This window comes from Myotis myotis, unplaced genomic scaffold, assembly GCF_014108235.1.
Source record: "Myotis myotis isolate mMyoMyo1 unplaced genomic scaffold, mMyoMyo1.p scaffold_m19_p_2, whole genome shotgun sequence".
In the NCBI taxonomy this organism is placed as follows: Eukaryota; Metazoa; Chordata; class Mammalia; order Chiroptera; family Vespertilionidae; genus Myotis; species Myotis myotis.
In genome coordinates this window covers 5,452,494-5,513,441 of record NW_023416324.1, presented here as the reverse complement: position 1 = coordinate 5,513,441, position 60,948 = coordinate 5,452,494, and the positions used below count along the sequence as shown (strand labels likewise).

The 60,948-nt window shown below is 56.5% G+C and overlaps 5 protein-coding genes across 11 annotated transcripts in view; 2 read left to right on the top strand and 3 right to left on the bottom strand.

Annotated features, from left to right (window-relative positions):
* Nucleotides 1-783: 783 nt before the first annotated feature.
* On the bottom strand, nucleotides 784-28,129 carry DRAXIN (dorsal inhibitory axon guidance protein). The gene is made up of 7 exons (XM_036353067.1): nucleotides 27,999-28,129; nucleotides 14,687-15,134; nucleotides 11,508-11,698; nucleotides 9,924-10,035; nucleotides 8,969-9,058; nucleotides 7,409-7,498; nucleotides 784-3,239 (listed from the first exon to the last, which is right to left on the bottom strand). The coding sequence occupies exons 2-7, from the start codon at nucleotides 15,123-15,125 to the stop codon at nucleotides 3,127-3,129; spliced, it is 1,035 nt and encodes a 344-aa protein (XP_036208960.1). The 5' UTR covers nucleotides 15,126-15,134; nucleotides 27,999-28,129; the 3' UTR covers nucleotides 784-3,126.
* Nucleotides 28,130-28,323: 194 nt separating this feature from the next.
* MAD2L2 (mitotic arrest deficient 2 like 2) lies at nucleotides 28,324-42,399 on the top strand. Of its 4 annotated transcripts, none has more exons than XM_036349799.1 (9): nucleotides 28,324-28,442; nucleotides 37,896-37,947; nucleotides 38,034-38,152; nucleotides 39,142-39,213; nucleotides 39,724-39,824; nucleotides 40,759-40,853; nucleotides 41,165-41,238; nucleotides 41,729-41,821; nucleotides 42,071-42,399. In XM_036349799.1, exons 2-9 carry the CDS (start codon nucleotides 37,908-37,910, stop codon nucleotides 42,110-42,112), a joined length of 636 nt encoding a protein of 211 aa, XP_036205692.1. In that variant the 5' UTR covers nucleotides 28,324-28,442; nucleotides 37,896-37,907; the 3' UTR covers nucleotides 42,113-42,399. The 4 variants fall into 4 exon arrangements, with proteins under 4 accessions (XP_036205692.1, XP_036205689.1, XP_036205691.1 ...); XM_036349796.1 differs by lacking the exon at nucleotides 28,324-28,442 and adding an exon at nucleotides 37,331-37,442; XM_036349798.1 differs by lacking the exon at nucleotides 28,324-28,442 and adding an exon at nucleotides 37,422-37,718.
* Nucleotides 41,814-48,968, bottom strand: LOC118676227 (F-box only protein 6-like). Of its 3 annotated transcripts, none has more exons than XM_036349793.1 (6): nucleotides 48,814-48,968; nucleotides 46,446-46,839; nucleotides 44,680-44,806; nucleotides 44,115-44,210; nucleotides 43,135-43,270; nucleotides 41,814-42,977 (listed from the first exon to the last, which is right to left on the bottom strand). In XM_036349793.1, the coding sequence occupies exons 2-6, from the start codon at nucleotides 46,708-46,710 to the stop codon at nucleotides 42,681-42,683; spliced, it is 921 nt and encodes a 306-aa protein (XP_036205686.1). In that variant the 5' UTR covers nucleotides 46,711-46,839; nucleotides 48,814-48,968; the 3' UTR covers nucleotides 41,814-42,680. The 3 variants fall into 3 exon arrangements, with proteins under 3 accessions (XP_036205686.1, XP_036205688.1, XP_036205687.1); XM_036349795.1 differs by having other exon boundaries at nucleotides 48,903-48,921; XM_036349794.1 differs by lacking the exon at nucleotides 48,814-48,968 and adding an exon at nucleotides 47,134-47,416.
* Nucleotides 48,969-50,943: 1,975 nt separating this feature from the next.
* On the bottom strand, nucleotides 50,944-56,473 carry LOC118676939 (F-box only protein 44). Of its 2 annotated transcripts, none has more exons than XM_036351605.1 (6): nucleotides 56,393-56,473; nucleotides 54,752-55,044; nucleotides 53,458-53,584; nucleotides 53,215-53,310; nucleotides 52,970-53,105; nucleotides 50,944-52,073 (listed from the first exon to the last, which is right to left on the bottom strand). In XM_036351605.1, the coding sequence occupies exons 2-6, from the start codon at nucleotides 55,014-55,016 to the stop codon at nucleotides 51,891-51,893; spliced, it is 807 nt and encodes a 268-aa protein (XP_036207498.1). In that variant the 5' UTR covers nucleotides 55,017-55,044; nucleotides 56,393-56,473; the 3' UTR covers nucleotides 50,944-51,890. The 2 variants fall into 2 exon arrangements, with proteins under 2 accessions (XP_036207498.1, XP_036207497.1); XM_036351604.1 differs by lacking the exon at nucleotides 56,393-56,473 and adding an exon at nucleotides 55,960-56,036.
* A 47-nt stretch (nucleotides 56,474-56,520) lies between these two features.
* FBXO2 (F-box protein 2) overlaps nucleotides 56,521-60,948 on the top strand; it is a 5,525-nt gene continuing 1,097 nt past the window's right edge. The window contains exons 1-4 of the mRNA XM_036352769.1: nucleotides 56,521-56,669; nucleotides 59,881-60,237; nucleotides 60,583-60,712; nucleotides 60,782-60,877. Coding sequence (XP_036208662.1) covers nucleotides 56,648-56,669; nucleotides 59,881-60,237; nucleotides 60,583-60,712; nucleotides 60,782-60,877 — 605 coding nt within the window. The 5' untranslated portion in view covers nucleotides 56,521-56,647. The remainder of the gene's footprint in view (nucleotides 56,670-59,880; nucleotides 60,238-60,582; nucleotides 60,713-60,781; nucleotides 60,878-60,948) is intronic.

Genomic DNA, 60,948 nt, shown 5'->3' with positions numbered 1-60,948 from the left:
CAGCGGACTCTCTGCAGGTGGCCCCTGGACACCGGTGCCTTTGAAGGCTGCCCAGGTTATTCTGACGTCCTGCATGGACTGAGACGAGCGGACTAGAGCAGGATCTGCAAACCGTGGCCCGTGGGCCACATCCAACCCACTGCCGATTTTTGTGTGGCCCACAAGTTAAGCGAGGTTTCTATCTTTTTAAATGTGCTTTAGAAAATCAACAGAAGAACAGCAGTTTGTGACCTGTGAAAATTATATGAAATTCACATCTCAGTGTCCATAAATAGTTTTATGGGAACACTCTGGCCCTTTCTGGTAAAGTTTGCTGACCCCCTGGATCAGAGAAAACTGGCTTCTGTACCAGCAGAAGAAAGTTAAGATAGACCTAAGGAAGAACTCCCCCTGCTCCCCCCCAGAAAACAAGGAAGAACTTCCTGGTTGCCCGGCCAGGGTGGCTCAGTGGTTGAATGTCGACCTATGAACCAAGAGGTCACCGGTTTGATTCCTGATCAGGGCATATGGTGAGGTTGCTGGCTTGATCCCCAGTTGGGGGTGTGCAGGAGGCGGCCAGTCAATGTTTCTCTCTCATCGATGTTTCTATCTCTCTCTCCCTCTCCCTTCCTTTCTGTAACATCAATAAAAACATATTTATAAAAAGAAAAAACTTTTAAAATATATATATTTTATTGATTTTTTACAGAGAGGAAGGGAGAGAGATAGAGAGCTAGAAACATCAATGAGAGAGACACATCAATCAGCTGTCTCCTGCACACTTCCTACTGGGGATGTGCCCGCAACCAAGGTACATGCCCTTGACCGGAATCAAACCTGGGACCTTTCAGTCTGCGGGCCGATGCCCTATCCACTGAGCCAAACCGGTCAGGGTGAAAAAGAACTTCTTGTCAGAGAAGTTTGTTAAACACTGAGGGGGCTTTGGGACCCCCCTGGAGATAAAAGGATTCCACCCCCGCCCCCACCCCACTTTGCAAATGCCAAATGCAGACAGCCAGGTCAAATGGATACCAGGCCCCACTTCTTAGCCATGGAACTCCCCCGAGGGCAGTGACAGTTCCGTGGGGCCTTTCAGCTTTGTCTTGACCTTCTGTTTCCCACTGCCGATGTCCAGGGCCACCTGACAGCACCCCCCGCCCCCCCAGACTTCAGGCTGCATGGCCTGCCTGCAGCCACACCCTTACGGCTCCATCACAGTCTCCAACCAGCCACCCATGCAAGGCGCACACAGCAGAGGCGTTGTCTGCTCCCTCACAGACAATCTGCTGGCGGACTCAGGGTTCCATTTCCAAAGAGCCGGCTTTGATCTCTTTCAGTTGCACCGCCTCACCGGCAAGAGGCCCATGCCCATCGAACTGGAATAGGAGAAAAGGGCAAGCCTATTTGGTTTCTGCTAGATGAGTCTGTGTTCCTTGGTGCCAGACCCCTGACCCCAACTGATTTTCCCAGGGGAGTAAACAGCCCTGGCATCCTGTGGGCGTGCCCCCCGTCCCCCAAGCAGGTGCAAGGAATCCAGATGGACAGGGATTTTGTCAGTTGTGACCTGGTTTGCCCTGGACCAGAGAGTTGGCCAGGAATGAGATGCCAGGCAGGGGGCGTCAGGTGGTCCCTAGAGCCAGCTCTGCGTGGAGAGACGTTCTGGGTGGGCATCCTGGGTCTGGCCTGTGGGGGGCAGTTATCCTCAAGCACCTCAACCTCAGAGAGGCCCCAACTCCTCAGTGGGCTTTGTGGCAGAAGTGTGGGGTGGTTGTCTACGGGAGGCCTGGGAGCCACTAAGGTGTAGGCTGCCTATGGCGATGTGTGTGTGCTTTGAGTCCCTGCTTGCATTACATTCTCCAAGGGCACGAACTACAAAAGCTAAAGAACTGCCCGGCTGGTGTGGCTCAGTGGTTGAGTGTCAGCCTATGAACCAGGAGGTCACGGTTGGATTCCTGGTCGGGCACATACCCGGCCTGTGGGCTCATCCCCAATGGGGGGTGTACAGGAGGCAGCCAATCCATGAATCTCTCTCATCACTGATGTTTCTATCTTTCTCTCCCTTTCCCCTCTGGAATCAGTAACCCCGGGGGTGGAGGGTGCTGGGGCAACTCTGAGGCACATGTGCCAGGACAGGGTGAGCAGGGCCGGAGGACTCCGAGGAACCCGTCCCGGCTCAGCATGCCAGCTCCCGGGGGGCAGGGGCCCATCTGCCCAGACCACGCCGTACAGACAGACAAGCAGGTGCTTAGCGCAGATTTGGTTCTGTTTGAAAGATGATGCCCAGCTGTCCAGGGAAGGAGGAGAGCGGTCAGTCATTGCAGCTTCACCCAGAGAAAGGACTAGCAGGGAACACGCCTCTCTCGCTGAAAGCCCTGGAGAGCCTGCAATAGTCCTTAGTTGTGAAGGAGCAAGAACGCTGTGTGGAGCCCGAAACATTGGGGCCAGGTTCCGATCACAACTCCACGTCTGCTCCCCAAGACACGGTGGGAGCTCTCGGTGGGGCCGGGGACCAGCGGCGTGGGCAGGCCCTCGGCTTGTGGGAAAGGCAGAATCGGCTGGATAGGAATCTGAATTTGCGCCCGACCCCAGAGGGCTGGGACACAGGTTAAGGTTTGAGGAGCACTGCGCTGGGACCTCGGGCAGGTCGGATGGCTCCACGGCGGCGCTGTTTCCTCACCTGGAGACGGCGAAAAGGTCGCGGGATAACGTGTGTCAGGCATTTAGCACAGTGCCTGGCACAAAAGAGGTGTTTCGTGCTCATCTCCCACCCAAGTTCCCATTTCTCTTCCGTTCAAAAACCTCTTCACTTTTAAAACTTGAAGCTGTTGCAGTGCTGCGGTCGGACAGTAGAGGGCACTATCGACATTGCCATCGCGGAGGACAGGGCACCAGCGGCTCAGGCCCTGCGGGTCCCCCAGGGGTGTGGGCTGCGGACGAGCTGCTAATGGGCTCCAGGGCAGAGGCAGTTCCCCAGCGCTCCCCTCCCGGGGCTGCGGGTCCTGGATCGGGTCCTGGGTCGGAGCCTGCAGCCTCAGACATCTGGTCCCCCATTTGCTCTCCCACCGCTAGTTATAAACAAACTGTCGCTTCTCCAAACCTCCAGCGCTCAGTCCCCGGGCCTGCGGGGAGGCGCCTCAAGCTGGGCCACTAGACGTTGATGAAGGATCCCTGGTCGCCGTTGGCCATCTCGGGCTCCACACAGCGCCCCTTCCTCCGCGTGACCCTGCGGTTCCGGTGGAACTTGGCATAGCAGCGCAGCCCTGAGCAAAGAGAGGCAAGGGGGTCAGGGGTGCAGTGGGCCAGTCCTCTCCCCATCCTCTCCCCTACACACCCTCTGGGACCCCTGCCCCCTCTCACCACCACCCCCTTCTTTATTCTGCCCTACAACCCACCCACCCGCCTCACAGCAGCCTGAGTGCGGAGGAAGGAGGGGTGAATAGATGGAGCACAGGGGACATTTAGGTCCATGAAACTAATCTGTGTGACACTGTAATGGTGGATGCATGTCATTGTGCATTTATCAAAAACCACAGGACGTACCACACGAAGAGCAGACATTATGGACTTTAGTGAACAACAACAATGCATCACCCTGACTGGTAGCTCAGCTGGTTAGAGCATCGTCTGGATGCACCAAGGTTCTGGTTTCCATCCTGGGTCAGGGCACACGCAAGAATCAACCAATGAATGCATACATAATGAAAACAAATAAATGCCCCTCTCTCCCTTTTTAGAAGCAACAAATGTAAAATAAACTGCTCTTCTTGAAAATAATAATAACCACGTATCTGGATCGACTCATCACTTGTAGAAAGTGTGCCACACTAATGAGAGATAATAACGGGGGGAACTGCAGGAGGAGAACTCTGTATTTTCTGCACACTTTTTCTGTAAACCTAAAAATGCTCTAAAAAAGTCTATTAAGCCCTGGCCGGGTGGCTCAGTTAGTTAGAGCATCGTCCTGTACACCAAAAGGTTTCAGGTTTGATTCCTGGTCAGGGCACATTTCTAGGTTGTGGGTTTGATCCCCGGTTGGGGCGCATACGGGAGGCAACCAATTCAAATTTCTCTCTCACATTCTCACTCTCCCCCCCTCCTCCCTCTCTCAAATTAATAAATATATCCTCGAGTGAGGACTTTTTAAAAAGTCTATTAAAAACTTTTTAAAGGAATGAAGATTCTGCCCTCCCCTATACAACCGGGAGGTTCTCTATTGTGCTCGAAAGGAAACCTGACCTCAGTCTTCTTGCTTTTCCTCATATATCCCGCCACTTCCTGCCTCAGGACCTTTGCACTTGCTGTCTCTCAGCCAGAAATGCCTTCCCCAAGCCCTTTGCATAGCTGGCTCCTTCATGGCCTTCAGGTCTCAAAGAGAACCTCCCTGCCCAACTAATTAAAGTAGGTGTGGCCCTCTCCACATCATCCCAGGCACCCCCTGAAATACATGGGTAGACATACTGTCCATTTACGTCCACGTGCTCTTGATGGTGGCTGAAAGAGACGTCAGCGAGCAAATCCCTACATTTCAGGTTACGAGTGACCACAGAGAGAGAGGACCTTGCTACTTTAAGATCCACTATGTCACCATCAAGAGAATAAAGGGGCTGCTATGAAGTGTGTGCTGAGTGGCCTAGAGCTGACACCTGGGTCACTGGGCTTTTAGAGCTGAGACCACACAAGTGACACCTGGGAGTGGACAGGGGATCGCGAGCAGGAGTGGTTGGTAGTCACAGAAGCCCTTCTGGAACCCTCCGGAACGCAGGCTGGCCCCGACTGCCGGCTTCAGCTCCGAGCCCTGTGTCCAGCGTTTGGGGATATGGTCCCCACGAGGGTTCCTGGCACCCCCAGATCCCTCCGGTGTGGCGTCTCGGTGACAACCTCTTCCTGGGCCATTTTTAATGAGCTGCCTGAACTGTCGCTTCTACTCTTCATTTTTTTGAGCCTGAGTCTCCAGGGAGGAAGCAAGAGTTTTGATGGAGCCGACCAGTGCGAGGGCCAGCGGAAAGGAGCAGATGGGGCTTTGTTTGTAGACAGAGCCTTTGGACGCCTGGAAAGCCGTCCCCTCCCACCTGAGGCCCAGGGAGGGAGGGAGAGAGAGAGGAAGGGGGAAAATAAGGAAGGAAGGAGGGAAGGAAGGAAGAGAGGAAGGAAGGAGGGAAGGAAGGAAGAGAGGAAGGGAGGGAGGGAGGGAGGGAGGGGGAATGGATTGATTCCTGGGCAAAGTGGCCACCATTGAGCATCCAGCCAGGCACCACTGGGCATGTGCAGCTCAGAGGGGCCAAGTCCCCTCACTTAGGTGGGCTGGACCTGGAGGCCCAGGACTGAGGTTTGGCCCCAACGCTGTTCTGGGCTCCCTGGACTGGAGTGCCTCCTGCCCACTCGGCACCTCAGTCTCCTCTTCTGTGAAATGGGGCCTCGACCCTGCATCCAAGTACCAGAAGGCAGCTTCCCAGCATCCCCCCCATCTTCCACACCTGCTGCCTCCATCCCCTCTCCCCTCCCACCTGGTCCTTCCTGTCTCCATTCCTGCCCCCCACAGCCCTACAGCCATAGTGAACTGTTAACCCCAAAGCCAGACCATGTCATGCCCCTGGTTACAACCTGCCTGCAACTTCCAATTAGAAATCAAACAAGGCCAACAAGGTTCTGCATGATCCTCCCAACAAGCTTCCCCCACTCCCCGTGTGCCACCTTCCCCGTGGCCACCGTGTGCCCAGCCCACACACCAGCCTTGCTCCTGCCTCTCGCCTGGGACGGTCTCCCATACAGCCACCATCTTCAGGTGGCTGGTTCCACTGTCCACTCCTGCCCCTCCTTTCTGTAACAACCCAGACTTTTCAGCAGACCTCCGGGCTATTTTCCTCACAGCCCTTATTGCTTCTAAAGGCATCTCATCTCACTGGGCAGGGAGATAAGATCTCATCGCACTGAAATGGACTCTGGGTGCAGAACTTGCTCCTTTTTTAAAAAAATATATTTTATTGATTTTTTACAGAGAGGAAGGGAGAGATAGTCAAAAACATCGATGAGAGAAACATCGATCAGCTGCCTCCTGCACGCACCCTACTGGGGATGTGCCCGCAACCAAGGTACATGCCCTTACTGGAATTGAACCTGGGACCCTTCAGTCCGCAGGCCAATGCTCTATCCACTGAGCCAAACCAGTCAGGGCAGAACTTGCTCCTTCTTTTCGCTGCTGAATCCCAGGTCAGTACCAGACACATAGTACGTGCTCAGTAAATATTTCCTGAATGAATGGATGCATGAATGATGGGACGGACACAGTGTTACTGCTTTCACAGCAGATGATTGTTAGCCTGCTGTGAGCCAAACCAGGGCATGTATCTGAGGATGGTTAACAGAGGCACCGAGACCAAATCCTCCCACTCAGGAGATACGAACACTAATTGGATCCTGGATGATACTGAGTAATTATTGTTCATTTTTGGTATTTTGTTCTTAAAAGAGTACTTATCTTTCAGAGATAGACACTGAAATATTCACAGATAAAATCTCTCCAAACTCCCAGGAGTTGCATCAAAATTATATTGGAATGGGGGACTGGGCAGGGGAGAGACGACACAGATTGGCAGTGAGTTGGCAATTATTGAAGCTGGGTGGTGGGAAACGGGGTTCATTATTATAGTGACTACTGCTCTGACTACTTCATATATGCTTGAAAAATTTCAGAATACAAAATTAAAAATGTTCTCCTCCTTTTCCAGCTGTGTGAGTTTGGGCAAGTCACTTAACCTCTCTGTGCCTGTTTGCTGATGTGTAAAATGGAGATCACAATCGCTCCCTCCCTGGATGGCTGTGAGGATTAAGAAGGCGTGAGGATTAAGGGTTAAGGAGGGTGAGGAGGATAATGAGAGTCAAGTGCTTAGCACAGAGCCCGGCACACCTGGGCAGGAGGCTGCCTACTGCTCCGGGTGGGAGCTCAGAGGTTAAAGCAGCAGCCGGCCAGCCAAGTGCATCCATCCTTCGCTGAGACGCTGAGACGGGCTGGGAAACCCACCCCCAGCCCGATATCGCACTTGGAATGCCTCCCTGGGGTAGAATTCTGGCCTGAAAGCACCAGCCTTCTCGGCTTTGATCTTATTTAAAGAGATAGTCTCCTCTCTCCTCCCTTCTCCTGCCTCCCGATCATGGGAGATCAAGCCAGCTTGTATTTTGAGAATCAAGAAAAACAAATCTGAGAAACGATACCAGGACTGGAGACTAAATGAGTTCACAGATTGGGAAGGCACTGATGCTCACAGCGTCGGCTCCCAAGGGATTCTCCCACCCCTCTTTCGCCGCAGGCCCCTCAGGCCGCCTCCGCCACGAAATAGCATCCGGGCTCCGTGCAGAACCAGCTTCAGAGCATAAGAGATGCCTCCCCGCCCCCCCCCCCCCCCCGCACCCGCCAGGGGGAGTCCAGGCTCACCTTCCGCACACATGCAGTCGTCGAAGCATTTGTTGTTGAGGCCCCGGTTGTGGGGCATGCAGATGTGCCCCCGCAGGTCACAGCAGGTCCCTGCCAACACAGCAAGCACACGTGGTCAGCCAAGCTGCGGGGACCCTCCCCACGCCCGCACACGGTCCCACCGGACAGCAGATCCATCATCGCTGCGGCAGGGCCGTGCCCTGGCGGGGTGGGGCCATCTGGTGTGCAAGGCTCCCAGCCGGAACCACTGACGGATGTCACGGCCCAGGGCCCTGCGGGCGGGTGGCAGAGACCCAGCTGCCCTAGATGGACAATTGATTGATCATGGGAGGAGCGGAGCACTGTGGGATCACCTCCCGGGGACCGCGGGCGGAACAGCTGGGGGCTGCCAGGTGTGGCGTCAGCGTGGAGCTGGGGCGCCTCAAGGATCATTGACACCAACGTCCTCTTTTGACAGATGGAGAAACCGAAGCGCGGCCCCCCCCGCCCCCCGCCCCGGGAAGCAGTGAGATCCCCCAAGGCAGGCCCCAACCCGCCCACCATGGAGCCCCCTCTCAGAGCGACTGTCCAGTTGGCCCAAACGCCAGCCTTTTCTTTCTGCTCTGGGTGAAAACAACGGTTTGGAAAGAAAACTGCCTGTCGGGGAGCTGGTGGTCTGGCCCACACAATGCCAAATGCTGATGCGATGGCGGTTTTGTAGACTATTCCCGCCACTGAATGAGCAATGTGTCCCCCTGGGGGTGTACCACTCGGCTCTCCCCCCAAGATCCAGGTGGCACTTGCTGTCCAGCAGCGAGGAGAGCAGTTAGCTGTTAGCCTCTTCAGGATGTCACCCTGGGCCCATGTCACGCTATCTCTTGAGCAGTCCCAGCGATGGCGGGGGAGGGGGGTGGGGAGGAGGAGTAACAGGGCCGGGCCAAGACTGCATCCCAGGTTCCCCTGCCATTCCTGCTCCTCGCCCTCTTATCACCCTGAGACCTTACCCCCACCCCCTAACCTCCTATATATCCAACTTCACCTCAGTAGATGCCCCTGGAGGTTAGGGCATCAGTCAAAACACCAGCTCCTTGCTTTCAGGGTCTTGATGGGCACAGCTGCCGAACGGGCGAGGATGCCATGGGAACATCCACAGAAAGCTGGGCAGTGTGGTGATGGGCCAAGGGCAGCATTAAGCCCGACCAGACTTTAGGAGGAAGTGGAGGGAGTGGTCAGCCGGACTTAAGGCAGCGCGAGGGGCAGTGGCTCCTCAGGCCGACTTAGGGTTGAGCCACTTCCCAGCCGTGTGACCTTGGCTGAGACTCACCCTCTGAGGCTGTTTCCTTGCCTGAAAATTGGGGGTGACAGGGTCTCTTTCTCTGGGTTGCTCTGAGGATGAAGTCAATGTTCCAGCAACTCTCAGGAAAGGATAGCTGGGGTTGTTACTACTTATTACCCCGAGAGGGTCCTGAACCCACAGGCCTCCTCGTGCGCCTGGGAAGGTCCACCTCACCCCCCTCAGGCCCCCAGCACCCAGCACCCAGCACCCAGCCTGGTGCCTTGAACGTGACGCTGGGTCGGTACCTGGCAGGCAGTCGTGGTGATGGTCGCACGGCTCCCCTTCGGCTGGGGATGTCTCGTTGCCATCACTGGAGAGTTTACCCCGGGTCTTCTCTGGGGACAAGAAGATCACGGTCAGATGCTGCCGCCCAGCGGGGCCGAGAGCAAGCACACGGACGCTGGTGTCGGAGCGCACGCCCCGCCTTCCCAGTGTGGCGGGGACTCCGCCGCAGCCGTCTCTTTTCTAAACCGGGCTCATGGATAGCACAGACCTAACCTTCTTTTTTCAGGGTCAAATGAGTTGGCACATGGAACGAGCTTGGCACTTGGTAAGTCCTCGATAGTGGTATTTCCCTGTGGGGTGCGCCTTGCAGTGTGGACTCCATGCCCCACCCATCCCCCACTTTGGACATCTGTAGGTCAGGCTGGGGGAGGGGAGGGAGCCCAGGCATGGGGGGGGGGGGGTAGGTAGATGTACCTTTCTTGTTTTTTTTTTTTTAATTTTTAAAAATTGTTTAATTTTTTATACTTTTATTCATTTCAGAGAAAAAGGGAGAGGGAGAGAGAGAAAAAAACATCAATGATGAGAGAGAATCATTGATCAGCTGCCTCCTGCACATCTACTGGGGATCGAGCCCACAACCCAGGCATGTGCCCTGACTGGGAATCAAACTGTGACCTCCTAGGCCAGTGATGGCGAACCTATGACACGCGTGTCAGAGGTGACACGCGAACTCATGTTTTTGGTTGATTTTTCTTTGTTCAATGGCATTTAAATATATAAAATAAATATCAAAAATATAAGTCTTTGTTTTCCTATGGTTGCAAATATCAAAAAATTTCTCTATGTGACACGGCACCAGAGTTAAGTTAGGGCTTTTCAAAATGCTGACACGCCGAGCTCAAAAGGTTCGCCATCCCTGTCCTAGGTCATAGGCTGACGCTCAACCTCTGAGCCCCGCCGGCTGGGTGAACGAACCTTTCTTTTTGGCAGAGGGCCAGGCCTCAGGCTTTAAGTCTTCATAATCGGTCCAGTCGAACAAGGCCATGTCCAGCGTGGGCATCACCTCCCCGTCAGGCCTGGGCTGAGCCTGCAGAAGGTGGGTGGAGAGGAGGGAACGTGGAGCCCCAACAGGTGGAAACAGAAATGTGGGGCCCCAGGGCCAGAGGGCAAAGGAGGGGCTCCTCAGAGGCCAGTCACCCTCTGCTAGAAGCCCAGCCCGGGACATCCATACAGTCACCGAGGTTCCTGCTGTAGCAGCCGCCAGGGTACTGTCCTCACTACACATCCAGGCAGAAAGGTGCCTACAGGCGACCGATGCAGACAGAGGGGTCACCCCTCGGGCCTCTGAGGGAGGGGCTGGGAAGGCCTGCTCAGGCCTCTACATCCACAAAGAGGGGGTTGGATGAAGCCAGCTGCTCACTTCCCTGCCCCTCTTTCCCTGGGGAAGTTATCAGCAGCCAGGGCACCTCTGAGCCATGGCCACAGCTCTGTTGCACTCACAGCCCTGGGCCAGTCTTCAGGGCTGGATCTGCCACAGTAGGACATGGGCAATAAAGGCGCCTTTCGGGGCTGGTGCTCAGTGCATGGACTTCAGGGGGCCTGCGACGGCAGGGATAACCAGGTATTCTTTGGGGATGGTTCATAGCTTTTCTCAGAATCTCAGGGGGTGCAAGACCCCAAAAGAGAGTAAGAAAGATCTTCTGCTAAAAAGTAAAGCTCTTTTCTTCTACATATACTTTATTGATCATTTTAGCTGATATTATTACTTTAAATATATCTTTATTGATTTCAGAGAGGAAGGGAGAGGGAGAGAGAGAGATAGAAACATCAGTGGTGAGAGAGGATCATTGATCAGCTGCCTCCTGCACGCCCCCCACTGGGGATCGAGCCTGCAACCCGGGCATGTGCCCTTGACCAGAATCAAACCTGGGACCCTTCAGTCCGCAGGCCTACCCTCTATCCACTGAGCCAACCCAGCTAGGGCTACGTGATATTATTTTGGAAAATACTGCAAAACTACAGAAGAGGTGCAATGATGCGTATCTTGCTAATTGCAAGGATGATGCAATGAACTCCCATGTTCCCTTCCTCTATTTGCCGGTGGAAGCAAATTGGCCACAAGTGCTCACCTGCTCTCTCCATACATCTCTGTAAAGGTCTGAAGCAGATGTGTTAACTAACACTGGTTACTTCTGGGTTGTGGGGACGAGGCTTTCTGCGGTGTTGTTATTCTCTGTACTTTCTCTCTGCATAAAATTCTCTGCCAAGGACCCTGCTCTTCTCCATGCAGAGACCGGTGTGCTGAGCGGGCACTGGCTTCCTTGGCTGTCCCCAGAGTGAGGCCCAGGACCACCTTCTCCTGGACAGTGGCCGCCCTTTCAGGACAGAGTGCCCACCGGGCTGTAGCTGGGCTGGACGGGCACCAGGAGACCTGGTTTCCAGCTCACCCCAGAGGCCTCCACCAATTTCCTTCCACCCCCCGTGCCTCAGTCTCCCTAAATGGCTCAGAGGGATTTGCATGATGTGGTCTCCAGGACTCTTCTGGCTCCGAGGCCTTACCTGGGGCCACAGGGATGTGACAGGCAGGATCAGGGACTCTTCCGTGGCAGGTGCTGCCTCAAAGGTGGTGAGGTAGAGGATGGTCGGGGCCAGGCTGGTGGACGACTCCTCCATGGAAGCGTCCAGCGCCTGGTCTTCGGAGAGCTCCACCTTCTTCATGAGGGAGCTGGGACCTCGGACCAAGGCTCGGCCTGAGAGACGGAACAGGAAACACAGGGCCTTTATCTGCTCGCCACCCCGCACCAGCCCAAAGCAGAACCCACGTTTCCCGCTGCAAACAAAGGGGTAGGGGCATCACGTGACAAGTCTGACAGCCTGGCTAGTCATTGGCTCCCAAACCTCCCTGCTGCCCACTCTCCTGGGAAGGTGGAAACCCGGACCTGGGGGCGGAGGAATGTCTGGGGTGAACTTGCAGTGTTGCTGGGGAGACAGCCCAAGGATTCTCAATCTAAAGCAACATCATAGCAAGTCCAAGTCTGGGATGGCTGGGTGCAAATGGGAACTAATAGGATTAACATGGAAGGCTTCCTGGAGGAGGTCAAGCTTAAGTAGAGGAGCAACGAGCTAAAGCTGAGAGGCGTTGCAGGGGGAGAGGCCTTTGAGAAGTCTGGAAGGTGAGAGCGGAGGCTTATCACACACGAGGGAAGGCTGGCTATGTGGTGATAACACGTGCTGTTTGCTGAGTGCCTGCTGTGTGTGAGGACCCCGGTGTGTGCCCCGTCCTGCGGTACTAGCATTAGTTCATGAGCTCTGCAGGAGCTCTGGGAGGCAGGTACTCTGTCAGCCTCATCCACCAGGGAGGAAACTGAAGCACAGAGAGGTTAGGAGACCTCCCTGAGGGCACACAGCTGGTAAATACTAAAGTTTGAATTCGAACCCAGCTCCATCTGAGGATAAAATCAATAATTTTAACCACCAATGCCGCCTTCCAAGACACATGGGCATGAGGTAGGTGAGTGTGACCCGGCAGGGTTGGGGTGGTCGGGAACACGGGGCTTCGAGAGAAGCTGGAGGGCCCGGGCTCTTCCCTGCCTCTTTGTCTCAGGCGAGAGCTGACGTTAAGGCTGGTTGGGTCGTTGGGATCCACTCCACTCTCCAGAAATGAATCCCAGAGAGTAGAAAGGCCACTTAGGGACCTTTGAATCTGTTCCTTTCATTTCCCAGGCTTCACAGCTGGTCAGCTGGGCTGGGCTGGGCCTGGCCTCCAGACCTCCCGTGCCCCCTCCTCCTTTTGCACTCTCTCTCTCTTAAAATATTTTTATTGATTTCACAGAGGAAAGGAGGAGAGAGAAACATCAATGATGAGAGAGAACCATTGATCAGCTGCCACCTGCACGCCCCCCACTAGGGATCGAGCCTGCAACCCTGGCATATGCCCTGAAGGGGAATTGAACTGTGACCTCCTGGTTCATAGGTCGATGCTCAACCACTGAGCCATGCCACTCGCTCTGTTAGGGCCCCACCGGTCCCCTGGAGCTGGGGGCTGGAGCTGAGCTGAATGGATCCACACCCCATGTGTGCCCTCTGGCTTGTCCCTCAAGGAGGCCAGCATCCAGGAGTAGGGGGCTGAGGATCTAAGCTGCCCCCCGCCACACATACACCTGCAGACTGTGTTCTGCCCACGTGGGGGGTCCCAGTAGGCCTGGCAGGAAAGCAAGCCCCAGCTGTTTGCAGGGGGAGGTGGGGCTGAGGCTCCACCACCCTCCTCCTGCAGAACCCCTTCTGCTCTGTGCTCTGTGTCTGCACCAGGAGCCCTGCCCCTAGAGGCAGTCTTGTCACAGGAAGAGGCTTGGAAGCTGCGGTTGAGGTTGAGGTTTCGGGCTGGAGGCCAGGTGAGCCTGGGGAGGAGCCAGTTGAGCGTAGCCGCTGGGAAATGTTTGTTCAGAGACCGAATGGGCAAAGGGAGGGGGCGCTGGGAACAGTGGCAGCTAGATGCTCGCAGGGGCTTGGAGATGTGAAGGAAGGTGAGGAGGGCTAAGGGGATGGGGAGCTCCGCAGGGAACAGACAGGGCAGAGGCCGGAGCGATAGGGATGTGACGCCTCCCCCTGGGACCTCTGTGTCCAGGTTGGAGGACACTGGTTCAGCATCAAGAAGAAGCTGAGCATCACCTAGCAACAACGGCTCCCCGTCCCTGCCGCCTGCCAGGCACCGCCCCAAGCTCTCCACATATCAGGCGGTCTCTGGACCTCCACTTAGGCTCCATGGGGCCATTTCCTCCTTCTGCAGAGGGAGAAACCAAGGCACAGACCAGTGACTCATACAGCTAGTCACTTGGGCGGATTCTGGCTTCAGAATCTATGCGCTCAGCCCTGCTCTAGGCCTCGGAGGTGATGAAGTGATGCCCTTGGAGGGCCCTGAACTGGTCCATGGCTAATCAGTATATTCAGGTCAGATGTAAAGTCGAGCTTCTGACGTGGGAGGATTACCTACTGATAAGACTGAGCGTCGCCCTAACCGGTTTGGCTCAGTGGATAGAGCGTCGGCCTGTGGCCTGCGGACTGAAAGGTCCCGGGTTCGATTCTGGTCAGGGGCATGTACCTTGGTTGCGGGCACATCCCCAGTAGGGGGCATGCAGGAGGCAGCTGATCGATGTTTCTCTCTCATCAATGTTTCTAACTCTATCCCTCTCCCTTCCTCTCCGTAAAAAAATCAATAATAGCCCTGGCCAGTTTAGCTCAGTGGATAGAGTGTCGGCCTGCGGACTCAAGGGTCCCGGGTTCGATTCTGGTCAGGGGCATGTACCTTGGTTGCGGGCACATACCCAGTGGGGAGTGTGCAGGAGGCAGCTGATCGATGTTTCTCTCTCATCGATGTTTCTGACTCTCTATCCCTCTCCCTTCCTCTCTGTAGAAAATGAATAAAATATATTTAAAAAAAAAAATCCATAAAATATATTTTTTAAAAAATCAATAATAGAAAAAAAGACTGAGTGTCTATGGCCACACGTCCCTCCCTGCCTCTCCCAGGCTCCTCCCCTCGCCAGATCCCTCTGACCTTAGTGAGACCGCCTCACTCCTCTGGGTGCCCATTGCCCGCCTCCTTTGGGGCCTCTGGACGCCCTCCCAGTGACCTTACGCCATGGACACCCCCTCCGGGCCTGCTCCTGAAGCCATCTCCGTCCCTCACTCCACCCTCCCTTCCATCTGAACACCCCACCCCATCCCAGATATCCAGCTACCTCTGTGCAGTTTCAACCTCTCCCTGCGTCTCTTGTGCTCCCTGCCGCGTCTCTTCCCTGGAGACCGGTTCTCCTTCTCAGGGTAGGGCAGGGCCAGCCCCAGGAGCAGACTCTTGTCCTGAAGCAGGCCTGCAGGACTTTGCCCAGGCAGCAGCCCCCCTGCCCCTGGCAGCCTGGAGGCCTGCCTGGTGGAGGTGCCCATAGCTCCATCCTGGGCCCGGCCAGGCATGCCTGGCCCCCGCTCCTTCTTGCCCAGGCCCCGCCGGTGGTGGTGGCTGGCCGGAGGCGTCCACAGTGCTGGGCCTGGGAGGTTGATGTGATTCTCAGGGAGGTTTCGAGCAGGGGTTCCAGGGCCCAGGGAGCCGGCCAGGCTCAGCTCCAGAAACGCCAGGAGGGCAAGGAACAGCATGGGGGCAACGTGGGTGGTGGGCCCAGCCATGGGCTCCTCCTGCAAGAAAAGCAGCATTTGAGGGGGCAGCTGGGTAGCCCTCCTCCTCCACTTCCCCACTCCCAAACCCTTCCCTGACATCCCTGCCGCCCAGTACTTCTCCACAGGGACAGAGGGGACTTTGCCCCCAGGGGGTAGTTGGTAATTCTGGGTTGGCAAAACTGGGCAGTGTTATCCTGAAATGCCAATCAGAAAGAATGCACCCCTATGTTCATAGCAGCGTTATTTACAATAGCCAAGATCTGGAAACAGCCCAAGTGCCCATCAGTAGATGAGTGGATAAAAAGCTGTGGTACATCTACACAGTGGGATACTATGCAGCTGTGAAAAAGAAGGATCTCTTACCCTTTGAGACAGCATGGAGGGATGTGGAGAATATTACGCTAAGCAAAATAAGCCAGTCAGAGAAAGACAAGTATTATATGACCTCACTTATATAGGGTGACCCAAAATTCACGCAAGAAGTAATTTTGATAGAAAACACAGGTTTATAATTAAAATTGTAAATTTTTTATTGATTCATAAAGTGTACAGTATAGGGTTATGTACGGAATAGCACATCAGGTAAATGGCCTCCACGGCTTTGCTGGCACATACCCAAAGCCGTGGTTTTCATTGGTCTTCATTGTCCCTGCTCCTGGGCCATAACTGGTACTTGGTAATGCTTATCAAATTGAAGGGATTGAAATCAAAGGGCAACAGATATTAGAATCTGATTCAATAAGCCAAGTAAAATTAAGCTTTTATTTGTTGTTGTTGTTAATGCTCATGCAAAATTCAAATCTTGTGTGAATTTTGGGACACCCTATATGTGGAATCTAATGAACAAAATAAACTGAGGAACAGCCCTAGCCAGTTTGGCTCAGTGGATAGAGTGTTGGCCTGCGGACTGAAGAGTCCCAGGTTCGATTCCGGCCAAGGGCACATGCCCAGGTTGCGGGCTCGATCCCCAGTAGGAGGTGTGCAGGAGGCAGCCGATCAATGATTCTCTCTCACCATTGATGTTTCTCTCTCCCTCTCCCTCTCCCTTCCTCTCTGAAATCAATAAAACATATTTTTTTAAAAAAGAGAAACTAACTGTAGTAAAGGTTACGAAAATAAAAAACACAACCCCCCTCACCCCCCCAGCCGAGGAACAAAATAGATCCAGAGGGATGGAAACATGGAACAGACTGACAATTCTCAGAGGCAAGCAGGGGCGGGGGGGGGGGGGGAGAGAATTAACCAAATAATTTATATGCATATATGCATAGCCCATGAACACAGACAATAGGGTGGTGAAGGCTGGGAATGGGGTGGGAACTAGGTGGTGGCGGGCACAGGGGAGAAGAAAAAAGGAGGACATTTGTAATACTCTCAACAATCTATATATACTAGAGGCCTGGTGCATGAAAATTCGTGCACTTGGTGGGTTCCTCAGCCTGGCCTGTGCCCTCTCACAGTCTGGTAGCCCTCAGGGGATGTCCGACTGACGGCCTCAGTCTGGCCTCCTTCTGTGGAAGGTGACCCTGCCCTCACCCCATCACCCTTCTGCCGCCACTGGTGGCCTCCCACTGCGGGAGGTGACCAGGCTGGCCGATCAAGGGATGGCGCCAGCCTCGCCCCCACCCCATCACCCCTCTGCCACTGCTGGTCACCACTGCCCCCCAATTGCAGTCCCCTCCCTTTGCTCGCTGGCACACGCCTTGGCTGGCCTGGTGCTGCCTGCTCGCTGGCCCCACCCCCAGCCAATGGGTCGTTCTGCCATCCTATATGCCTATATGCCATTTGCATATAGGATAAAAGCATAATATGCAGATTGACCAGATGGTGGAAAGACCAGTTGCTATGATGTGCACTGACCACCAGGGGGAAGACGCTCAATGCAGGAGCTTCCTGCAGGCCCCCATTGCCCGATCGGGGCCTGCTGGCCAACCTCTTGGTCCCTCCCCCTGGCTGGCAGGCTCTGATTGCCTGGTGGGGAATGGGGAACCGGGGGTGGGTGGCAGTGGAGGGGGCAGTGCCAGGCCAAGGCAGGTGCGAGTGAGCGGGGCCCCGACAGCCCCGCCGGTCACCCCACAAACAGAGGGCAACCAGCATCAACAGCGGGGGCAGGGCTGGCTGCTGACCGCTGGGGAAGATCGGCCCTGATCGTAGGCCAGGCCTAGGGACCCTACCCATGCACGAATTTCATGTGCCGGGCCTCTAGTAATAAAATAAAATAAAATACGCCCAGCCAGGTGTGGCTCAGCAGCTGAGCATTGACCCAGGAACCAAGAGGTTACCGGTTCAATTCCCAGTTCGGGCACATGCCCAGGTTGTGGGCTCCATCTCCAGTAGGGAGTGTGCAGGGGGCAGCGGGTCAATGATTCTCTCTCATCATTGATGTTCCTATCTCCCCCTCCCTTCTTCTCTCTGAAATTAATAAAAACGTTAAAAAAATAAAATAAACAAACCAGGCAGTGTTACTGACTCTACTGGGTGGAGGCCAGGAGTGAACAGCCTGTGATGCACAGGACAGGCCCTGAGACAGACCGGCCGGCCCACAAGGACCACAGTGCTGGGGCCGAGGCCCCGTATAACAGCGTAAGCAACATCCAGGCTCCAATTAGCCTAGAATTCCTTTCTCTGCACAAACCTCTGCCCTTTGCTGCGTCCTCTCGAAATTACGCCTTTAGTCCCCAGGACTTGGCTCGAAGCCCAAATTCAAGCCAAGGGAACAACAGCGTTTGAGCACGTGCTGCAGGCAGGAGGCGTGCTCAGCGCTTTGGGTGAATTCACAACACCCAGTCCTTTCAAGATCTCTCTGCCACGACTCCTACCACTTCCTGAAGTGCAAGCGGAGGCCCCGGGGTTCAGTCACGCCAGGGAGGGGTCATCTATGCAATTCTCAGGCCTGTGCTGGGAGTCGTCACATGGCTCCCCTTGGACTTCCTGGTTCTGTCACTGCACCCTTCTTCCCTTCGGGGTCTGGGCAGGTTCTGGCATCCCCTGTCCCTGCTGCACTGAGGGGTTCTGGAGGCTTTGACTCTGAAACCTGCAGGGTGGGGTGAGCTGACTGCTCCCCATTCCCCACTGGAAGGGCCCCCCTCCATGGGACCCACTGCTCTCCCTGACCCCGGAGGAAGAATCGGACCCCTGGATGTTCCGGAGGACCTTGGAGCTGGCTCCTGAGGCCTGTGGCTGGGGAATGGATGCGGGGGCGAGGGGGGGGGATGTCTGTTAACTCTGGGGACCCCTGCAGCGCCTCCCCCACAGCACCCACCCCTGCACCTGTCTCACTGCACCCAGAGGAGGAGGGCACCAGGCTGGCCGGGCTGATTGAATTTCCATGGACTCCCGGCCCCAAGAGTTCATCAGGCTCCCAAAGGTGCTCACACGCCGTCTCCTCGTGATGTGTGGGCCTGTAACTGCCAGGGCTGAGGACGGGCTGCTGGGCCTGTGATGGTCCCGCACGTCTGTCTCCCTCCAGCCCTCTCAGTGCCTGCAGTCCCCACACTGGCCCTCGCCCCATGTTCCCCTTTGCCAACCCTGCCTGCGGGGCCCTTGTCCTGAGCAGGGAGGGCAGGTGGGACAGGATGGCTGGCTCTGGACCAGGCTGACCCGCTGTGAGAGGGCTGGGGGCTGAGGGAGGGAAGAGCTCCTCCCGCCTCGCCCTGTCACCTGCTGTCCTTTCATCCCGCCTGGCGTGTCCTGGTCCCCTGGGAGGCCGGGCCGGGCCGGGCCTCCACGGCCCTTGGTTCTGCTCTTCCTGGAACCATAGAGACAGGCTGTCCCATCACTTCTCATCTCATCCCGCCCGGAGCCTGCACAGCCTGGGTGAGCCTTGGGGAGCTGGGTGGGACCGGGGATGGGCTTGTTGTGACAACCCTGGTTCTCATCACATCCTTCCATTCCTACCATTCACGCTGCAGCTCTGGGCTGATTTCCTGTCCACCTGGCAGGCAGCATTGGCTTCTGCCCCCTCAAAGTCCCGGAGGCCAGGGCTCCAGCAGCTGGGCAGTCGGGCTGGAGGAAGGGGCCCGTTTCAAAGGGCTGTCAATCGAGCATTATTCCCCTCCCAGGGACCCCTGCTCCCAGGACTGAGGAAGACGCTGGCTGGTCTGCAGACCACCCTTTAGCAGGCTTCACCCGCTGCTCCCTGTGATGAGAAAGGCTCTGAGTCTCTGCCGATGCTGCCCCGGACCCAGCCCTGCCCTCCTGTCCTGGGGGACACCGATGGCCGGGGGTGGGGTGGGGATGCCCACAGAGTACCCCTCAACAGGGAGCCTTCCAGGTGTTGGCCAGTGAATGGAATCCCCGTCCTCCCGTGGGGAGAAGCAAGGCAGGGCACCCAAAAAGTGTAGGCAAGAGTCCAGAGGAGGCTGGCAGAGGGGTGGGGACTGGGCAGACCCACTGACATGTGTGGGCAGCTTTCTGTCCCTGTGGCGCACACAAGCCAGCCCCTGAGCTCCATGACCAGCCTGGGGACTGGTCTCAGAAGACAGCGTGTCCCCGCAGAGCCAGGAGGTGCAGCCCAGCCCCACACCCCCTGCATCATGACCCCATCTATACTCTTTCTCTCCTCTCTCTCCCCTCCCTCCCTCCCTCCCGAAGTTCTGTTGCCAAGATCCTGCCAATGGCTGTGGATCCATTCATTGTACCCAGGAACCCCAATTTCAGGGCCATCTTTGCTCCCTCCCCGCCCCTTGTACCCCATGAATCACGCATGCAGCCTGCCTGGGGCAGGGGAGCGGGGGTTCAGTGTGCAGTTCTGGTGCACCCATGTGGGGAGGGGGGTGGCATCCCTCTCCCCAGACCTTATTAGCACCGTCCTGCCCCCACACCCAGCCTGTGCCGCTGCCAGTTTACTCTGATCATGCCACCACCACGCCCCTCCCTCTCAAAGCCATCCATGGCTCCCTATTGCCTTCCCTCTAATCACAGGCTCCTCGCTTTGGCACTTAGGGCCTTGATTAATATGGCCCCAACCTAACTCTGCAGCCCTGACTGCTACTTCCTCCCCTTCACAGCCAACAGAGACCATTCCCCGGGCCCCAAACACACCCCATCGTCCCCGATTCTATTCTCTCTCCGTGTCCAAACCCTGCCCGCCCTCTCTGTCAGGAAGCCTTGTTCAGTCCCCCAATTAGATGAGCTTCCTCCCCTGCGCTCCTGCCCAGCTCTGCCCAGCTCTGCCCAGCTCTGCCGCAACATCCTAGGGGCTCTGTCCCACTGTTCCTAGCAGATCTACAGGACCCTGCAAATAATAGGCATTGACAACTATGGACAGAAATGAAAGTGGGTTGAGCACAATCGAACCTGAGTGCAAAATCATAAATATATTCTCAGGGTGTGTGTGTGTGTGTGTGTGTGTGTGGGCAGGGGAGGGAGTGAGGGCTGGGGGACCTAGCACCACTTTGTCCTGACAACTGCTTGGAACTCTCTCTCCAACCCACAGGGCTTGCACGCAGATCTTGGCACAGCCCAGCAGCCAAGATGCCAGCCTGGCGACGAGCCACCCAGGAAGCGTGGGCTGCTATAGAAGTCGTGCCAAGGATCCAGTGAGGAAGGGCGCCGATCCGTTTCTGTCGCTCTGGAAGCCAGGGGGAGGCGGCATACAAAGCGCCAAGCATCCAGGAGAAAAGGGGCAGCAGGCACCCCCTTCCGCTCCCCCCCCCCCCCCCCCCCCCCGCCTCCCAGCCATGGACGTGCTGTGGCGGCTTGCTCACAAAGCCTGCTCTTCAGGAGTCGCCCTGACAAGAGCTGTCCAGGGACATCAGGACACCCACCACCCAGAGATGGTGTTCTCACAACTGAGACCCAACAGTGGCTCATTCCAAGCGAAGGAAACAAAAGCAATCGCGGTCATGGGAGCCTCCGCTCCCTGAGCAGCTGCCAAGCCCAGGCTGCTGCAGGCGTATTTCGTCCATTTCTGATCGCATCCCTCTCACAGTTTTAAAACAAGGAAACCGAACCCGGCCAATGTGGCTCAGTGGTTGAGTGCTGACCTCTGAACCGGGAGGTTACGGTTCGATTCCTGGTCAGGGCACATGCCTGAGTTGTGGGCTCGATCCCCATTGGGGGGTCATGCAGGAGGCAGCCCATCAATGATTCTCTCTCATCATTGATGTTTCTCTCTCTCTCTTTCCCTTCCTCTCTGAAATCAGTAAAAATATATTTAAAAAAAAGAAAATAAAGGGTAAAAACCTAGACTCTGGGAAGGGAAGCCACAGATCCAAGATGACACGACTGGTGAGTGGCAAGCCACTCAAGGCCTGGGTTCTCGGCATAGGGGACAGCCCTGCACTCCATCAGGGGTCACCTGTCCCCCCCCCCCCCCCAGCATCTGTTATCTCCGTGAGGACCCAGCAGGGAGGTCTGCACTGGCAGCTGGGAAGGGGAAACTGACCAAGGAGGGGAAAGGGGCTTTTCCGTGCCCTTATCCTGTGCCCATGCTGTGCAGAGTTGAGCTGCAAAGCTGTTTCCATCCAGAAGGCTGTCAGGAGGCAGCATCACATGCAAATGAAGGCAGTTAATCCAGCCTGGAGCCGGCTTTGAATCCTGGGCCCCTCCTCCCAACAGCTTGCATTTGGGGGCCGTGAGATGGGGGGCTCCGGCCTGGCAGACAACTGTGGAGCTGGGCTGCCACCAGCAATCCAGGACAGCTGAAGGTCCTGCCTTCTTTTTTCCGTTAATCCTCACCCAAGGAGATTTTTTCCATTGAGTTTTAGAAAGAGTGGAAGGGAGGGGGAGAGACAGAGCAAGAGAAACATCGATGTGAGAGAGACAGGTTAATTGGTTGCCTCCCCCTGGGGATTGAGCCTGCAACTGAGGTGTGTGCCCTTGACTGGATATGAACCCAGAACCCTCCAGTCCTCGGGGCCATGCTCTAACCACTGAGCAAATGGGCTAGAGCAGGGTCCCACCTTCTTGCCTTGCTGATCAGCTCACCAGCTGCATGGCAGGTTGGGGAGAATCAGGAGGTAGTCAGGGAGGTGGGGATAGGGCTGGCTGAGGGGGTCAGGATACATGATAATAACCACCCCATTCCAGGGCCACCCCCCACACTCACTTTTGGAGGTGCCCTGCCTTGCTCTGTCCATCTCTCACTGTGCCTGACTCCCGGGCACAGATGAGACCCTAACCCGCCGAGCTGCTGGGATGTGCTCCCTCCGGGTGACCAGCACAGGGTCTCCAGCTGGGGGATCTCATAGTTCCTGCCCCCCTGGGAGCAAATTCCTGTCTTCTTTAGGGGGAGCTGGCTCCCCTAGGGCTGGAAAATGGGCACTTTTGCTTGTTCAGGCAAAGTATTTATATTCCCATGAGTGGGAGATAGGTGGGTGGATCCTAAATTCAGGGACTGGGCTCCTACCAAGGCAATCTATACTAATAAAAGGGTAATATGCTAATTAGACCGGGAGACCGGACATCTTCCTACAGTCCGACTTCCTTCCGAACAAAGCCACGGTGGTGGGGGCCGAGGCAGAGGCGGTTAGGGGCGATCAGGCCAGCAGGGGAGGGCAGTTGGGGGTCATCAGGCTGGCAGGGGAGTGGGGTGGGGCCTAAACCAGCAGTTGGACATCCCCTGAGGGGTCCCGGATTGGAGAGGGTGCAGGCCGGGCTGAGGGACCTCCCCCTCTCCCCCGTCCATGAATTTCACACACCGGGCCTCTAGTTTGGGATAAGACTTTGTTCCTATGATCCCTCTCATGCTCTCTCCCACCATCCCCTTTGTGAGTCGTTTTCCTTTCTGTGGATGGGATTCTTAGCCTGTCTGAGATCTATTTAGGAAGTCAGTCCTGTGCGGTGCGTGTGGTTCTGGGTAAGGATGGGCCCAGGAAGGGTAAGGGAGCTGGAAGGCAGTGAAGACGAGCTCGCTGGTGGGGTGGGTGGGACTCTAATCAGCCGCCCAGGGAGGTGCTCCTTGGCAGCGGGGGGCAGGGGGTCTTGACCATCCTGAGCTAGCCCCTACCCATCTCCCTGCCTCTGTGCAGCTCTGCACCCCCAAAGTGCCACCTGGCCACAGGAAGGGGCCTCCCTCTAGGCCTCAGAACAGCCAGAGCCCCACCTGCCCCTCCAGAGGCCATTGTGCCAACCCGGCCTCACGCAGAGAAGTCCACCTCTCAACCTGCAGAGCACCAGGTGCTTCTTTGCATGGAGACTCCGGGGAGGTGAGGCCAGGTGGGCACCCGTCGCCGAGCCTCTCCGGGTGCCATGCCAGGGAACCAGCTCCACTCTGACGGGGGAGGCAGGGTCCCTGCTCCTGGGCATTGCCAGTGTGACGAGAGGTCCCCGTGCGACAGGGGCAACCCAGCTCTCGCCTTGGAGCACTCTCGGACCAGCGGCATCGCTCCTGCCCGCAGGGCACTCTGTTTAAGCAGGAAAAGCAGCCCATGCCCCAGAAAGGCTGTTCGAAAGGCTGAGTTCCACTGGCTGCCCGTGGGGACCTCCCGATCTGAGAGGAGAGACACAGTTCCGGCCAGAACATGGGGAAAACGCTCTTTGCTGGACGGTGCGTCTCATCTGCAGGCAGAGACACCATCGCTGCCCTCAGGTGTCCCCTCTGACCTGGCAGAGAGGCCACAGGTCCCGTGAAGGACTGAGGCACAGACATGACTGTTACTGATGTGAACACACAGATGTCAGCCCAAACCCATTAAGCTGAGTCCTGGGAGAGCCCCACCCAGCAGAGTACAAAGAGCTGTGTGACCTCGGGCAAGTCACCTAACCTCTCTGAGCCTCACATCCGGTGGATGTGGGGATGAGAGGAGGTAAAGGTATAGGGAGTCAGTGTTACCCAGTAAGGGCGCAATAGGCAATAACTGGTTATTACGGGGAGGGGAGAGGGGGGTTGCATGTGTGCATCTGTGCCAGCATGTGCAGGGGCAGGCGCAGGTGGGCCCCTCCTCAGTCCTTGGTGGGTGATGGATGGCTTCCAGTGGGACAGGCCAAGGCCAGCCTGGAAGGGACCATTGTCTGGCAAATGAGGTTTGGCTTCCCCGCAGGGGCAGTCCCATCTGCTTTTATTGTTTCCACAGCAGCCTCAGGAATTCCTACCCCCCACAAAGCCTCAAAAAAATTTGTGTAAGGGTATTGTCTTTTTTGGGGGGGGGGGGCGGGATGCTCCTCTCTCCCAATATCCCTCCCCCCCCCCACCTCCGGTGACAGAGTCCTACCTCCTGGCTACAGGTGCTCCTCCCACTCTTCTCCTCAGCAACCCTCCCACCCCCTACTCCCCAAACTTCATGATCTCGGTGTCCAGACAATTTAACACGACTTGCTATTTGGTCAACTCATCACTTAATCAAGTGACAAAAATGCCTGCTCTTGGCTCTGGAGGAGCCAGTGTGGAGTGGAAAGACACCTGGAATCAGACAGCCTGGCTATGAATCTGGCTCCAGCACTGAATAGCTGTGTGACCCTGGGCAAGTCAGTTAACCTCTCTGGGCTTCAGTCCCACATCTGAAAGATGAGTGTGTCTGTTTGGGTGTCATGTATTGGGCATTTACTAAGCTAGGCCTAGAGCTTTATATGCACAATCTAGTTTAGCCCTCTGAGTGGACACTATTGTTCAGGTATTAATAGCGACAATGGCTCAACATCCGGACAGAGATTTGGGGGATTTGCCCAAAGTTACTCAGTAGAGTAAGTGGTGGGGCTGGGATTTGAACCCATCTGACTCCAAAGGCAGGGTCTTGACCAGTCATGCTACATTCAGTGACTGATACCGGTGCAGTTCCATGACCCTCAGGCATGACACATTCTGGGGACCTTAACCCAGAGCCTCGCACAGAGAGAACCCCTTAGAAAGTGTGGGTTCTACAATTTGTTCATCCCAGCTGCTGTGGGTCAGGCAGGGACTTCATCCCTCATGACCCCACATCCATCCAGGGATGTGTCCAGGTGATCAATGCCAGGCCTTGCTGTTGTGGGGGGGTGGGGGGTGGGGTAGTGGGGTGGGTGGCTGCCAAAGCTGGGACCTGGTGGGAGGGGGGACAGGGCCTCTAGTGGTCAGTCTTCCCACCCTCTCGAGTCCTTCCTGGGGAAGTCTATGCTTCGTTGGCCACAGAGGCCCACTCGAGAGGAAGGACTAGGGTGGGACAAGCAGAGGGCCTGGAGCAGCAAGAGAGGCAGGTCTCAACTGTACGGCTCAGAACCGGGGGGCTCACAGGACACCCCACTTGGGAATATGCCCAGGGCCCCTCTCTGCTTCTGCTGTTCCCAGGCGGTGGAGTCAGGGAGGCCGGGACGCAGACCCCAGCTCTGCCCCAGTTCTGGCTGAGACAAGTGAGGGAACGCCTCTGGGTCACACAGCTGCTAAGCAATCCGCTGGGACAACCAACTCCACTGGACCTAGGCAGTCACTTCCCTGTCAGGTCCGTTTCTTCCGCTCCCTCACCTTCCAGGGGGATGCAGGTCTGCCGTGAACCACAGGGATTTTCCACACAGTTTTCCCTCCCCCCCCCGCTCCGCCCACAACCTCCCCAGCCACTCTTGTTCCAGGACCAACCCTGCCCCTGGCCTGGTCAGCAGGACCCAGTTGCACCCAGGGATGACCTGTGGCCCGCAATCTCCAGTTCATTACTGTCTCCTTGACCAAGGATTCCATTCCACAGAACAAGTGTGTGCAGAGCACCTACTGTGGGTCAGGCCTTGGGACCACAGGTGGAATGGGACCCCGCCCCACCCAGGGAAATGAGGACCAAAAGAGACGGGGAGGCAAAGGGGAGCAGGAGGGCTTCCCCCAGGAGGGGACATCGGGCCTGGGCCTGCAGGATGGGTAGCCGTCAACTGAGCACAGGGCAGGGCAGACATTTCACATGGAGGCAAGGCTCCAGCAAGGGCCCAGGGAAGTCGGGGCATGGAGACGATTAGCCCTTCATCGTGGCTGAACCCCCAGGAGTGGATGGTGTGTGGTGGGAGGCAGGCAGTTAATTTAGTGGCAACAGGGAGCCGTGGAGGGGCTTAGGGCTGGGGAGAGGGGTGGGTTGAACGGTGAGGAAGGCAGAGAAAGTGCCGTAATTTTCACGTGGACGAGGGGCAAGGAGGCTGTAAGCAAGGTTCCTAGAAGGCACAGGGACTACTGTGGCCCAAGAAGGCGGGGGACAGAGATGGTGCCAGAGTTGGGCCTGTCTGCCAGGCAGGACCATGAGCGGAGGCTGAATGGGTGTGAGTGTCCCCCCAGTCCCATCCGTGCCTCTCTAAACAGAAAGGCTCAGGGTGCCAGCCCTGGCTGTGGCTGAAAACAAAAACTCAGCCAGGAGAGCCCAGAACTTGCCGGCTGGGAGAAGGCTTCCCTCTTCCGACGTTGTCCTTATTCAGCCACTCAGCCCACATCCTAGTGGCCCCCTGGGGTGGTGCGTCACCCGTGATGATGGCACAGATGATGGCCAGAGGGTCTGGGCGACTGCACAGCAGGTCCAGGGGCCTGCGTGACGATCCCCCAGTGGAAAGTAAATGGCCCGTGAGCTAATGCCACGGAAAAAGCAATCAGTGCAGGACAGAGCCTGAGAACTGGGGATGAGTCACCGGGATGCCTCCTGATCAGTGGCCAGCTGCTGATCTCATTTTGAAAGCAGAACTCCTTTTCGCCCTGATGTTTTAACTCTGATTTGAGGACAAACAGCGGAAGAGAGAAGTGTCTGTGAGAAGGCACATGCCCGCAGGGGTGGGCAGGTGGGTGGTGTGACAGTGATGCGCAAGGGGGCTTAGTCAGCTTTCTCTGCAGTGTCTCTAACCTTGAATTTTTGATCCGTTTCCCCCTTTCTGTGGAGGCCCCCCTCCCAACCCCACCCAGGGGCTGTATACTCCCTCAGCGCCTCTGAGTGTGCCCTGCGCTGGTATCCCGCATGCTTTTTTCACGGACTCCACACACATCCTTATAGTAGGAGCTACAATTCTTCTCGTTTTATGAAAGGGGCACTGAGACTCAGAGAAGTGCGTTCCTTTGTCCAAGTCGCTCCCAGAACATGTCTGCCTGACCCCAGAGCGGCGGAACTAAACCAGCACCTGGGCACTTCCTCGCGTCCCAGCCACCAGACTGGGAGGTGGGCAGCGTGGAGGAGTGCGCTGGGCCGCAGAGACCAGATGGAGGCGAAGCTGAGGGGGCATCTAGGGGAGGACGCAAGACTTGGCGGGAAACCCAACAGCCCTCTCGCCTCAACCCGTGGTGTCCGCCCGCGGGAGGCTGAGACCCCACCCAGCGCGCAGGAGGACAGCAGCCCGCGGTGGGGAGCGAGCGGGGTTGCACCGTCGGGGTGATAGAGCGCAGTCCTGGTCCATGCCGAAAGGGAAAACGCGGGCCTAACGCGAGGCTGGCGGGGCGCACCCAGAGTTCGCTCTCCCTGCAACACCTCTCGGCCCCCTGGGCAGCCTCGAAAGGGGCAGGAGGGCACACCTGGCAGCTCCATCCAGAGCTCAGGGAGTCTTTGAAGCTTCCTGGAACGGTGGTGAACTGGGGTCCCCGGACTGAGAGACCCTCACCCCCGGCCCCGCCGGAGACTCAGAGACAGAGAGACAAAGAGAGACCGGGTCCCGGAAGAAGAAGGCGAGTGCCGAGGAGGAGAGGGAGCCAGAGCCGAGACCAGGAGAGGGCGGCGAGGGCGCGCGCGAGGCGAGTGTCAGGTGGAAAAGTGAGTGTCCGGCGGAGGGTGGGTGAGCCAGGGGCCGGGAGCAGAGCCAGGAGGCGAGGGGAGACGCGGCGAGGAGGGAGGAGGCGGACGGACGGACCGACGGGTCCCAGGGCCAGGAGGCAGGGAAGAGAGCAGCCTCCTCGCCTCCAGCCTAAGTCCTGGGCGCACCCTGTCCCAGAGCGCGCCAGGTAGCCCACCTTTGTCGCCGCGCACAGCCAGGTGAGGTGGGAGGGCGGGGCGGGGGCGGGCCAAGGCCAAGGCCAAGCCTTACCTGGACGGCCGGGGAGGCGGGGGCCGAGGGACGCCGGGCCGAGAGCCTGCGGGAGCCGATCGCAGCCGAGGGCCGAACCGCGCAGCGGGGACGGCGCGGAGAGGTGCGCGGGCGGCAGGATGTGCCCCGGCTGCGCGGGGGCTGGAGGGAAGGGGGCGGGGGCGAGGGGCGGACGGGAGGGGAGGGGCGGGAGCGCGGGGAGGGGGCGGGGAAAGGGCGGTGGGAGCCGGCTCCCAGGCCCCCAGCGAAGGGGCAGCCCCGGGCCGGGCCGGGCCCGCGCGCTCCCGGCGGCGCGCCCTCGCCAGCTGCGCTCGGCGTTCGGGGCCCGCTCCCCAGAGGCCTAGCCGCCGCCGCGAGGGCGCGGGGCAGACAAAGGAGGCAGACAAAGGCGGGCGCAGCCGGGCGGCGCTGCCGGCACCGGGCGAGGCGGGCCCACTCCTCCCGGTGCGTAAGAGCCGCCTCGGCGCGGCCCGGGGCGCGTGGGACGGGCGGGGCGCGGGCAGCGGTGGCGCATCTGGAGCGGCCCCGCCGGGAGCGGGCAACAAAGGGCCACGGCGGGGGGTCCCTGGCGGACCCCAACAATGGATCGGGGCTGAGCGCTCAGCTGCTGCCGCGTCTGGCCCAGTAGGGGCCGGCCGGTCCCCAAAAGGATTATTCCGCCTAGGCTGTCAAATGGGACAGAAGAAATGCCGGTGGCGAGGGAGGCGGGACCCGGCACCGCGGGGCCTTTGTACCCTCCGAAAGTACGCGAAGTGGGGGGCGGGGTTCTAGGAGAGCTCGCTCTTGGATGTAAGGGTTTGGGGTCTTCAAAGCTCTACCTGGTGAGATTCCCGGGTGCTGGCGACCGCACCAATGCTCACCCCCCACCTCCCCACCCCCGCCCTCCGCTCCCCGGGAAAGGAAACAAGACAATCCTTCCACCCAAGCATCACACACACACACACACACACACACACACACACACGGTCCGGCTCTCGCCACGCCCTGTCCAAAGTCTGTCTGATGCTCCCCAGCCCGGCTCTGCCTGGACAAAGCCAGCGCTCGAGACTGGCTCATCCATCACCGCGCGGGGCGCCACGTCCTGCCGACCCTGGGAGTCCGGGAATGCTGTGTGATGGGTCCCGCGGCCCCCATAACTCACGGCGGGGTCAGCGGGGCCGCGGGCGCTGCAAAGATCAAAGAGCGGTGGGGCGGGACCGCCGCGCACGCGGAAAGCCGCAGTCTCGCCTGGCGCCCAGAGCTCAACCGTGGCTTCCATTTCAACTGTTTTGTTTTTTGTTTTCTTTCTTGAGAGTATGGCACATTATGGCTCAGCGGCTTAAGAGCTGTGCTCAGGAGGCAGGCCGGATGTCTGGGCTCCTCTTCCGATGCCATTCCCGTCTCCTTGGGCAAATCGCTCAACCCCTCTGAGCTCATTATCATCTCTAACTCTCGGGGTTCAAGGATTAAGGGCAAGGTCCTGGCTTCATAGGAAATGCTCTAGAACAATCAACTGCTGTTGTTATTGTCATAGTTTCAGCCTGATGGGCGGATTGGTGAAAGGGCTAGGCTGCTTATTCACTGGAGGGTTTGAATCCCTTATCTCTCAATGCCTATTGAACACCCGCTATGTGCCAGCTCTGTCCCGGGCACTGGGGCTACAGTAATGAACAACATGAACCAGACTCCCTGCTCTCATGGAGCTGACATTCTAGTGAAGGAGACAGATGAGAAGCAAGTGAACAAATATCTGTATCATATGCCAGATGGTAATTAGTGCTATAAAAAAAGCAGCATAAGTAGAGAAAACATGAAAGGGAAGAGTTATTTTACATAAGGTTTTGAGGAAAGGCCTCTTTGGTAAGGCAGTTTTTTTAGCAAAGAAAATGAGGTAACGAGCCGTGAGGAGGAGAGTGATGCAAGCAGGAGGAAGAAACAGTGCAAAGGTCCTGAGGCAGGAGAGTGCTTGGTGTTTGAGAAAGAACAGCAAGGCTGGGGCACAGAGAGATGATGTCAAAGATGGAGAGGATCCTGGGAGCATGCAAAGGCCACAGTAAGGACGCTGACTTTTAGTCTGAGTGCGATGGGAGCCGCTGGAGGGTTATGAGCAAAGCAGTGACGTGGCCCGACTTGGGTTTTAACAGCGACTCCCTCTGGTTCCTAAAATCGAGAAAAGACTGTAGTGGGGCAGGGAGAAAAGCAGGGAGACCAGTTAGGAGCTGGGCAGAGAAGAGGTGATGGTGGCTTGGGCCCGGGAGGGGACAGAGGCCATGATTCTCCTTTTCAAGGCTGAACTGTGGCCGGGCATTTATCGAACCAGCAGCGGATTACGAGATACTCCGGTCTGAAGGCTGCTGCTGTGAACCAGCAGGGAATCTGTTGCCCCGCTTAGACCCTCTGCTCCTTATGTTCCCCCAGGGCAATGCCGTGGGAAAAGGTGGATGTTAGGGGAGGTCTGGGCTCCTGTCCCATCCAGGTTATGGTGACTCTCGGCCTCTGTTTCGCCATCTGTAAAATGTGGTAGTTGAATGGCCAAAGTGGAAACAACTCAAATATCCATCAACTGATGAACTGATCAACCAAATGTGGTATATTCACCCAATGGACTGTTATTTGGCCATAAAGAGGAGTGAAGGCCCAGAACACACCACATCTGGATGAATCTTGACAACATTATGCTAAGGCATAAAAGCCAGACATACGAGGCAGGATATTGCATGATTGAGTTTATATGAAATGTTCAGAAGAGGCAAGTCCATAGAGACAGAAAGTAGACTAGTGGTTGCCAGGGCTGGGAGGAGGGAGACTGGGAAGTGACTGGATTTGGCCAGGCACTGGGTGAGGTGCTGAACTAAAAGAATGAATGAGGCGGGGTCTCTGCTTAGGGGTTGTTCCAACTGGCTGCTAACGTGTGTGGAATTTTTTTCTTTTTGGAGTGATGAAAATGTTCTGGAATTAGACAGTAGTGATTGATGCACAACTTTGTGACTCTACTAAAAATCACAGGATTGCACACTTTAAAAGGGCGTGGCCTGTGCACCAAAGGGTCTCGGGTTCGATTCTGACCAAGGGCACCTACCTGGGTTGCAGGTTCATTCTGGCCCCTGTGGGGCATGAGCAGGAGGCAACCAATCGATGTGTCTCTTTCACATTGGTGTTTCTCTCCCTCTCTCTTTCTTTCCCTCCCTCCTTTTCACTCTCTGAAAAGCAATGAAAAGAAAATCCTCAGATGAGGATTCACAAACAAGAAAAAAAGGGTGGTGGTGGTGAACCTTACGGTTTGTGAATTGTGTGCTAATAAAGCAGTTATTTTTAAAAAGTGGCAGTTGAGCTAGCTCAGGGTTTTTACCCTGTGGTTCAGGATGACTTCCGGGGGCCTGGACACGCCTAACATTGTGGAAGGCATTTAGTGTCTCTGCGCACTTGGGCAGAGGTTCAGATTTTAAGAAGAGATGATCTTTAAGTCTTCCTGACCAACAAGGGGTCAAGGACACTGGGGAGTCAGCTGACCCCTGGGAAGGGATGGCCAGTTGAACTCTGTCTTGGCTGGAGTGTGTGTGTGTGTGTGTGGGGGGGGCAGTGTTACTGGCCTAAGTCGGGGCTTTGGGTCTGCAGTGGGCAGTGGATCCCAGGGTCTGGGGCAGCTGCACAGGTCAGGCCTCACCCCAGAAGCCCAGCCGAGGGAGGAGAGGAGCTGTCTGTCTGCCGCAGTCCCTTGGATAGGCATCTTGGGCCATGATGATGCATGTCCTTCCTTAGGCACCTTGAAGGCTGCCTGGTGCTTTGGGACATGAAAACAAGGCAGGAGGGACACTTAAGGATGCTTTGGATGGGGTTTTGAAAAGCATGATGGCTGGTCCGGAGTGTTCGCTCTAGGGGCTTAGGTACTGTGTGTCGATTTTAATATCGTTGTCATAACAGCCATTGATTGAGCATTTATGTGCCAGGCATTGCACACTCTGTATTTTTACAAACGTTATTTCATTTACTCCCGTCCAACTCTATGGACTTGTTCCTACTACTATCCCAGTTTACAGATGAGGAAACTGAGGTTGAGAGAGAGAAGCTGTGTCAGCAGCGGTGGTGGGAGAGAAACAGCAGGTTGGATACACGAGCAGCGGGTGCGTGTGGGGGCACCGCGGTGAGCATTCCACATCCGTTGCTTCTTTTCGAAAGCAGCTCTTCTCTGCACACCACGCCAAAGCACTGAAGTCAAAGGTCTTTGCTCCTCGTCCAGACTGTTAGGATTTGAGTCAGGTAAGTGGCAATGAGCCACTGTCTGCCATTGTTTCGTTCCTCCATTCTTTCATTCACTCATTGAACACACATACATGGAGAGCCTGGATTTGGCCAGGCACTGGGTGAGGTGCTGAACTAAAAGAATGAATGAGGCCGGGTCTCTGCTTAAGGGTTGTTCCAACTGGCTGGTCCCTGAGCATTGGGTGGGACTGTCACCAGGCTGTATGTGGCTGACTCTGTGACTCCCCCACCTCCCTGTGTTTGGTGTCCTGGGAACCTTAGGCAGGGGTTGGATCCATGATTTCGCCTGTGATCAGCCTGGTGTGTATGGGAGGGACTTTGAAAGCATCTTAGCGGTCTGGACACTGTTGTCAGTTGCTTTTCCCAGTTCACTCATTGGTGCTTGCTCGGTGAACCCCAGGAACCCTCATTTGCCCATGCAGGCCTTAGTCTGTGCAAGGCCTTTCTTTGCAAAGACTTTGTTGCATCTTGCCTTCTCTTAGTTTCCATTTAAATGTCCCCTGGGAGTGATTTTCTCTCTGTCCCCATTGTACACCCTCAGGGACCTGCTCCAGTTGGCAAATAAGCTCTCCCTCCTCCTAAACATCCATCCTTCCCTCCCAGACACCCTCCTACATATTGTCCTTATGGAGAAAAATATGCAAATAACTTTGAAAAACAGTCTCCCAGCAACCGGGTATTCAGAAATGTAATACATTAACCCCATCATGTAATCTGGGTCCTTCGACCATCCATCATGCTGATGAGATTAAGATATGAAAAACCAGATGCTGCAGAGCCCTGTGCATGGAAATGACAGATGAGTTTGCATAGAGCTCCCCTCCAGCCCCCGGTCCCTGCCCCAGCCCCAGCTTCTGGGTCCTCATGGAACCCAAGGCCATTAGAGGTTTAGGAATATCTGTCCAGCCTGTTCCTTTCACAAATGAGGAGAAGAGGCCTTTTAGAGATTAGGGGTCAGATCAGTTCGAATCCTCATCTGTCTCCCACCTGCTTTCCTCTGTTTATGGCTGACTCTGAATCCAAGCCCCAAGCCCAGGCATTTTTATCTACGGGTTTTGACAAAGTGGGCACCCCAGTGTCAAACAAAGGCTGTTGGGACCTCAGTTTCCCAGTTGGAAAAATATAAGTGGTGGCTTGTGTGCCCCCGAATATTTCTCCGGAGTTCTTTAGCTGCGTGTCAGGGTGGGTGGCTTGCACTGTGTCTTCTCAGGGCAGAGGGCCTGGCGTGAGCCCTGTGCTGCTCACACTATGCCCTGGAGGCCATCCCACAACAGGGGCTGGGCTCTGAGCTTCTCCACCTCAGGTCCCAATCCGAGGGGGCCCTTTACAAGGAATCACCACCCTAAAACTGCCACTTCCTGTCACCAGTGAAAAAGTTACTTGAGTAGCCTCCGGAGCAAGCATGTCAAACTTGCGGCCAGCGGGCCACATGACGAGTTTGACTTGCTTGCTCCAGAGAGAAGCAAAGAAGGATGTCCTCTAAGGATGTCCACTTTCCCCCGTGGCCAAAGCATCACAATAATTAAATCTCAAGGAGCCAGGGACACCTCCACAAACCAGTGAGCTGCTTGGCTGGCTCTGCGTGGAAATGGTCCTCTTATGCAAGGCATGATGTGAGCAGGCTCCCCAAGTCTGGAGAAGAGTTGGTGTGTCCCACATGCGCCGCCTGGTGCATCAGTTTCTGAAAAAAATAAAAAATAAAAATAAATCATCCATCCCTTTGGATTAAGCATTGCAGTTTTATGAAATGCAGACTTCCCTTGGGAACTGCCCAAACCCATTGTGGTGATGCCCATACTTTCTTGGGCATCAGGGCCCCTGGGGAGCTTGTTAAAGGGCCAGTGCCATGCTGTGCACACAGACGGATCTGGTAGGTCAGGGAGGCCACGGTTCCTAGTGTTTAATGGGCTCCCCAGGGATTAAGATGTAGATTTCCAGATTCTAGGAGAGAACCAAGATGGCGGCATAGGTTAACGCCGGAGTTTGCTGCTTTGAACAACTACTTCAAAAGTGAAACCAAAAAACGGAAGGGACATCACCCAGAACCACAGGAACGCTGCCTGAGTGGAAGTCCTACAACTAGGAGGAAAGAGAAACGCATGCGGACACTCAGAGGAGGCGCAGTGCTGAAGTCAAATTCTGAGGTGCGGAGTGCGCGGAGCGGGCTGGCGGCAGAGGGCGCGGTTGGCGTTTTCAATCGGGAGGGAGTCGCAGACTCTGAGCTCCAGATACAGGCGAGTCTTTAGGGACCCTGACTCAAACGGGAGAAGCGGGACTGTCTGGCTTCGGTCAGAGCGAGTGCAGCTTTCTCTCTGAGCTTTGCAGCGGGTGCTGGGACTCAGAGAGGCAGAGCCCCTGGGGACAGGACTGAGAGCCGCCATACTGCTCTCTCCGGCCCACCCTGTTGATCCTGTGCGACCCGCCCCGCCCAAGCCCTGCACACAGGCATTTGCCGGATAGCCTCAGGCAAACGCCAGATTAGCACCTCCCTAGAGGACAGAAGTTCTCTCACTGCTGACACAGCTGATTCTCATAGCCACTTGGCCTGGAGGTCAAACCCTCCCTGGAATTAGCTACAACAATCAAGATTTAACTATAAGACTGTGAACAAAGACCACTAGGGGGTGCACCAAGGAAGCATAACAAAATTCGGAGACAAAGAAACAGGACAAAATTGTCAATGGAAGATATAGAGTTCAGAACCACACTTTTAAGGTCTCTCAAGAACTGTTTAGAAGCCGTCGATAAACTTAATGAGATCTACAAGAAAACTAATAAGACCCTCGATCTTATATTGGGGAACCAACTAGAAATTAAGCATACACGGACTGAAATAACGAATATTATACAGACTCCCGACAGCAGACCAGAGGAGCGCAAGAATCAAGTCAATGATTTGAAATGCGAGGAAGCAAAAAACACCCAACCGGAAAAGCAAAATGAAAAAAGAATCCAAAAATGCGAGGATAGTGTAAGGAGCCTCTGGGACAGCTTCAAGCGTACCAACATCAGAATTATAGGGGTGCCAGAAGATGAGAGAGAGCAAGATATTGAAAACCTATTTGAAGAAATAATGACAGAAAACTTCCCCCACCTGGTGAAAGAAATGGACTTACAGGTCCAAGAAGCGCGGAGAACCCCAAACAAAAGGAATCCAAAGAGGACCACACCAAGACACATCATAATTAAAATGCCAAGAGCAAAAGATAAAGAGAGAATCTTAAAAACAGCAAGAGAAAGAAACTCAGTTACCTACAAGGGAATACCCATACGACTGTCAGCTGATTTCTCAACAGAAACTTTGCAGGCCAGAAGGGAGTGGCAAGAAATATTCAAAGTGATGAATACCAAGAACCTACAACCAAGATTACTTTATCCAGCAAAGCTATCATTCAGAATTGAAGGTCAGATAAAGAGCTTCACAGATAAGGAAAAGCTAAAGGAGTTCATCACCACCAAACCAGGATTATATGAAATGCTGAAAGGTATCCTTTAAGAAGGGGAAGAGGAAGAAAAAGGTAAAGATACAAATTATGAACAACAAATATGCATCTATCAACAAGTGAATCTAAGAATCAAGTGAATAAATAATCTGATGAACAGAATGAACTGTTGATTATAATAGAATCAGGGACATAGAAAGGGAATGGACTGACTATTCCTGGGGGGGAAAGGGGTGTGGGAGATGCGGGAAGAGACTGGACAAAAATCGTGCACCTATGGATGAGGACAGTGGGTGGGGAGTGAGGGCGGAGGGTGGGGCGGGAACTGGGAGGAGGGGAGTTATGGGGGGGAAAAAAAGAGGAACAAATGTAATAATCTGAACAATAAAGATTTAATTAAAATAAAAAAAAAAAGATGTAGATTTCCAAAGGCTCCTTTTGAGACCTGCTGTGCTGGCATTCCTGGCTTAATGGGCCAGGTTAGGTATTTTTTCCTCTGCCCCCACCTGAACGGAAGTATGTAAATGAAGATTTGAAGGCTTCTGGGGTAAAGGGGGGGTACAGGTCCCCCAACATTCCTGGCTAGATCTGTGTACCCACAGATGAGTGTGACTGCTGACAAGCTCTTGTCAGCGACAAGGTCTATGGCTTCTGATCCTGACTTGTTTCTCATAACTCCATAGCCACTTCTCTGACCTTAGGGGCTGAAAATAAGTTGAATTCCTGGAGTTAGACTAGGAGTTAGAACTGGATTTGTACTCCAAATGTGTGATTTTGGAAAATTAGAGAACATCTCTGTGCCTGATTTACCATCTAGAAAGTGGGGCTGTATAATGGGTGCCTAGCTCCTAAGGTTAATGAGGGAATGAAATCAATGCTTGAACATGAGTGCTCAGTCCATGTTGGTAATTTTAAAATTAATCATTATCTCCCAGAGGCCTCACAGCCCTTTCAGAGTCGGGGAGTGGGGCAGGGAAGGGATGACTCCCGAGCTAGTGGCAGAAGACACCTCTGCCCGCCCCTCCCTCAGTAGCTGTGTGACATTTTACTTCACTCCTCCTCTAAACCTCGCTGGCTCATTTGTAAAATAGGGACAATTACCGTCACTGTCGCGTAGAGTTGATGAGAGTTTAGTGAGATAATCCACGGACACACACAGCCCAGCGCCAGGTATATATTAAGGCCAGCGGTTGTTAGGGTGCATGGGCCTGGGGGGTGAAGTCAGGCTGGTGAGGTTCCGGGTGGGGGTGGGGGCGTCCCAGGTGCACCCGGGTCCGCCCCTGGCCCCGCCCCGGAGCCGGCGGATTCGCTTTCGGTTGGGCGGCTGCGTCCGGGAACCCGCAGAAGTCGGAGCCGGCGGAAGATGTCGCTGTCCACAGTTCCCAGCTGTGACTCCACCTGCTCCGCACCAGCAGCGCGTGCCCACCCCCTACCGCGCCTCCTGAGCGGGAGAAATGCCCGGGGGGAGGAAGGTCGTCGCGATCCGACCCGGAGACCGAAATTGCCTTTTTTCGCGCTCACCCGAAAGTGAAAGGAGGCGGCGTGGCGCCCCGGGATCGCCTGCGCGGAGGGGTGGCCCCGCCCCTTTCCAGGCCCCGCCCCCTGAGGCCCCGCCCCCGGCGCTGCTCCCTCCCGCCCCCGCTCCGGCCGCTGGGGGGAGTAGGCGTGTCCCCCAAGCGGCCTCCGAGACCCGCCGCCGCGCCGCGGACGTCACGAAGCGGCGCCCAGCCGCGCGCATTGAGCTGGAGGCGCCAGTGGTCCGGTCCGTGGTTCCCCGCGCGGGGCCCGAGCCGCGACCCGCGAACCGAGGCCGAAGCGGGTGCCGCGGGAGGGAAAAGGGCGGGACTCCCTCCGGGGAGGGACCACCCGGGCGGGGGTGGAGCCTCCTTCCAGCCCGGCTTCTCCTCCCGCCGGTGCGGCTTTCCGCTCCCGGCCCTGCGCCTCCGGCCTCTGCGGCCCTTCTGGCCTTTCCTACCCCCGAGACAGCGGGTGGGTGGCCAGGGAACAGGCTAATCGCGGCGCAGCTGATGCCCTCGAGGTACGACGCCAGCGTGGGGGCGGGGGGTCGTCCCCAGCTGCCCTGATCCTGTGTTCAGGGGGGTCCTGCTCCGATCCCCCCAGGGGGAGGGGAGGGGAGGGCAGGGGCGGTGGAGGCAGGCGGGCCCCAGGTGCCTGGGTCTCTGGAACTAGCCCTCACTCCGGTCCCACTCCCTAGGTGACGGGAAGGATGACTACGCTCACGCGACAGGACCTCAACTTTGGCCAAGGTAGAGAGGCCTGCCGACCGGGTCCGGGGCGAGGGCGGGTCTGTGCGGGCGGACTTTGCTGAGCGCGCGGGTTGCGCCCCTTGCAGTGGTGGCCGACGTGCTGTGCGAGTTCCTGGAGGTGGCCGTGCACCTGATCCTCTACGTGCGCGAGGTCTACCCGGTGGGCATCTTCCAGAAGCGCAAGAAGTACAACGTGCCTGTCCAGGTGAGCCCCCATGGCCGGGCCGGCGCCGCCGGTCACCCCCTAATCCCAGAGTGGGCAGGGAGTGGATGTTAAGCGTCTATTTCACCTTCAGGCCCGGTCCCCTCGTTCTCCAGCGGGGGGACCTGGCCTCCAGGTCCTGGCGGCTGCTGGCAGCCTGATAACCTCCCAACCCCCGCTGCTGCAGCGGCTCCTTCCATTGCCTCTGAGCTGGGAGTTCCCCTCCAGGAGTTAGGGACCAGGCCTTAGCAGCGGAGTTGCCCTGGGGCATGGTTGTATTTTAAAAGAGTTCTTGAAGCTGGTCTTAACCTCAGGCACCTTCCCTCTGCCCTCACTTTCCCTAATTGTAGGTTAAAAGGGAGACACAGCCCCACAATACTCGATTCCCAGTCTCTAGAAGTGCCTGCCCCTTACAAGGCACTCAGTAAACGTTAGAGGAAACGACTGAATGCGGAAGGTGGTGGGGCTCGGGGAGTGTACTGGGAAAAGGAAAAGAGCAGCAGTGTTGCCTGGGCACCCACTAGGTACATACCTCACTGAATCCTCACTCTGCCTTCGAGATCTTCACAGACGAAGTTTGTTAAAGCTCCAAGAGGCAATTTGTCTAAGGCCACCTGGCTCCTTCGTTCCAGATTCTTAACTTTTGAAAACTGATTCGGTTTCTGGATCCCTTCTCTTAAAGAAAATGCCCGTGTACTCAAACACAACGTAGGGGTTTCTCAGACTCAGGAGGAGCTGAAGGACCCCACGTTAGGAAACCCTCATGCTGGAAGTGCTAACGTTGAGCCTGAATCCGTACCTTCTGGCTTCTCCCCCTCTGTGGGTGATGCGGAGTTCTGAGCCCCATGGTGGGAAGCTGGTCTCTCAGGTGGGAACCCTGGGGAGCTGCCGGGCCTCTCTCCGAAGGCAGGCAGGCTTGGGCTCCTGGAGGGGGTGGGGGAGGCTTCCCAGAGGTGCTGGGGCCTCACCAGCCATCATGGCCTTGTGCGCAGATGTCCTGCCACCCGGAGTTGAACCAGTATATCCAGGACACGCTGCACTGTGTCAAGCCGCTCCTGGAGAAGGTGAGGACACCAGCCCACCTCACACCCGGTATGGGATGGGGTGATGCTGGACCTGGCAGGGGACCCAGGGCTCTCACACCCAGAGGTCTGTTTCCTGCACCCTGGAGACCCCCGAGCCCACGGACAGGCCCCAGGGCACATGGGCCAAGAGAATGGTGTGCTGGGCTCTGTGAAAGGTGTGCTGGGCCCCAGAGCCATAGTGGATGGTTCTGAGTGGGGCCTGCCTGGGTGGGTTCTGGGTTCTCACATCTGTTTCTCTCCCTCCACCCCCAAGTTCCACCTGGGCTTCGCCCCTCACGGTGTCCTCCTTCTGTGTCTTCTGTGACCCCTAAGGGGCCCAGGTAGTCTCTCCCTTCAGCCTGTACCACTCATGTCAAACATCTCTCCAGGGTCTTGGGGACCCTGGGCCTAGAGGCTGAGCAGGGCTGTGAGTGGGCCCTTTCCCACCCTTCCTGGGGTAGGGGTGCGGGGGAGACCCAGTTCCGGAGTAGGAGATTTCTGTCCTTGCAGAATGATGTGGAGAAAGTGGTGGTGGTAATTTTGGACAAAGAGCATCGCCCAGTGGAGAAATTCGTCTTTGAAATCACCCAGCCTCCACTGCTGTCCATCAGGTGAGCCGCCTCTCCGCCATCCACCTGCTAGACAGTGCGAGGTCCTTAGGAGTATCCCACCTTCATGCCTTTAAGCAGCTCCCAGAATACCTTGGGGAAATGCAAGGCATGCCAACTTAGCAGGCAGGCCACCCCGTGGTCTCTGGACATCACACAGGTTACATGGAGATCCTCCCGTGTCACACGTGGGAAACCATGGCACTGGTGAACGGCTAGTCCCAACCTCCTCTTTTATAGATGGAGAAACTGAGGTCCAGAGCTGTGACATGAACTACCCAGGGTCACCCAGATGGTGGCAGAGCCAGGACACAGTCCAGGGTCCTAACTTCCCATCAAGCGGTGTAACCCAGTCAGGTGGTTTGGCTCAGTGGATAGAGCGTCGGAATGTGGACTGAAGGGTCCCAGGTTCGATTCCAGTCAAGGGCACAAGCCTGGGTTGTGGGCTTGATCCCCAGTTGGGGCATGCAGGAGGCAGCCAACCAATGATTCTCTCTCATCATTGATGTTTCTCTCTCTCTCTCTCCCTTCCTCTCTGAAATCAATAAAGATATATATTTAAAAAAAAGTTGACCTTGGGCAGGAATGTTGGCTGGTCAGCTGCTGGCTTCCCGTGGTGAGATCGGGACAATAGAATGGACTTGGGCAAGCCCTTTGCCCTCGCGGCTGGGGTCCTGGTCCTCAGATGGGAAAGGGGACATTAGCATGTTAGAACCACCTATAGGGGCTCCCTACACCCCTTTCCCCAATCCTGGCTTAGTTAGTCTGGGATGGGGCTCTGCACTGGTTTTAAACTCCCCTGGTGACAGGTAGCCCCCTTAGAAGCCAACACTTAGAAGGACTAGAGGGGCTCGGGACCCCCTCATCTGCTTCTGGGGTTGACTGCTTGTGGAGGGGGGCACCAGTGTGACAGACCTGCCTCTTCTCTCCCTCCCAGCTCGGACTCCCTGCTGTCTCACGTGGAGCAGCTGCTCCGAGCTTTCATCCTGAAGATCAGTGTGTGTGATGCTGTCCTGGACCACAACCCCCCAGGTGAGCTCACCTTCTACTGCCTCTTCCCTGGGCGTCTCCATGGCTACCTTGGGTGGGTCTGTGTTCTCAAGTTCCTCTGAGCCTTGTCTCTTCCTGCTTTTTAGAACTCCTTTCAAGTCTACATCCTCCAGGAACTTCCCTGGTTAACTCCACTCTGTCTTCAGTCTCTGTTTACTTGTGTCTTGTCTTAACACTTGCTTTCGTTACACTTTGATCTCTGGGGCTGCTGAGCCACTAGGGAGGTGGGAAGAGACTCTGCCCAGTGGCAGGCATGGTGTGGCCCGGCCTTGATCAAACGCTTGCCTCCTCAGGCTGCACCTTCACCGTTTTGGTGCACACGAGGGAAGCTGCCACTCGCAACATGGAGAAGATCCAGGTCATCAAGGTGAGAGGAGACTGGTCAAGGGGGGTGGGCAGTGAGACAGCGGGAGGCTCTGGTAAGCAGATGCCACAGTTCTGAGTGGGCAGAGGTGCTGTCTGTGGGCATTGCACCCATAACGTTGCTTAAGACAGTGCCTGGCACCCAGTAGGTTCTGGTTGTGTGCTAACTGCGGCCACATGCTTGCCATTGCTACACCTGGGCTTGCAGCACTGGGAGGAGTGGGCTGTGTGCTGGGGCCCCCAGCTCAGTGAGGTTCTCCTTTCTGACCCCTTTCAGAATTGGTGCTTGGGCTTATTAAGTCACTTAGGTTCCCAGCCCAGCTCTGACTCACAGGCATGGCCTGTCTAGTGGAGGAGCCCGGGATTCTGCACTTCCCTAGTGATTTGATGGTCCCCAAGTCTGAGGGCCCCAGCTCTGGAGGTAGAGGGGGAAGGCAAAGGGAGGGCAGGCAGGTCCAGCGCCCTTCCACCCCATCACCTGGATTCCTCCCTAGGACTTCCCCTGGATCCTGGCAGATGAGCAGGATGTCCACATGCATGACCCCCGGCTGATACCCCTAAAAACCATGACATCAGACATTTTAAAGGTGAGCTGCATGGGGACCAGGTATGCTTTATTTAGGGTGTGCTTAAGGCCTTGTGGACAAAGCTTGGAGGTTACTAGGCAACACCTGGCACAAGGCTCTTCCCATCCCCTTTCCCTTCCCCATCCCGGCTGTGGCCATGCAACCTGTACTTGGAGAGAGAGAGAGAGATCTGCCTGCCAGGGGCTTGCAGACCCTCCACATAGGGGCCCTGACTGCCACCTGACACGGCTGTGTGTTCCTGTCCGTTAGATGCAGCTCTATGTGGAAGAACGAGCTCATAAAAACAGCTGAGAATGTGTCTGCCCCCATGGATGCCACAACTATCGGACTTTGGGGGCCCCCAGCCTCGGGCTGCAGGACCACCCCGCTTCCAAGTGCTCTTATTGCCTCTGTGCGGACTGCCCATCCTCCAGCCGGAGCTGCTCAGGTCTGGTTGCCTTCACGGAGGAATGGCCCCCCAGGAGGGCAGGAAGGTGCTGGGATCTCAATTTCTCAGCCTCCTGGGGTTCAGCCGGTCAACACTGTCTGTCTCAAATACTGTGCTGTGAGTTGTTTCAATAAAGGGCCCCAAGGGCTGACCTGGGCTCTCACTAATTGTAGTGGGAGGGGCAGGTGCAGTGCCCGGACCCCTTACCCCCTACCCCTAGACCCAACCCCAGGCTGGTTTTACTGGAACATTTATTATGACAAGAAGTGAGAGCCACACAACAGTGGGTTTGCCCAGGGTTAGAACTGTGGCAGGAGGTCCCGGGGCAGGGGCCTCCCTGCCCACCACAGGCTCATCTCTTGCCTGGAGGAGACCTTTGGCACTTAGCTGGCGGGGACAGAGGGCAGATGAAAGGCTATCGGATCCAGACTGTCAGAGGGGTTTGCAGAAACGAAGTCGGGAGGACAGGTTATTAAAGTACGCATTCCATGGCCGTGGCTGTTCCCGCTCTCGTTCCTGATTCTGCCCCTGCCCCTGCCCCTGCTCCTGCATGGTTTCGGGCTGAGTTGTGGAGGCTGCTGGGTTCCTGGTCGTCTTAGGGCTGATGATGATGCTGCTGTTGGTGACACGGGGCCCATACCAGCCTGCCCAGAACTGGGTGTCTTTGCCCCCATGCTGGAAGAGGATGTGGCGGACGCCTGGAGGGTAATCTGAGAAGGTGTGAGAGACCTGGAAGGAAGGGAGAGGGAGTGACCACCAGGACTGGGGAGGGGGTGAGATGGGGTGACCATTCAACTGGAGAGGAGAAGGGGGAGTCCCAGGTGGGAGAGCTGGGGCATCCAGGCCCTGGGGGAAGTGGATGGCAGGCCAGCAGCTGAGGTCTCACCTCTCTCCACTGGGCATCGCTCCACTGCTCGATGGTCACAGGTGGGGGCTCAAAGGAGGCCAAGGCGATGTAGTTGGCTGAGACCAGCTGTACTCGGATGCTGTAGGTGCAGCCACAGTCTGCTCTGGCGGCGAACCTAGGGGAGGCTGGGCTTTAGGACTGCACCCCAAGACAAAGGGTGGCCCTGGCGGTGGGCAGGCAACAGGCCTACAGATTAGAGTTCCGTTTCCCTGTGGGGCCCATGGGGTCCACCTTCAGTGTTCCCTGTACCCCCAGGGTGTGCAGTCTCTATCTGTGCCGGGCCTCAGTTACTCCATCTGGAAAAGGGCAACCCTTTTGGGTATTTCGGAGATTACATCTTAAAAGGCAAAAGGCTCTCTACAGAGATAGTAAAGGCCAGGCTGTGGGTTCAATGGGAGATTCAAGGGGTGGCCTGTGTGGTGTGGGCTGGCACAGATCTCAGCCCTGCTATCTCCCCCGCCCCCAGCAGTTCTGCACACCCCTCAAATCCCACCCGTCCACCCTCAGAGTGGTGGCCCTGGGGCCCTGCTTCTGCCATGGGCCAAGGCAGAGCGGCTGGCACAGCTCTGTGCAGAGAGGAGCTTGAGAAAGAGTTGTGGGATAAATGGTGGAAGGGGGCAGGGGAGGCAGATGAGAAGGCATGTGCGCAGATGTGAGGTCCGGGAAGGCTGGGTCTTGGGTGTCTTGCTCTCGTGCGTGTCTAACTCACCTGTAGGCCTCCGTCTCCCCATCTGTAAACTGGGGTTAAGGTTTATCCCCTGCTGATGTGATGGTGGGGAGGCCAGGAGGTGCTGCTGGATGAGCAAGTGCTGGGTCTGTCCACAGGAGGTGTGTGTTGGGGGCGGAGGGGGCAGGGAACAAGCTACCCTTGCCTTAGGCACTGCTGGGCAGAGTGGGCACTCCCTCCAGGTGTTCTCAGGTTAAGGGGAGGATGCAGTGTGGGGCCGGGCCTCACTCACCAGTCCTTCACCACGATGTCAGGCCGGATTGTGTCCATTAGCTCCTCCCAGTAGCCCTCAGCTTTGAGGTCCACCATCTGGGACTTGAGGCATAAGCTTGGGAGAAGGAAAAGCTTGTATTCCTAGGTGTGCTCTGCGTGGCCTGCACCCAGGGAGGTGGTTCAGGGGACCCAGCAGTGTGTCCCCTGACGGCTACAGGACAGCTCCTGGCTGGTGCTGATGCTGGCTCCGACCTCGGTGTGGGCCCATGAGAAATATGCAGGGAGTTGACTCCCTTGTGCCTGGGCAGCACCTGATCCCAATCCGTATGTATGCCGTCTCCCGGGGCCCCAGGAACTCACGTTCCTCGGTTGTGGACAGCCTGTGGACACTCCTGACAGCCCCCTTAAACCGGTCCCCACCCCCAGTCACTGAGTTTACTCCTGCCCCAGGGGGCAGTAACTGAGCTGGTTTGGGGAGCACCTCCCTTGAGCTTCACAGGCCCTGACGTAGGTAGGCCTGGGGTTTGGCAAAAGGTGTGCCGACCCTCTTCCTCCAGCACAGCCTGCTCTGTTCAGTTTCTTACTCATAAGATGTGACGAAGTACTTCTTGACCTTGGAGTCAGGAAAACCTTGCCCATGGCCTCCAGGTAAGTGCTCCACCTTCCAGTGGTTCCCCCCATTGCGGTCGATTTTCCAGGATCTCATACCCTCTAGGAAAAATAGAAGCCTAGTAAATGTGTAGCCTGGTCCTCCCCATTTGGTACGAGGGTGAAATGCAGGGCTCGCTCATGCTCCGATCTCCAGGTGTGTACCCCAGTTGTGCCTTGGAGCACCCCTACAAAGTTAAACTCCAACCCATTCCCACCTCTCCCCCACCTTGTGCCTGACCAGCTTGACTCCCACATGAAGCGGGGGGAAAACTACCTTCACTTCCAGGTTCTGATGCCCTTTGGGAAATACCCAAGTTTCAGTTCTCAGAACATTATGAAGGGCCTGTGCTGGTACGTTTGTTCTTAATGGCTAATATGAATTTGTCCCAGTGGGGATCACTCCGTTGACAACTGACATCTTCACTATGTAACTGAGATCGGAAGGGTGTGCGATTTGTTGCTGGGTCATAGGACCCTCTGGCCTGGGTGGGAGGGATGATAATTGGGAGAAGGGGCGCCTCTGAGTTGGTGGCATGTAGTAACCCCATATTCATGGGAGCATCCCCAACAGGTTGGCTCACCATGTCCTGGTCTCCCTCTTCAGAGAGAGCTGAGAGGAACTTAGAAAACTGGCGTGTTTCTCCCCAAGGTTTTCCAGAACAATCACCAGGGGAGCTTTTCCAAATTACCCCCCTGCTCCCTCTATAAGGAACCCACACCTATTCCCTGTGTGCCCAGGGTCCCCCCAGTAGAGAGCCAGGCGGGTAATACAGGGCCCCGTGCAGGTAAGGCTGCAGGCTGGCTCTGCAGGGTTGTGAGCTGAGCTGGTGGCCAGGCTGGGCAGCTTCTGAGAGGGGTCTGAGGGCCTCCAGCAGCTGAGCATTTCTGGATCTTTGGGCAAGACACATCTCGCTTGCGGCCCAACATTCTCCTCTACAAAATGGAGCTAAACCTCCTCACGCAGCCGACTCCTGAGATCCACGTGAGGATAGAGAGAGAAAACAGGCATGAGAGGGATTCTAAGTAAATAAACAACGCCTGTTCATCAACTGCTGCCGTGGCCCCAATAAGGAGCAAGGTGCCTGGTATGTAGTAGGTACTGAACAAAGGAAAACACCCTGGCAAATACAAGAGAACTCGAGCTAAACAGGGAACTCAATGATGTGATTGCAGTCACCTCTCAAACTCCTCATTTTCATCTGTATAATTAGGGTAATGGGAAGATTATTGACATTTGGGAAGAGTTCAGGCTAGTGCCTCGCCCGTAGAGGAAGCCTCCTAAAGGTTAGGCAGCTTGGACTGAGCTCAAGGGGGAAAGGTGGACCTGAAGTTGGTTGATTCTTCAACGAACGTTTTCTTGAGCCCCTGTTATGTGAAGGTCTAATTGTGGACACTGGGTGTACTGTGGCAAGCTAGATCCACTAGGTCCCTGGAACTTGAAGGGGAAAAAAGAGAGATAAAAAGGTAATTCTAGGGTATGAAAAGTGCTATGAAGGAATTAAATGGGGGTGATAGGACTGAGGTAGGGAGCACTGTTTCTGGATGGACCAGGGCAGGTCTCTGAACTGAGACCTCAAGAATGAGAAGGAAACAAGGGAGCTTGGTGGGGGCTCAGCTTTGAGAAAACATTCCAGCTAGTATGGGCATAGCAAGTGCAAAGGCCCTGAGGTTCCCGAAAGGGAGGAAGGAAGCCGCCCACCTTCAGCACATGGGTTGCGTAGGAGGTTCCTGCGGAGGATGCACAAAAAGTAAAAACTCTTCCAGTCAGACACAGGCTCGTCGTAGTCCTCGTTGATGAAGCCCTCACGCAGGCTCTTGCGTTTCCAGAGGGTCATAAGGTCGATGAGGTCGCGCCAGAGGCTGCAGACAGGGCGGCAGTCCAATACCAGCTGACGGGCAGGCACGTATATGAATACCTCCAGCAGGATGTTCTCAGGCAGGTCATTGATGCTGAGCAGGGCCATAGCTGGGGTGCACACACAGGCCTGTGTGTGGGGTTCCGGTGGGGGTGGGGCAACAATGGTGGTTATGAGCCCTGATCAAGGAGGTGGATTCCTCAGATCTTCAGGGTCCTGGGCCCCCTAATCCTGCTTCTGTTGTAAAAGAAGAGGGGTTAAGATAAAAAGCATTTGAGCATCCTTCCAGGACATAGCAGGCCCTCAGAATATGGACTAAGTTTTACGGGGCCTTTTCCCCGATTAAGGAAATAATTGCTTAGTTTTAAGTTGGTGGGCCTGGTGAACAGGAAGATTCTGCCAAGGCCACGCTGTTGGCTGTGAGCTCTGTAAGGGTCTGTGGTGATGTTTTAGTGTATGAGTTCACTGTCATAAGATCTTTACTACACCCCCAGACTGTGTCACAACTTCATTAAGTGGTGGGGCTCGTACCGAGGCATCAACTTCTCTCCACGCTGCTGCTTGTGGCCTGAAGTCCGATGTGATAAAACACCTAGACGAGGAGCTGCCCCACCCATCCCAGTTCTGGGGGCGAGGTGTCAAGCCAGAGCCCACTTTTTAAAAAGACATTTTTTAAAAATTGATTTCAGAAAGGAATGGAGAGGGAGAGAGAAACATCAGTGATGAAGGAGAATCAATGACCAACTGCCTCCTGCACGCCCCACACAGGGGGTGTACCCTGAGGAAATAGAATGGTGACCACCTGGTTCCAAGGTTGATGCCCAACCACTGAGTCACACCGGCTGGACCAAAAATTTTTTTTTTTAAATTATTGACTTTAGAGGGAGAGAGGAAGGTGTGTGTGGGGGGGGGGGGGGGGGGGGGGTGGAGAGAAACACTGATTTGTTATTCCAGTTGTATATGCATTCATTGGTTGATTATTGGACGATGCTCTAACCAACTGAGCTACCTAAGGCCAGAGCCCACCCTGAAATGCCCAGAAACCGAAAAGCAGTTTGAGGGCCTGGGTTTGAACCCTGGCCTGCAGTGACCGACCCAGAAGCTGTGTAAAGGTGGTAACTGACATCCAACCTCAGATGGCCCAGGAAAGAATTCAGCACAGGATGTCATTACTAACACTTCTACCATCGGAGCAAAACAAAACCGAAACCAAAACCAAGGGCACCTTCCCCCTCCACCTAAACTGCGCAAGGGTTCTGAAGAATTTACCGTCACTTGCCTGGGGGTGGGGGGTGGGGTGTTTCCCATAACACAGATCACTAAGCTGATCCCCTGGTGGGTGGTGGTGGTGGGGGGGACCTTCTCCACCTACACCGGGAGGCACTGGGAAGACATCCTTTTCCACAGAGCCTGGGATAAGGAAGCAGTTCAGATTGTTTAGGCTCCTGTCCCCCAAAAATGAGGGGGCGCAGAGAGGAGCATTTTAGATGGCAGAGAATAAACAACAGATAGATATATAAGGCACTCTGTACGGTGTGCAAAGTATTATGATGGATAAAAACTCTGATGTGGCCAGATCTGATATTTCAGGAGAAACTGTAAACAAACAAACAAAAATGGAACCTGTGACTTTTTAAACATTGGTGGCTTCTAAAAGCACTGTCTAGGCAAAGGTGGCTGGGCTGTTAGGTACCGACAACTCCTCACTCGGGCGTCCGAAGCCTGGTCTTTGGCTCTGGTCCCCGGTAACCACTCCACCCACCCGGTTTGTCCTTCGTGGGCCCCGCCGCGCGGGGTGGGGAGCGGAAGGGAAGCCCGTCCCGGGGCGTGCGCGGTGGGAACTCCAGCCCCAGAAGCCACCTCGCACTTAGGGTGCTGCCCACGTGCCCGGCCCCAAGTCGCGCGCTGGCCTTTGCTCCGTGGACCCTCCCAACGACCCCCCCAGGCGCTGTCACTGCGCCCGCTTCTCCGAGGGGAAGTCGGGCTCCCGTGCCAGGCGGCGGTACCGCCCGCGAGGTGCCCGGGACGTTCGCCTGCTGGGCGTGGCCCGGCCGCCCGGCCCGGAGTCGGACTCTGGGCGGGGAGACGCCGGATGCCCGCAGGGCGCAGAGCCGGGAGCCCCGCCCGCCCCGCGGCCTCCGGAGCCCCGCCCGCCCGCGACGGCCCGCGGGAGACGCCGGTGCCCCTTCCCTGCTGGCGCCGGACACTCACCCTCTCGCGCCTGTCGCCCCCCTGCCTGTCCTGCTGGCCGCGACCTGAGCACCGGGCGGGACGGCCGGCGGACCGAGCTGCGCACTGACCTGGAGCCCGAGGCCTCGGCGGCTCCGTGCGCTCCGCCCGCCCCGCCCCCGCTGACGTCATGCGCGCGCCCCGCCCCTGGAGCCGCCCGGGTGACCGAGGCCTCGCTGTTTAGCCGGAGTCGGGAGTCCTCGGGGCCGGGCCCGTTCCTTCCCGTGGCTTCCTCCTGCCTCCGGGGAGCCCGAGACCCGCTCCAGCACCAGCCGCTGCACCGACCTCTCAACCTGCTCCCCAAATATGAAAGGGAAGTGAAACCGGTAGGACCGGACCGGTGGGCCCTTCCCTGGAGGGTGATTGCTGAAAGCGAAAGTCAGTCTTTTTTTCTTTTGTAAGTTTATTTTTATTATAATTTTTTAAAAATATTTTTTTATTGATTTCAGAGAGGAAGGGAGAGGGAGAGAGAGATAGAAACATAAATGATGAGAGAGAATCATTGATTGGCTGCCTCCTTCACGCCCCACACTGGGGATCGAGCCTGCAACCCAGGCATGTGCCCTTGGCCGGGAGCGAACCCTGGACCCTTCAGTCCGAAGGCCGATGCTCTACTCACTGAGCCAAACCGGCTAAGGCTGTAAGAGTTTTTTTATAAATATGTTTTTGATTTCAGAGAAGAAGGGAGAGGGAGATAGAATATCAATACGAGAGAATCACCAATTGGCTGCCTCCTGCACGCCCCCTACTGGGATCCAGTCGAGCCCCAGGAATTGAACTGTGATCTGGTTCATAGGTTGATGCTCACCTACTGAGCCACACCAGCCAGGCTTAGTCAGTCCTACCTTCTCTAGGGCTTAACCAAGGGCAGGCCTCAGTGTCCTCAAAGGTAAAAATCTCTCCGCATTTTTGTCAGGATTAAATTCATTGATGCTTTCTTCATTTCATTGTACAAATAACGATGGAGCACCTGGGGCTGCAGGGAGCCACAAAAGGCTGTGCAGGCTGTGCGCTGCACAGGGGTGCCCGGCCAGATCACATGAACTCCTTAGGGCTGTCTCTTCTCCAAGAAGGGTGTTCTCTGCTAACTTGCCACACAGCTCGTGAGGGGCGGTCCCTGCCTTGGCCGAGGCCCTAATCTCGCTTGTTAATGACTGAGTGCTGGGGTCCAGCCCCAGCAGGTCCAGGGGTCCCCAAAGGTGTGGACAGAATCAGCGAAGAAGGAATGACACAGAGACAGCATTCAGTTGATCAGCAGCCTAGCCAGGATCTCTAGCCAAGTTCTGGTCAGGATCTCCAGCGAAGTTCTTCTGTCTCTAGGTTCTGTGTCTAGGTTCTGTCTAGGTTCTGTCTTCTAAGTTCTGTCTCTTGTTGTCTTGTTACATCTGTATTTATACCAGTTGATTCCAATCTTATCAATCTCTATTCCAAAGGTTAGGGCGTTTCTTATCTCCATTCCAGGGAGTAAAGATTATGTAGCTTAAGCATGATTGTTCGTAGTTAAAGTGATTAATTACCCGCCTGGCACTTAGTTAAGGGGTTTTATTCCCTCCCTAACTTCAGGGGAAAATCCCTACCTGGGGAAACAACCTTTCTCAGAGAGGTGTCCTTGGTTAAAACACATAGTGCCAAGAAGGTGAGCAAACATATTAAGAACAGTATGCCATATACGCCCAGGTCCCTTGAAACAGCAAGGATGGACCGGCTCCCGGCAACTGAGAGCATTAAGTTGAATAGTACTGAGCTCCTACTGTGTGCCAGGCACTATTCTAAATGCCTTGGCTTTATCTACTGTCAGTAAAGCTCTTGGCAGAGCAAGGGAAGCACCAGTAAGCAGTGCCTGACATGTCACTGTTGACCCAGCATGAGGTGTGTGACCCGCAGGCTTGTGGCGAGGCCACAGAGGAAGCTAGCAATGCTGAAGGCGGCTGGGGGGAGGTGTTTGCAGCTCACCGAGAGCTTTGTCCTATGGCCCTGGTTCTGCGATTGTCAGGCTCCTGAAATGTCAACTCCTCCGTACCTTGGACAGAAGCCACACATGTTGCACCTTCTGCATGTCTGGGGCCTCCCGAAGTTTGCCCTTTCGCCCCAGAAACCACAGGGCACAGGCTGGGCTGGGAAAACCTTTTATTTGGCTGCATGCAGCAGGGGTAGGATCAGAGCACTGCTGGAGGAGGCAGAGGCAGAGGCAGAGGGCAGGGTGGGAAGGATCTGTGAATGGCAGTTCCAATGTGGGGTGGGGCTTGGATTGCTCTCCAAGCCACAGGGAGCCTGGTATAGGCATGGAGGTGGACAGGCGGTCCTTGAAGACCCCCACCCCACACTCATCCTGTGCTCACACATCCTAGCTCTCAGAATCAGAGCCCAATCCTGCACCCACCTGCCCTGGGTTCCCACGCACTGGATTCCAGAGAGCCTTCTTCTGGAGAGTCCCACCCCATCTGGCTTTTGGGACTTCACTGACGGTAAGGACAGTCCAGACGTGGCGTCGACTCTACCCCACCCTGGGCCTGCCCGTCTCAGACCAGGCCTGAGCCTCTGGGCCATAGCCACCTCTCTGAGCAGGCAGGTCTAGCGAGAGCGTGGGAGCAGCAGAGAATGGGACAGGGACAGGCTGGCAGAGCCCTCCTTCCACTCCCAGATCTGTCTGAGCTACACAGTCGCTCCCAGCATCTGGACTATCCAGGGCAGCCCCAGGCTTGCCCGATGTCCTCCACACCGTCCCTGCTCTGAGGGCCCCCCAAAAAGATAGGGGGCAAGGCCCAGGAGGGGCAGGTAGGAACACAGATCTAGGTTGCCATCTGAGCTTGGACACCCACCCTCAGAGGAGTCTGGGGAGGAACCTGGGGGAACATCCTGTACCTCCCTAAAGGGCCCTGCCTCTTAAAGGTATACACAGCCCTCACCATCATTCAGCTCGCACCCTCAGGCAGAGCGCTGGCTGTCTGCAGCATGGGAGGCTCCACAAAGAGGCGACTGGGGGGCAAGGGTGAACTAGGAGGTCTGGGGAAGCTGGCCCACCGTCCCTTCCCAAGCCCAGCCTTTCTCTGACAACAAGTTTACCAGTCAGGGTTCTGTGGACGGGGCCTCGGGGGCGTCAGGGCAGCGGGGGGCCCAATGGTGATGCTGCTGTTGGTGACCCTCGGGCCGTACCAGCCGGCCCAGTAGTGAGTGTCCACGCCACCATGCTGAAACCAGATGTAGCGGACGCCGGGTGGGTAGTTGGAGAACGTGTGTGAGACCTGGGAAGGGGGCAGGTAGAGGGAGGGGGAGAGGTCAGGGAGCTGACCCTGAGGGTGGTGCTGCCTGAGGGGCAGGGGGGCAAGGAAGGGGCTGCTCTCTTAGTGCTGGGCCAGAGCTGAGTTTTAGTTCTCATTCTGTGAAGCTGGGCAGACCACCTCCCCTCTTCTATGCCTTAGTTTCCTCGTCTGTAAAATGGAGTCGATTCCTGGAGGGGCCACTCCACAGGATTATCTAAGTGTGGCGCAGAGCAACAGAAGGAAATTTCGCAAGCTGACGAAGGGTGTCCAGTCCAGTCATCACTGGGCACATTTAGCTATTTAAATTAAGTAAAATGAGATGAAATTAAAATTCAGTTCCTCAGTCACACTAGGAACTGGTTCTTATTAAGTGTTTGACAGTCACATGTGGCCATTGGCTACCATACAGACAGTGCAGACAAACCATTTCTGCCGCTGCTGAGAGTTCTACTGGAGAACGCTGGCCTACGTCAGGATTTGGCAAACGATGGCCCGCCTGCCTGTTTTTGTAAATAAAGTTTTATTGGAACACAGCCATGTTCACTTGCTTAAGCTGCTTTCACAACACAACGGCAGAGTTGAAGACTTGAGTAGTTGTGACGGAGACAGGACAGACAGCTTGCAAAGCCTGAAATGTTTCTATCTAGCCTTTTAAGAAAACATTTGCTGCCGCTGGTCTAGATGATAGTAACCACCAATATTAGTAATTAATAATAGTCAACCTTTTTGAATGTGGCTCTATCAGCATCGCTTCACTGAAGTCAGAGCAGCCGAAGCCCAGGTGAGAAGCAGCAGAGCTGGGATTTGAACCCAGGCCTGTCTGGCTGTAGTCTCAGCCTTGGGCAATGTGCCCCCTGCTCCCTTCCTGTCCCACATACCTCTCTCCACTTGGCATCGCTCTTCTGCTGGATCGTTGCTGGGTCAGGCTGGAAGGTCCCCAGAGGCGCATGCGCTGATGACAGGAGCTGAACGCACAGCTGGTACTTGGACCCGCAGTCTGGCCTTGCTGCGAACCTGCAGGCAGAGAGAAGGCCCATCAAGGCCTTGGAGATGGGGGGGCAGGGTGGGGGTGGGGCACCTGAGTGGCAGGGCCCACCCCCAGGCCCTCGCCCTAGGCACTCACCAGTCCTTGACCTTGATGTCCGGCCGTGTAGTGTCCATCAGCTCCTCCCAATACCCTTCGGCCTTGAGGTCCACCACCTGGGACTTGAGGCAGGTGCTGGGGGGCAGGCGGAGGGTGGGCTGGGCTGAGGCTCATCACTAGGACACTGGGAGGCTAGGCTGCTTTCCCAGAGAGGAGAGACCCCAGGGGGGCAGTGACTGTGGCTTCCCCCTCACCCCAAGTCCCCCTGACCTTGGATCTTACTAATAAGAAGTCACGAAGTATTTCTTGACCTGGTCATTGGGGAATTCCTTCCTCTGGTCTCCAGAGAGGTCTTCCACCTTCCACTCATCGCCTCCATTCACATCCAGGCTCCAGAACTCAAATCCCTCTGGCAGGAAAGCACAGTTCACATCAGAGGGAAGCCCCTCGGTGGTCACCTTCTCCCGAGGGCCCCTCCTCCCGGTTCTCCCTGCAGCTCAGCAGTTGCCCTCAGGCCTGTGCTGTGGAACTGCAGATCAATGGTGCCTGCCTGGACTTAGTGCTTCCTGTGTCAGGCACTACGGTGAGTGATTTCCACTGGGACTCCTGGGACACGTGATAATATGAAGGACCAGATTCCTTCTGTGATGCAGAACACTCTGCTGCTGGCCAGATCTGAGGCTAGTCCTGCCTCTACCAATACTGACGGTGTGACATCAGGCAAGTTGCTTTCCCTCTCTGAGCCTTGGTTTTGTCCTCTGGGGTCAAAGATTAGGGACTGGCAAACTTTCTGTAAAGGGCCAAAATATTTTAGGTTTTATAGGCTATCTATTGTCTCATTGCATAGTATGTGTTGTTGTTGTTGTTGTTGTTGTTTTTAAATAATCCTTTAAAATGGTAAAAGGTATTCTTAGCTCCTGGGCCAGATTTGGCTCATGGACCATAGTGTGTCAACTGCTGGTGAAGAACATGGCTGTTGGGGAGTCACGTGAGGCAGGCATCTGAAAGTCCTAGAGAGCTTGGAGCTGTTTTATCATTTTGCTCCAGAATTTGGCCACATAATGGAGAATGAGACTCTCCCCATCCTCTCCTATCCCAGTGTCTAGCTGACGAGTTAACATAGGGAGGGAACAAGGAAGTGCTGGAAGTGGCTGAAGTGCGCTGGAAAGAAGACTGGACTTCTTATTCTTCCACAAGCAAAGTCCTTTGACCTCTGGGACAGTCCTAGTAGGCCTAGCCCTGGAGTCTGGGAACTAGGGCCAACAAAACAGCTGACTTCCTGGTCTTGTGCCTGGGGCATAGTTAATCCCAACTAATCAACATTCCTTCTCCTAGGAAAGGTCACTGGGGATATCAATTTAAGGGTGGAAGAAGAAATGCCACTCTTGGCCTCAGTTTGCTCATCTGAAAAATGGGTACACTACCAGCACCTACCTACCTTTTAGGATTATTGTGAGAGGATTAAAGTTGTTAGGCCATTCAAAGTACCTAGCTCATAATAAGTGCTTAATAAATGTTAGCTAGTATCCTGACAGTGTTTGTGTTGGGGGCACGCCAGACCCACTCTGCACCCCACCTTCGGCACACGGGTTGTGCAGGAGGTTCCTGTGGAGGCTTCGTAGGAAGTAGAAGATCTTCCAGTCGGCCACAGGCTGGTCCCAGTCCTCGGTGATGAAGCCCTCACGCAGGCATTTGCGCTTCCAGAGGGTCACCAGGTCTATGAGGTCCCGCCAGAGGCTGCAGACCAAGCGGCAGCGCAGCAGCAGCTGGCGGGCGGGCACGTAGGTGAACAGCTCCAGCAGGATGTTTTCTGGCAGCTCATTGATGTTCTCCACCCCCATGGCTCCGGGCTCCCGGACACTCCTGTGGCTATTGAAAAGCGAGGCTACAGACCCTCTCCCTGGGCCTGGTATTTGCAGCACCCAGTGCTGGTGGAGGTCCCCAGCCCGGGTTTACAGTCTCGGGAAAGTCCCTGGGCCTCTCTGGGCCTCAGTGTCCTCCTCGGTAGCCAGGGGCCAGGAACAGCACCTGCCACCCCCTGGGAGGTCCAAGGAGCCTGTGACACAGCAGAAGCTCAGTACAAGGTGAGTTTTGTTTTTAACTGGCACCTCCCAACAGCCTCTAGGCTAGGGAGGCCTGCGGAGAGGTGGCCAGGTGGCCGGATCTGCCCAAAGTCACAAAGACAGGAGCAGAGGGAAGGAGGCCGAGCCTTCTCTGATTCTAGAGTCAGCCTTTTCCAAGAGGCCAGTTGTTAGAGTGGGTAACAGCGCGCAGCCCCGCAGAGCACTCCAGCCGGTGCGGTGCCTTCTCCATTCTCTCTCCTGTCCTCCGAGGGGGGAGGGCGATGTCGGGGGCAGAAGTAACGATTGTCTCCGACCGAGGTCCAAAGGGCTCACGCGACTTTCTCAAGGCCGAAATGGAAATGACCTGCCCAGTTGGGCCTGGAGAAGGGTGGGCAATGCAAAGACCTTCCCTACACCCCCACTCGCACCCGCATGCCCGTGGCTGGGCTCCAGCCCCAGGCCCCCTAGCGTGTCTTCACCCTCCCATTCCTCGTGGCGACTTTAAAATGTCCCCCAAAGTCGGGGCTCGGACCCCTACGCGAGACCCCAGCTCCGGTTTCCGCTCGCACCGCCGCAGGAGGCCGCGCCACGTAGTTCCCGCGAGCAGCCTGGGACTCGTCCGCGCCGGCCTCCTGGGCGCACAGCTGCGGGGCCGGGAGCCGCCGAGCCCCCCGCCAGGCCCCCGGCCGCCTGCGCCCCCGCGCCCACTCCCGCGGGTCACCTGCACTCGGCCGACGCCGCGCTGTCCCGCTCGGAGCTGAGCCGGCCGCTGCTCGCGTTCCCGGGGATGCGGCCCCGCCCCCGGCCGCCTGGCCCCGCCCCCGGCCGCCTGGCCCCGCCCCCGCCAGCCAGGCCCCGCCCCCGGCCCCCCTTCGCCGCCCGCTCTCCTCTCCACGCCGAGCCGCGCCGTGGTGCGTGGGGCCCGGGACGCGCCCCCCATCGGGAAATAGGAAAATTACCCGGGTTGGGGGTGCCGGGAGGAGCCTCTGCCCCTCCCCTTTGCCTGGGCCGCCCGCCCCGCACCCTCCGCATGACCTAGACTCCCTGCCCTCTGCCTCCTCCTCCCAGCAGCCACCCCGGAGGGAGCGGGGAGAAGCCTCAGATCGGACCCCCGCTCCCCCATTAAAAACACACACAAAAAACTGACTCCTGACCTTTCTCGGCCTCCTGGGTCCGCCGAGGAACCTGCAGCCTCAGGCCTCCGCCTCCCGCTCCGGATTGCGGGGCGACCCGGCGCGGGGCCAAAGGCGGGGCGGGAGGGGCGGGGGCGGAGGCGGGGGCCTTTAAGAGGCGCGGCGGGCCGGGGCCGACCCAGACGCGGGCAGCACCCAGCCTTGCCAACGCCGCGGGACTCGGGCAGCCCCGCAGCGCTCCGGCTTCTCCTTCCCTCGGGATCGCCCTCCGCAGCGATGGACGGAGACGGGGACCCAGGTAGCCGGGCCCACGCGCTCAGTCTGGGAGGGGAGAGCGGGACCGGCGGGCGAGCGCTGCAGAGATGCGGGGTAGCCGTGGGGAGGTGGGCAGCCCAAACCCAGCGCCGCAAACTTTTACCTAAGAAAGTCCTTGAGACCGTCTCTAGAGTGCAGTCCTCTGTCTGGTACCTTGGTTTGGCTGGAGGCCTCGAGAGGTGACAGCAGGGAGGGAGGACTCCTGGTCCCATTTACCCAGGAGACAGCAGAGGCGAAATCCCACGTTCCCACCTCCGGCTTTCCGAGGTCTATAGGGCTGGGGCCTGGGACGCATCTGGGATGCAGGAGGCTGCAAGCCCTCTTCTTCCGTCAACTTCTTCCATTTGCCAGCTCTGGCCGGTGAGCTGCCTGAATCCCCATGGATTTCTTGGGGGTTATCAGCCTCTCTCCACCCCATCCCAGCCTTCCTCCTGGGTTCCCTTGTCTGGAGGGGCCACCCTTCATCTGGGTGGCCAGTTGCCCATTGGGGACCAGGCCAGCGGTGAGGGAGGTTGGAGCACCATCTCTTGCCAATGCTCAGGGCCTTCTGAGACTGCCCAGTCATCTTGTCTGGCACCAAGACCCCCCCTCCTCATGCTTTGAGCTGGCTGGGCCTGGAGGGGTTGACCGCTGAGTCAGGGTGGGAGCGAGCAGACTCCCCCGCGCCCCCCCCCCAACCCCTTCCTCAGCAGGCCCATCTGAGAGTGGGCACTGCTTGGGGGAGGCCATGGGAAACAGACTGATATCTGCTCAGGTCGCCCAGCCCCCGCCTCCCAGCCCTGAAAATCCCAGCGCCTTCAGCTCCCACTCCCAATCCTCCGGCCCCCTCGCCACACCCTTTACGGGGCCCCAGAATGGCTCCTGCTTTTTCTCAGGGCCCAGCTATTCCCTGGACTCCAGGGCCCAATCCAGGTGCATGAATCAGCCTTGGAGGCAGTTTCCAGGGCCCAGATAACTTTCCGACAGCAACAATGTGGGGAGTTGTGTGTGCCCGAGTGGGGGATGGGGGGCCGTAATCAGATCTGGGGCCTCAAGTGCCAGGCCTGGGGCCAGGAGAGGGGACTGGGTGAGGTGCACCTTTCCGGGGAGCATCAGGTGTCCACCAGGGCCAGGGCAGGGGTGGAGAGGTGAGGACACTGGGTCCTGCTCCCCAGAGAGCTGTGGGCAGCAGGATGGGCAGGTGATATGGCTTCAGGGCCTGGCATTTTCCTCTCTGACTGACCACTCTTCTGCAGTGTGACTTGGGCAAACCCAGGAAGTGTCTCTGGGCCTTAGTTTTCCTCTTCGCCAAAAGGAAGGCGGTAAAGCCCCATGTCATAAAGATGTGGCAAAAAAACAACAACAACAACAAACAAAAAACTAATAATGAAGGGAATAATAAGATTCACTAAATAAGATCTACTGAGGACTCACTGTGTGCTCTGAGCTCTGAAGAGGTAAACACTGATTCAGTTATCAAGGGTCTGACTGTGGGGAGGGGGAAAATTCTGCATGTGAGGAGGTAGAGGGCTGGTAGGCTGGGCAACACCTAGTCTCGGGTCCAGGCCCTGCCTGTTCCCTCCCCCAGTGCATGGCACCTTAGCTTTTCAGGGTTCAGCCCTTAGGAACCCCCCATCCTAAGTCGGAAAGCTGTGGCCGCCCCCATCACCCAGAGTGGCCCCATTTTCTCCCCACTGTCTCTCCCTCCTCCAGAGACACTGGGCACTTGGTATCTGCTTACTCAAGGCTTCAGTGGCCTGGCTGGGGCCGGCTGGGATCCCGGAGACAGTCCAGCCTGCAGCTCCTGAGATCTGTCCACCGAGAATGCCCTTGCCTCTCCTCAGGGGGCTTGAACATCAACACTGTCTGAATGGCCTGGCATCCCCATTTTATAGATGAGAAAACTGAGGGCCAGAAGTGAGAAAAACCTTCCTATCCCAAACACTTATTACATCTCCCTGTTTGACACACACACACTCACACTCACATGATCTCTTTTAATGAGCCCCCCTGCCCCCATTCCCAATTCAAAGATTCCTGTCCCCTTCCCCTCGGGCCTCGGATTCCAATGTCCCCTCCCTAATACTAGCAGGGTGACCGTTGGCAAGTTACTTCACATCTCTGAGCCTGAGCAATTTCACCTACAGAATCAAAATCAAGATAGTGCCTCCTAATTCAATGAATTATGTTTTTGATGTGTGATGGTGAAAGGTGGCTCTGGGGCCAGGCTGCCTGGCTTCAAATCCAGGCTCCAACCACAGTGTGGTCCTCAGCTGTTTCACTTCTCTGTGCCAGAGGTTCCTCTGCAGTGAATCCGGGACAACAATAGGAAAAAACCTCAGAGATGCTTGGGGCTATAAAGAGTAAATGGCCCTGGCCGGTTTGGCTCAGTGGATAGAGCGTCAGCCTGCGGACTAAAGGGTCCCGGTTTGGATTCCAGTCAAGGGCACATGTCCCGGTTGCAGGCTAGATCCCCAGTAGGGGGCGTGCAGGAGGCAGCCGGTCCACAATTCTCTCTCATCATTGAGGTTTCTAACTCTCCCTCTCCCTTCCTCTCTGAAATCAATAAAAAAAATATATTTTTAAAAAAGAGTAAATGAACTTAAAATGCTCAAAAAGGGCCTATACTTACTTGCTAAGTGCCCAATAAACATTAGCTGCTGACAGTGTGCCAGATGCCAGGCACTGGGGATGAAGCAGAGTTTCCCTGCCCTCATGTCCTCAGTCTAAGGTGTTTTATAAACCATCACACACTAGGACAAAACCTGGAAAGGACTGGAACTCTGGGGGTGAGAGGATATATGAGGGGGTAAATCCAAGAGGGCTTCCCTGAGGAGGTGACAGGAGCAGGGCTCTCAGAGGGTGGTTGGAAGGATTAAAGAAGTTCATATGTGAAAGTGAAATGTGAGGCAATCCTGTTCATCATATCAGTTGCTGTCATCTGCGCAGGTATGGGGTGTACTGGCTCTGCAGGGGAAACTGAGGCCTCTGAGGCGGCTCTTTGTACTTGATGCTGGCCTGTGGCCCTGGTCCCCAGGGAGGTCCCCAGCGAGCTCCTCCACTGGGCACCCGTTTCTGGTCTCAGGATCTCTGGCCCCCGCTGCCGATTGTCCGAGGGTGGGTGGGGGCGGATACCTGCCACATCTGGGTTCTGGGGCGTGCAAGGGGACAGTCTAGGGGGGAGTCACCACCTCCTCACCCCTTCATCCCCGCAGAGAGCATGGGCCAGCCTGAGGAGGCGAGCTCGGATGAGCAGCAGGAGGAGGGGTGCGTGTGCGTCCCGGAGGCGAGCGGCGGGGAGGAGGAGGAGACGGCGTACCTGGACGAGCTGCCCGAGCCGCTGCTGCTGCGCGTGCTGGCCGAGCTGCCGGCCGCCGAGCTGGTGCAGGCCTGCCGCCTGGTGTGCCTGCGCTGGAAGGAGCTGGTGGACGGCGCCCCCCTGTGGCTGCTCAAGTGCCAGCAGGAGGGGCTGGTGCCGGAGGGCGGCTCCGAGGACGAGCGTGACCACTGGCAGCAGTTCTACTTCCTGAGCAAGAGGCGGCGCAACTTGCTGCGAAACCCGTGCGGGGAAGGTGAGGGTCAGGCTGTAGGAGCCTGTGGCTGGGGGGCTCAGTTTGCTCCTCCGGAAAATGGACCCCATCCAATGCCCGCCTGCTCGGAGGGTTCGCTGAGATAAAGAGCGAGGCACAGTGCCCAGCCCAGAAGAGCCCCGATAAACTCTGCTCCCGGGGGGCTCTTTCCCAGGTTCTTCCACGACCCGCCCAGGGGGGAGAGAGAATCTGGGACAAACAGGAAGTGCCTGCCATCCAACCCCACTGTACCAGTTGGCCCAGCACCTGACTCAGGGGCAAGAGCCAGCGCTGTCACACCCTCCGCGGGGACTGGGTGACGAGGGTGGGGCTGTCCTGTTCCCGCAGAGGACTTGGAGGGCTGGTGCGACGTGGAGCACGGCGGGGACGGCTGGAGGGTGGAGGAGCTGCCCGGAGACTGTGGGATGGAATTCGTCCACGACGAGAGCGTCAAGAAGTTCTTCGCCTCCTCCTTCGAGTAAGGAGAAGGGGGATGGGCGGGAAGGGGGAGAGGGGCCTCCACTCCGTCCTAACTCACTTTCCCCAGGTGGTGTCGCAAAGCGCAGGTCATTGACCTGCAGGCTGAGGGCTACTGGGAGGAGCTGCTGGACACCACTCAGCCGGCCATTGTGGTCAAGGACTGGTGAGCCGCCCTGGGGGACTTGGGGGGTGGGGGTGGGGGTGGGGTGGGGGGGAAGAGGAGGGGACTAAAGT

Bases quoted from the DNA above. Each gene is read 5' to 3' on its own strand.
- DRAXIN (XM_036353067.1), bottom strand. From the start codon at position 15,125: ATGGCTGGGCCCACCACCCACGTTGCCCCCATGCTGTTCCTTGCCCTC. The intron at 10,036-11,507 runs GTAAGGCCTCGG...CACCTTCTGCAG, and splicing joins TCACATCCCTGTGGCCCCAG to GCTCAGCCCAGGCCTGACGG. The intron at 7,499-8,968 runs GTACCGACCCAG...CTGTGTTGGCAG, and splicing joins TCACCACGACTGCCTGCCAG to GGACCTGCTGTGACCTGCGG.
- MAD2L2 (XM_036349799.1), top strand. From the start codon at position 37,908: ATGACTACGCTCACGCGACAGGACCTCAACTTTGGCCAAG. The intron at 39,214-39,723 runs GTGAGGACACCA...CTGTCCTTGCAG, and splicing joins TCAAGCCGCTCCTGGAGAAG to AATGATGTGGAGAAAGTGGT. The intron at 40,854-41,164 runs GTGAGCTCACCT...TTGCCTCCTCAG, and splicing joins CCTGGACCACAACCCCCCAG to GCTGCACCTTCACCGTTTTG.
- LOC118676227 (XM_036349793.1), bottom strand. From the start codon at position 46,710: ATGGCCCTGCTCAGCATCAATGACCTGCCTGAGAACATCCTGCTGGAG. The intron at 44,211-44,679 runs GTAAGAAACTGA...CCTTCTCCCAAG, and splicing joins TACTTCGTCACATCTTATGA to CTTATGCCTCAAGTCCCAGA. The intron at 43,271-44,114 runs GTGAGTGAGGCC...AGCCTCCCCTAG, and splicing joins GACATCGTGGTGAAGGACTG to GTTCGCCGCCAGAGCAGACT.
- LOC118676939 (XM_036351605.1), bottom strand. From the start codon at position 55,016: ATGGGGGTGGAGAACATCAATGAGCTGCCAGAAAACATCCTGCTGGAG. The intron at 53,585-54,751 runs GTGGGGTGCAGA...CTTTCCTGCCAG, and splicing joins GCACAACCCGTGTGCCGAAG to AGGGATTTGAGTTCTGGAGC. The intron at 53,311-53,457 runs GTAAGATCCAAG...CCTGCCCCCCAG, and splicing joins TACTTCGTGACTTCTTATTA to CACCTGCCTCAAGTCCCAGG.